The sequence below is a fragment of the Diospyros lotus genome, chromosome 11 (assembly GCF_014633365.1).
Source record: "Diospyros lotus cultivar Yz01 chromosome 11, ASM1463336v1, whole genome shotgun sequence".
Classification (NCBI taxonomy): Eukaryota; Viridiplantae; Streptophyta; class Magnoliopsida; order Ericales; family Ebenaceae; genus Diospyros; species Diospyros lotus.
Genome location: NC_068348.1, coordinates 3,709,630 through 3,781,718, shown reverse-complemented (window position 1 = coordinate 3,781,718; position 72,089 = coordinate 3,709,630). Strand labels below are relative to the sequence as shown.

At 35.6% G+C, this 72,089-nt stretch overlaps 2 protein-coding genes and 1 pseudogene across 6 annotated transcripts; 2 read left to right on the top strand and 1 right to left on the bottom strand.

Moving 5' to 3' along the window:
* The first annotated feature begins 33,912 nt into the window (after window positions 1–33,912).
* Window positions 33,913–35,420, top strand: LOC127813180 (ethylene-responsive transcription factor ERF061). The gene has a single exon (XM_052353995.1). The coding sequence runs from the start codon at window positions 34,292–34,294 to the stop codon at window positions 35,123–35,125; it is 834 nt and encodes a 277-aa protein (XP_052209955.1). The 5' UTR covers window positions 33,913–34,291; the 3' UTR covers window positions 35,126–35,420.
* Window positions 35,421–37,125: 1,705 nt separating this feature from the next.
* LOC127813178 (uncharacterized) lies at window positions 37,126–51,824 on the bottom strand. Of its 5 annotated transcripts, none has more exons than XM_052353992.1 (18): window positions 50,971–51,810; window positions 50,269–50,540; window positions 49,407–49,457; window positions 49,111–49,286; window positions 48,594–48,671; window positions 48,399–48,510; window positions 47,201–47,285; window positions 47,068–47,119; window positions 46,920–46,981; window positions 46,720–46,835; window positions 46,508–46,623; window positions 46,158–46,226; window positions 45,898–45,955; window positions 45,563–45,636; window positions 40,668–40,716; window positions 40,392–40,471; window positions 38,407–38,501; window positions 37,126–37,715 (listed from the first exon to the last, which is right to left on the bottom strand). In XM_052353992.1, exons 2-17 carry the CDS (start codon window positions 50,384–50,386, stop codon window positions 38,439–38,441), a joined length of 1,359 nt encoding a protein of 452 aa, XP_052209952.1. In that variant the 5' UTR covers window positions 50,387–50,540; window positions 50,971–51,810; the 3' UTR covers window positions 37,126–37,715; window positions 38,407–38,438. The 5 variants fall into 5 exon arrangements, with proteins under 5 accessions (XP_052209952.1, XP_052209953.1, XP_052209950.1 ...); XM_052353993.1 differs by lacking the exon at window positions 37,126–37,715 and having other exon boundaries at window positions 38,202–38,501; window positions 50,971–51,663; window positions 51,761–51,824; XM_052353990.1 differs by lacking the exon at window positions 37,126–37,715 and having other exon boundaries at window positions 38,202–38,501.
* A 19,456-nt stretch (window positions 51,825–71,280) lies between these two features.
* Window positions 71,281–72,089, top strand: part of LOC127813462 (IAA-amino acid hydrolase ILR1-like 8) — a 9,331-nt pseudogene continuing 8,522 nt past the window's right edge.

The following is a 72,089-nucleotide window of genomic DNA, read 5'->3' as shown; positions in this document are numbered from 1 at the left end:
CTTGGCTTCGCTTAGACCATCATTTACTTACAAAAATGGGCCAAATTTTGTGGTTTAACATATTTGTTATTGTCATAACATGTTTAATTCTGCACCTTCACTGATTAAAAGTGTGCAACTCTTAACTAGCTATTAGCAGTAGTGTTTTCTCATTTAAGACACTATTTTAAATAGTGATATAAATTGTGGCTTTTGTTAGACAAATTTTGTTTGTATGGCACTGTACACCCAATAGGGAAGTGAATTGAGTATTTTAAAAATTATATTTTGAATGGGTGTTTTTGAAAAATAGTGAGTAATATGAATGCTGAAAATTTTACATTTGAAGTGCAATTCAATGAAAAGCCTTGAGAAAATGTAAAAGCATAAGAGATAAAGAAGATTTTAGAGTGGTTCGGTTATTCCCAGTAAACATCCACTATTTTAGATCTATGTTAAAGATTTTAAAATTCACTAAAAGATATGAATAAATACAACCACTACCAATCCAAGCTAGCCTTCTAGCACACCCACTAGGCAACAACAATTTACAAGATTGAAGAAATGAAATATGCAACTCTCAACAACATAAACCTCTTTAAATTTTAACAACAATCAGGCTAAAAATACGATTTTACAGAAAATAAACTAAGCTCGTGAAAGAGAATAACAATATGAATAGTGTAAGCTCAATGAAACAATAGATTTTGAAATCAGAAAATTTCACCACTTTTTTTTTTCTCAAATCTATTATTCTCTCTTACTTTGAACTTCAAAGTATAGTAGGGTATTTATAGTTTTGGACATCTCTTTATTTTTTTTTTTGGATTACGCCCCATTATCGGCGTCCTCAGCCACCCTGCTCCTAGAGCTGTACTAAGGAGGTAAATCGAGAAATGTACCCAAATGATCAGGGTGATAGATCTTAGCACCACTAATATCACTCCTAAGGTCCTTTCTCAGAAAGAAGCATTCTGCTTCCCCTAAAAATCGAACCCACACTGAGAACCTTCAGTGTCAACGTCTCTTTATTTAATATAACCATTGGAAGTCAAACCTACAAGTTTCAAACTACAAAAAAAACTAGTTGTTAATAATTTTCTTAATAGAAAGGATTGACGGTTTTAGTATGAAAGTCAACAGTTTTTTTAAGTCTAAAAATTAATCAATTATTTAGTCTTAAAACATCAATCTAGAAAGTATACGTTAAGATCAGCCGATTTGTTTTAGAAAGCAATCGACAGTTCATCTTAACACCAATTAATAGTCTTGAAAAGAAAGTGACAATTTATGCTAACTTCGAAAAATCAATCAACAGTATTAAAATGTAGGTTGACTGTTTTTCCACTAAAACCAATGTTTAATTGAATTTTCTTTTATTTTAAAGCTACTTTCTTTGTATTTTAAAATTTTGATCATATTTTAGAATCCACAAGATTTTATTGATTTGAAAGACAAGTTTAACACTATTTTCAAGAAATATTCAAAATAGTTTGAGTTCAAAACCTTGAAATCCAAAACCTTTAACTTCAAAACACTTATATCAAAATCATTTAATCAACAGTTATTAAAATTTTATGTTAAGATAGTTATCATCAAGTCTTCGTGTTCTTTTAATGCAAGTGCAAGTTCATTTGGCCATGGGGATAGTGAGATATGATATTCTTTAAATGTCTCGAAAACATAATGGCAAAAGTCTGTGCAAATTGCCTATTGCCTTATTCTTCATGCAATGATCTATTTTCTTTGGATGGAGTATAATAACTAGTGTTTTTATGACAAAGAGTGTATCAAGATACAATTGGCTTACTAGATACGTAATGTCGTGGGGACTAGGTTGAATACACAAATATTCTCTCATTTGTTGTAAAGAGCTATTTTGGGGCATTGATGTAGAATCTTCTAGTGGATTATCTTCAATAGATTTATAGGTGTGTGTTTATGTTTTCTATTATTTTTTGTTGGAAATCTATTTGGGTTGATTTATTTTTGTATTTAGCTCGAGATATACTATAACTTATGTTGTGTACATTATTTTTGTTTATTTCTATATAATGAATTATTCATAACACAATGGTATTCTTTTTTTTTTTTTTTTGGGGGGGGGGGGGGGGGGGATTTGAATGTACTATAAATAATTTGAAATTTGAATGTGCTCAACACTTCTTAGGTTCGGCAAAATTGCAAAGAAAATCCCTAAGGCTTGAGAAATTTCAAGAAATCCCTAATGTTTGAAAAATAGTAATAACCACCCTTACTATTAAATAAAAAGGTAAAATGACTAATTTATTCTTCATTCTCTCTCATTTTTTCTCTTATTGGAAAATAAAAATAAAAAATAAACCCACACTAGCACAAAACCCACTAGGTTTATCATCAATGTGATGAAACTAGTAGGTTTTGTACTTAATGTGTTTATCACTTAGGCTCATGGTCAATGTGTGATAAACCCAATAGCAATGAACCCAAATCTAGGATCATTAACTAGCTTTCAAATGAGAGAGAGAAAAAGAAAAAAAAAAAAATTAGAGAGTGAAACCTTTGCTAGTAAACATCATCAGTGTTCATTGTTACTATCATCATTGTTGTTGTGAATAGCTTCTGTCGTTACAAAGAAAGAGGCATGTAATATTTTATTAGATAGCCTGTAAAATTATAGTGATTTTAACAAATTCTTATTTCCTCAAATAGGGTTTAGTTTACAATTATGTCTTGTTTGAGTATTTTCTAGGTTGAACAAGGTTAGAAACTACAAAGGCTGTAATGCCCAAAAATATTTTATACAATTTTGGATTGTTAGTTTCAAAAAAAATTGTTAAATAGATATCTCTATAATTAAAGAAAATTAAATTTTGGGAATGAAATTCTTTTGAAGGTGTATGAGTGTAACACCTCCAAGTTTTACAAAATTTTGAAATCCTAATTTATGAGGAAAAATCACTTAAATATAAGTGATTGATTAATAAATTGAAAATTTTGATACTAGCAAGATTAACCAAATATCTTTAGGACTTTGAAGTATGAATTTTTAAAAGTTTGGGGTGTTAGTGCAATTACTAAGATTTTGTGCAACCTTTGAAAAAAAAATTTAAAAGAAAAATCGTCAAAAATGAGCTTAATGGATGATTATTCAAAATTTTAAAGTATAAATGTGATTATTTAAACTTTTGATACTTGGGTGGTTTGGGAAAATAATTCTTGTGGTAAAACAAATTTTAGAATTATTTCCTAAGTAAATGTTATAAAAATTGAGTTCGACCTATATTCGATTGACAATAAATACTAGTACACATTACTAAATTGTGGGATTTGAAAACTTATTTAGAGGGTGTTTGTTAACCAAGATAAGAGGGAGAAAATGTTAGATATGGGAAGCATTATGGATGTTTGGTATTTCCAACGTGTTTGTTAACCTTATCTGACCATTTTCGAAAAAGGCCTCACGTGACCTCTTATCTCCCCTTTTCAAGATAAATTTATCCGACCTCTCCCCTCGAATAAATTTATCTTGCTCTTTCAAGATAAGGCTGAATTACTTATCTGCCCCTTGTAAGATAATTAATGCCATTTAGTACATTTTAAAGATTTAAATTTATTAAAAAACTTTATTTATTTAACTCTTATAATTAATATTTTTTAATATATTTTTAAATTATTATATGTTTTGACAATTTTTAAAATTTAAATGACATTATTTATTTTATTGATTTTTTAAATTTAAATTTCTCTCACTATATATATTTTATTTAACTCTTTTCAACTCTTTTTAAATTTATTTTTGGACATGAATTTGAAAAATAAAATATTATTTTTAATTTTAATCTTAATTTTTTTGACAATTCATATTGATCATAAAATACTATTTTAATCATAAATTTGATAATATGGATATTTTGGTAAAAAAAATTCTTATCTTAGTACTTATCATATGTATTAACAAACACATAGAAAGAAAAAATATAATTATCAGTGGATTCTAAAAATTTTAACAAACAGTCTGATAGAAATTTTGGAATGTTTTCCAGCCTTATCTTGATCATTCCATATCTTGATTCGGAAAGTATCACAATCTTATCTTGATACCTCCTTATCTTGCTCATTTTAACAAACGCCCCCTTAGTGCATAACTATGAAGTTAAATTGAAATTGGGTATTGGTGCATTTAACCAAATTAGTTGTTAAATATGTAAACATATATAAATATAAGTGGGAGAGGAAAAAAATAGAATATATATATTTTATTATTTAAGAAATCATCCATTTGGTGTACTAAATTGTCAATTTTTTAAAAATATTATCTTTTTAAATTTTTATTTTAAAAATATTTCTATTAATTATTTATTAGATATTTTAATAAATTTAAGTTTTAAACAAAATATTAACATTTTTATTTTAAATTTTAAATAATCACTAGCTTGCATAGTCATCGGTTAAAATTTATTTAAAATTAAAAGTTAAATTACCATCACTAAGTAACACATCTTATAAATGAGTTTTAATTTAAATTTTTCTATATAACACCAATCAATTTGAAAAATTTTTGGAGCAACAAAGATATTGAAAATGACTAAAAGCCCCTTCCAATGTCATTTGTTAAGCATTTTTTTTTTAATTTTTTTTTATAAATATGTTATAGAACAAAAACTCAAAACATCAATAATTTTATATTATGGCATATTCCGAATTTCATAATAAAAAACTAAAAAATAATGGCTCTAACCAACTAATATATGTGTGTGTATATATATATATATACATACATTTCTCCTAACATAAAGAGAATATATACAAATGTTAGAGAAATTTTCATATGGCTTTATTTTGAGATTGAAACTTTCGATTTTCATATATCTTACATCCTTAAATATTATATGGCTTTTGACATAAATGTTAGTATTTGTAATGTCAATGCCCAGTTACTTACGGAATAAAATTTAGGGAGAACCACAATTATGTTCACGAATCACTTATCCTTAAGCATTTTTTTTTCTCTTATATTTTTTAAACTATTTTTTAGGGGTACTTTTATGGGCCTATAATTTTTTAGCAAGATCTATAGGCCTAGGTAGGCTTGGTCCTGAAAAAATGAAAGGTGGACGGCCCAAGCCCTTATTGCGTGCCCCACTTTGATGTCTAATTGACCAAATCCAACTATTATGAACAATTACCAAATTTAGTTTTTGGTTTAATCCTACAAACAAACAAATCCTTTCCTTCAAAGGAAATTTTTGTTTGGTAGAAATTGTCATTGAGGTCTGGTCCCAACCCTAAAATTGAGCTCTCAAATCCATCTCCTAATTCGATTCAGATGAAAAAAATCGACCCCAACCCCATCTTGATAGGGTTTGGGGATTTTGCATAAGACCATTCTCCAAATCATTTATTTAGATCATAGCAAGTTGACTCCACCCTAAATCTAATTCGAATTAGCTTTGTTGTATCATGAGTAAAGATCCATTAAAACACCAAAAGCCCAAAACAATATTTTGGGGTAAAAGGCATAAATTTTCCATATGTGAGGGTCTCACACAAACGCGCAAATAAAATAACTCCGACATCTAAATTTTTTTTTGAGAAGATAATCAATTATCCACAAAAAATTCTAATTCTAAAAGGATTTTAGAAAATTGGGATAAATATCATCTATAAAAGATATATGTCATTTATAATAACTTTAATTTCAGTCATACTAGAATTAATCAATATAAGCGTTATTTACAAGAATACTTATTTTGTTACACTTTAAATCACTTCATATTTCTTTATAAATAAGCAAGCACCCATCCCTAAAAAAAGACAAGATCTTTGATACTGATTTCAATACAGTTTCTTCATCATATTTAGTGTCAGATTTAAACATCAAAGTGTTTGCATGAGAACCTCCTCGCGCTCTCTAATTATTTTCTTATTTTTATAAATTCAGGTAATTTGACGACGACTTTTTCAGTCAACTAAATTCATTGTTGTATCAAGGCAACAACATGTTCTAAATATTCTCTAAACATATGATTAAAATCAAAATAATAATTACCTACAAATGCAATTAAAATATCATAATTATGAGTGAAACATTCAAAAAATTAATATTGTAAACTTAAAATGTAAAATTGCAATAATTTTTAATATACTTTGATCCCTTGCAAATTTAATAACTTATTTATGAGTTAGAAATATGAATAGTAACTTAAAATATTAATATATAGCCTTTATACTTCGAGTTTTGTTTGAACCAGAACCCGAACCCAAACTCAAATAAAATTCATATTCAAGGAACATAGTCTAGCGATTGTAATTTAATTTTTATTTTTTAAAAAATTTACCTTTTAAGGGACATAATCTGGTGATTGTAATTTAATTTATTTGAAATTAAACATGCAAATACTATTTTTTTTTTTTTTGAACTTGTTATAGCATCTAGTAAATAATTGACAAAAGAGCATTTTGGAAAGTTCATAACTTTATAAAGAAAATGAATGCTTGCTCAAACAATAAATAATGATATATCTTATTATATGTTATATAAGTATTGAGTTTAGGGTAAAAGATGGGTACCATAGTTGGATAAAAAGACTAGAGGTGAAGGCATAAATGCAACTCTGTAATTTAGCAAAAAAGTTTTGTGACATCCTAAACTTTTAAAACGTCCCATTCGACTATTCTACTTAAAAAAGATGAAGCTATTAAACATATTTTAATTCATATTAAATTAAATTTATTTTTGTACTTTATAAAAAACATCACATGACACCCAAACTTATTTAAAAGTGTTTAATAGTTTCACTTGCTAATTTAGGGTGTCATAGGATTTTTTTGGTAAAGTATAGAAATATATTTAATTTAATATAAATTAAAAATAATTTAATAATTCTACTTGTTTAAAATAGAGATGTCTAATGAAACCTTTTAAAAGTTTGGGGGTACCACAATTTATTTTTTTTTTAAATATAAAAATGCATTTATACCTTACTAGCTAATGTCACCTTCATGTGGTGACTTGTGAGACCCATAAAACCTCTCGAAGGGATTTTAGAGGCACCTTCATTTGACACGATATATTTGGGCTGGCCCAAACGGATTGACCCATTTTGGGCCTCTTTTTATTTTTTTTTAAATTAACAAATAAATAGGGTACAACTCATGTAGCTTGCATGAGCGACTCAGTTGATCGAGCCTGTTTTACACCTTTAACTCATTATATTTATTTGTTTTGTTAAATAAATTACTAGTGAAGGTTAAATAATTTATTAAGATAGTGTTTGTTAACTAAGATATAAACAAATAAGATATGAAATGTATTTTAAACTTTTGTCATTTTCAACGTGTTTGTTAAAATTACTTGTCGGCGCTTGAAAAAGAAATCGCATGACTTCTTATATACTATTTTTCATATATACTAATTTCTTTCCCTTCCAGATACATATATTTTGGACCTTACAGATAAGAAATGAATAACGCATATGTCTTCTAGTGCAAGGTTGTTAAAATCGTAAAATCATAAAAAGATTTTCGACATGTAAAATCGTAAAATCGAGTGCGATTCAACTTCAAAATCGTAAAATCGTAAGGGTTTTCGGTGCAAAAAATCGTAAAATCGTACCCGTAAAATCGGGAGTTTAACAACCATGCTCCAGTGTATTTCAAAAAAAATTAACAAACAATTTGATAAAAATTTTGAAATACTTCTCGGTCTTATCTTGACTATTCTATGTCTTGATCTAAAAAATATTCTAACCTTATTTTGATACAACTTTATCTTACTTATTTTAAGTAGTGTTTGTTAACTAAGATATAAATCGAAAAAGATAAGATATAAAAAGTATTTTAAATTTTTGTTATTTTAAATATATTTATTAAATTTATCTGACGACCTTTGAAAAAGAAGTCACGTAACTTCTTATTTGGTATTTTTTTATATATACTTATCTTTATCCCTCACGTAAACATATTTTAGACATTATAGATAAGAAAAAATGACGTATATGTCATCCAATGCACTTCAAAAAATTTAACAAACAATTTGATAAAATTTTTAAAATATTTCATAAATTTATATTGATCATTCTATATATTAGTTTGAAAAACATTCTAATCTACCCTCGATATAAAATTATTTTATTTATTTTAATAAAAGGCAATCTAAGGGTGTTATAAAACCCGTCTGAATTTCAATCTTAGTAATGAGTCTAGATTTGGTACTGTCTATTTAATTAATATTCCCTTATTCACTATACTGTTGTGAATAAGGGAATAAATGTTGTGACATAAATTTTTTGAGTCACACATGGCAACACCATCAACTGTTTTCCCTTTGAATTTCTAATCATACACAATAAGTGACCACTAAAATTTCATATCAAACACGACACCTGAGAGCTCAAAATTCTAAACATTGTTGACTCCAATTGGTGCTGAAGCTCTACTGACAGCTCCCTCTAACCATAAGTGTTGGCACACAAAATTTTGGAGGCGTGGCGTCGGTGTTGGCGCGGGGAAGAAGTCAAATTACCTCGAGAAGGGGGTTCCTAATTAAAGGCATAACAACCACCCACAAAGCTCAAATCTCATTATGGAGAGACCCAATTTCAAATGCCCCCAAGCCAATTCATCCCAACATTGGGCGTGTGGTTGCCATCAGATAGTATTGGAATCCATTCGCATGAGCCCTAAAGTCTTCTGAAAGTTGATTTCGAGTGGAAGCATTTGTCAAACCGACATTTTGTCCAAACAAGCAGTGCCCTTTTTGGGGCGGGGGAGAGATGACAGCAGCGCATTGAAGAGAAATGTGATAAAGAGAGTTTGATGCTGATGGGATGGGACAATGGGAGAATGAATTCTTCTTCTTCTTCTTCTTCTAAATCTCTCTAACTTTTAGTCCCTCCCTCGTCTTCTCTCTGCTTCAGTCCATTGCTTCCTCTTCATGGGGCCACTGTGAGCTTGAAAGCTGTCGACAATTTTGACATGGGAATCCTCTTCTTTGACATCCTTGGACATCTAGAATACTTTTATTTTAATTTATTTTAAATATATTATTTAAAAACAAAATATTTTTCAATATTCTAGATCGAGATAGTCTAAAACGAGAGTAAGATTTTAGGGATTTAATCCTTTAATGTAGAGAGCAATTAGATATATTTGATATATAGATTAAAGATAGAGAGTTAAGTGAACGAGTCATTTGAGAAAGAATTAAGATGATGAACGAGATTGACTTAGAATTTCATGAATGGGTTCATGAGTTAATAATCGAGATTAGATTTAACAAAATTTTATTTTTGATAATTTTAAATTTAAATTTAATTTATTTTCTTAAATTTGTTAAAAAATATTTTTGTAAGCGATAAAAAATTTATCTACGATCAAATAAAAAATCATGAAAAATAAATGATCCTATTCATAGGTAAACGATAATTAATTGAATTGAAATCGATGAATAAGGAAGCTCGTAAACGTAATTTGTTTGAACAAATTTAAGTTTGAGTTTCGAGCCGTTTAGTAAATATTTTTTAACAATTTATTTAAAACTAGCGACTTAATTAATTAAAAAAATATAAGTAAATAAAAATTAAACTTCTATTTAAGAAACTAATTGATTTATTTACACACCTAACAAGAAGCTTCAATAGAAAAGCAAACATATCAACATCAGCATGAGCCATGAGGTCATGGGGGAAGGGACAACTCATTGATTGCTAATTTCTTTCCAACATTTTCATCTTTACATTAGGATATGTCTCTATGTGCTTAAGAAAGCTAGTCAATAGGAGTTGGGGAGTTCGGATTATTGTTCGTTGCTGGATATGTTATTGTAACCTCGAAATATGTTTTTGCTTAAAATTATAGATATTTTTTATTTTTATAATTAAATTCTTATTTATAAAAAAATTGATAAACCATTCAATGCCCACCTATGAAATTATTGTACAATCATGTACTTGAATTAATTAATTAATCACTAAAAATTAGGCATCGTTGAATAATTAATTTAAAATTTATACTATAAAATTAAAATATTAACATTTTTTTTCATTATTTCTCACTCTCAATGCAATTGTTTAGACGAGAAGAATAGAGATGATCAAATAAGTGTGGATCGGTCGTTTGTTGGATCAGATCTAATCAGACCAATTTAGTTTGATTCGATTCAATAGTAGATGGTATTTTTCTTTTGTTTAATGTAAATTTATATGTATATAAACACTAGTATATACATTTGATGGAGAAATAATTTAGAGAAAAAAAAATTACTCCACTATTCATGTGACCCACCCATCACCTTTTAGTACCAATAATTCTCATAAAAAATTCTTATTAATTAGCATGACACATATAATATTTAAAATAATTTATTTAAAATTATTGGGTGTCTCAATAATAACAATTTTTAAAATAACATATTAAGTTAATTCTTTATTAAATAGTTGACTTTTTAATAATATCCATAATTTAGAAATTTGAGTATTGTGACTCAAACCTTGAGAATATATAAAATTTCTTTACCTAATTAAAGTGGATGTGACAAATGAATGGTGCATGAAATTAAAATAATTTTTTCAATAGTCTTATTTCATTAATTGAGGAGAGTCAAAATACCGACTAAGCAAAATAGACCCCCCTCGTTTGATTCATCTTATTATAGATCTATTCTCTTGACGTGGCCATGGGAGTCATGCCTCCTCTCTCATTTTCTGTTACTTGACACAGACAATATAACATTTTATCATCTCATTATTAATAAATGCAACTTATTTAAACTAAGATAAATAAAGTGTAATTATTATATTTATTTTTATAAAAAATACTGCTTAGATGTTTTAAGTGACACTTTGTGTGACATTCTAAGTGTCACTCCTGGGTGTTCAAGTAGATATTTTAAAAATTGTTTATATATTAAAATTATAATATAATAAGTATACCTTACTTAAAAAATAAATTATATTTATTATTATTTAAAAATAATAATTAACATTTATTAGTTTTGTCCAAACACCAATGAATTAATGCCACGCATCACATACCAATGAGTTTTTAATTTTAATTATTCTAACAACCAAAAACAACAATGTAATGTTTGGTTACTCATTTTTATTTGGCTAAAATCGGGTAAATCATACCGAAGATCACTAAACTTTAGTATGTTTTTTATTTTGATCACTAAACTTTAATTCTTTTCAATGTGATTATAGAAGTTTAAAAAAAATTATAATGTGGTTACATATAAGATTTTTTAGCTAATGTGACAAATAATAAAAATTATTATGCAATGACAACCAATCAGAACGTGTCATGTGTCAATATATAATAATATTATATTAAAATATTATTGCACAATATTTTTATTATTTGCCACATCAGCGCCACGTCACTCACTCCGATTATAAAGTAGTTGAAAAATCTTATATGTGACCACATTGCAAAAATTTTTAAACTTCTGTGATCACATTGAAAAGAATTAAAGTTTAGTGATCAAAATGAAAAACACACTAAAGTTTAGTGATTTTTGGTGTGATTTATCCGGCTAAAATCTACTAAAAGTTTATAACTTGAAATAATTTTATTTTTATTGAAATCTCATATTTGACATTATGTTTTGAAAAAAAGTGAGAAACTATATTTCTATGTTGGAAAAATAAAATGACCACAATACCCCAATTAATCTTAAATAATTAACACAATTTTATTTTTAAAAATAAATTAAAAATTCATTTTTACATCATAAAAATCAATTAGTCTCTAATTTATTTTTGAATGGTGGAAGTAAATTGATTATTAAATTTTAAAATTAAAAGTATAAATATAGTTGTTGTGACATGGATACAACAATAAATTTGTAAAATGGAAACGTCGTCTTCAAGTCGCCTGAGCCTGCAAAAATAAAAAAACAGTCATAGGGCGCAGGGGAGGTCCCCGCACAAACACTCCGACGCTTCAATTAAATATTGAATATAATGAAAAAAACGGTATTGAAATAGTATTAAAGACGTCCCCCGTTAAAGAATGAATTACTTCTTATTTATAGAGAACTATTGAATGATTCAAAATGTAACAAAATTACAGATAACGCTTATCTTAATAGATGATATTTATCTTATCATTTTTAAGGATAGAATTTCTTAGAGATAATACTTATTCAAATATTTCATAACCATTTTAGAATTTAGAATTCACTATAGATAATTATCTATCATCTTCTTGGAATTGGAATATTCAAAAGGATTTTTAAATGTCGAACTTATCGTGTTTGCGCACTTTGTGTGGGACCCCCTGCATATGGAAAATTTATGTCTTTTAGCCCAAAAAGACATTTTGAGCTTTTGAGCTTACTTGACCCTTTAATGGACTTTTACCTATGACACAATAATAGTATTTGAAAATTCAATAAAAAATTATATTTACTAAAAAAATAAGAAAATTTAAAGAATCGTGTGTTTAAGATTAATTTTGGCTAAAATTTTAATAAAATAATTAATTTTGGGGGATTATTTTGCTTATGCAATTCAAAAATAAATTAAAAATTAATTTACTTTTATAAATCAAAGATAAATTGATTTTTTTCTTAAGTTATGAAACGATAGAATTGTGCATAATTATTTAAGATTAATTAGCGCATCACTTTCTTTTTAGCATACTAAAATTCACTAAACCTCTTCACAGTGTACAACTCGATACACTTAACCCCTTATTGTTTTATTTTTTTATTGAGAACCCCTTTAACATTATTTTCTAGTAAAAAAAAAAAACTTGATTTACATGTTGAAAAAAGAAAATAAACATAATACCCCAATTAATTTTTAAAAATTATGAATAATTCTATTATTACAAACCAATTAAAAATAAAAATCCCAAAGCTATCCTTAAGTGGAGAAAAATGATACTAATTGATGATTTGAAGGAGAAAAATAAAGAAAAAAATGGGAAGATATTGCCACTAACCCAAAAAGAAAATAAGAAAATGCCATCTTTTGGAATTTGAAGCACAAATATAGTGTTTTAAAATTCAATCAAAACTATATTTACTAAGAAAAAAACAAACATTCAAAGAATTGTGTGATTAAAAATTCAATCAAAAACCTTATTTAGTGAGGGGAAAAAACAAGAAAATTCAATTAAATTTCAAGTCTTTGGTTGCTTTGCTTCCGCAATTTAAAGATAAATTAGAGACTAATTTAATATTGTCATTGAAATATGAATTGGATTTCATCTACATTTGGTTATAGATTAATCGGATTTTGTACTTATTTAGAGATAAATTAAAATTTTGCTTAGATTTAGGAACTAATTAGGGTTAGTGGTTATATTTTTCACTTTTTTTTCTTTATTTTCCCTCTCAAATCATCAATTGGTACCATTTCCTCTACTTAAGGATAAATTTAGTATTTTATTTTTAATTGATTTATATTAATAAAATTATTTATAATTATTTAAATTTTATTAAGATATTGTGATTATTTTCTTTTTCTAGCATATAAATCTAAAGGTATGTTTGATTGCATTATCTAAAATTTAATTATAGGTAATATTGCCTAAAAAACAAAAATCACCCCATCCCCTTGGAAAATGAATTCCATGGAAAGAAGTTTTAAATGCTTGTACCATACATATTTTTTCATAAAAAAATTAAGAGTGTTTGATTATTTTTCATAAAAAATATGTAATAATTACATATTTTTCATAATAAATATGTGCAATCAAACACACTCTAAATGTCAATAGAGTTCTCGATCAAAAATAAAACTATAAGTGAATACAAGTGTCACAAGTTGTAAATTTTGTAGGGTTCAATAAATTTTAATTATTTGGGCATATAATCTGGGAATCTTGCCCACAATTGGAGAGGAGGAGTTGTGGTGAGCTTCAAAAACTCCTCAAACCCATTGTAATGTTTTTTTTTTCTTTTTTGTAATATAAGAAAGTTGAGGGGTTTTTAAATTGTAGTTAGCCTTTAGTTAGAATCTTTCTTTCTTCCTAAAATTCATGGTTCACCTATTTTATAATGTTAGATAAACAGATAAATTCATTGCGAATTAAAGTCTAGAAGTGCCCCTTAGATAAATACAATCGATTGTGCAATTCTGCACGAAAACGGAATCGAATCCACGAACTTACAGTATTCTAATTTTTTGAATGTATACGGTGGACAGTCTGCGGAGGCTTATCCCATTGCAATGTCAGGAATTAATTAGAAAAAAATAAAATAAAAAAGTAAAATACAATAATGAAAACAAACACAATATTCTCAAACAACATATTAATTTTTTTTATTTTTTTAAGTGAAAACAAAAACTGAGCATAAAAGCATGAAAATAAGAATTAAAAATACAAAATAAAAAACTAAAAACTGTCAAATGGGCTCTAATTAATAGGTTTTTGCAAACTCTAAGGGTTGGCTTGGTAATAAAAAAACTAAAATGACATTTTTTTATTACCAAAATTTAAATTTTTATGGGGAGACTCACATAGATTAATATGTGTTTACATGTGTGCGTGACCTATATGTTATTGTGTGTATCTATAAATTTACTTAGTTAGCATTTGTTAAAATGAATAAGATAATATTAAAATACTTTTCAGATCAAGATAAAGTTAGAAAGCATTTTAAGATTTTTATCAGAGTGTTTATTAAAATTTTTGGAATACATTAAAAGACATATGCATTATTTTTTTTATCTATAAAGTTCAAGATAAATTTATCTGGAGGGCAAAAAAAAATAAATGTATCTGGATAGTTCAAGATAAGCAGTCACGTGATTTTTTTTTTTTTCTAAAAGATGTCAAATAAATTTAATAAATACAATGAAAAGTATTTTATCTGTAATATTTTTTATATCTCACTTTTTTCAATCTATATTTTGATTAACAAACACAGTCTTAGTAGACACTTGAATGCACATACTTACGAGTTTTAATCATCACAAAAAATCAATTGTTTTCATAATGAAAAAAATTAGAAAAAAAAAAACACTTTGACCACCAAACCTCAAACACACTAGTCTCGCAATCACTCCTATGAGTCTACAAGATCGAATAAATGCATAAAATTAATTAGTTACAAAAAGGTATTTATAGAGAAGCAACATGTCAAAATTTCTAATTTTACTAAAATTATGATTGGTTATCATAAATGAGTAGATACAATTAAAATTGAGCTAAACTCAACAGTTTTTAGTTAGCAATGGAGAGATCAAGACAATCGATTACAATTGATATTATAATCGATTAAATTTCATCATTTACTCGATTACAAATTTATATAATTGATTATATAAAAGTTTTAGAGACTTGACAAGTCATTGGAGAATAAATACTCAATTACAATTTGATTTTTACTCTAGTTTATTTAGCTATTTAATTGATTATAAAATTTGAGTATTTGATTATAATTGCTAACACCAGAGATTTGATATAAGTACTCGATTATAAAAGTATATTTAATCAAGTACAAACTCTCAAACTTATTTAAATATATTTTAACTTGTGATCGATTATATGTTATATAGAGTTGGCTTACTCAATTACAATAAGATTTATGCTCGATTAAAATGATGAGATTAGATATTCAATTACCTAGATTAATAGTTGACTCGAGTAACATGAACTTTTTACTCGATTAATATTTAAATATACTCAATTGATTTTATGCCTTATTTGATTAAAATTCTATCAACATCCATTTTTAATATATTATTTTAAATATCATCATCAAAATAACACATCAAGCTCAAATATTTATGATATTTAATACAAAAATACTGCTTGTGAAAGTTGGTTAAAACTAATTTTTCAATCACATTCACTTGATTACATAAAAAGTTTTGATAGATCAAAATAATAAGATATTCTCATATAATAGAATTTTACTAGATTTTTAAAAAAATAATAAATTGAGTACACTGCTTGATTTTCAACTGAAAATATTTCTTTCTTGATCAAAGAAAAATCATTATACTTAACACACAACACAACATATTTCATAAAATATTAAAGTTTTGACATAAAACATTTATCATCGAAACATTCTAATAGCAAACTCAACATAAGAGGTGTAGGATTGTTCAATGCTCCACTATAAGTAAACAGACTCTTATTCTAAAACGAGAGTTTTTTATACTAATTTTAATATAGCATTTGATGTGGCACCAACTGAAATTATTAGAATACCCCTACGCGCTGATAGTCTCACATGCCACGTGGATCACCTGAGAGACCGACACGTGGTAAGTCAACACTCCGGAGCGGAGCCCGGGAAATCCGAACCGAACCGCAAGACCCGTTCCAACTTGACCGGGATTCTCGGGAGTCGTGACCACTCATCTCGCGTACCCCAAAATGGGTTCGCCTATAAAAGACAAGGACTCTCGTCAGGTACAGTCAAGCTCTACAGCTCTCTCCTTTACTACTACTTGCATTTACTCTACTGATTTGAGCGTCGGAGTCCACCCCGGGGGATTCAAGCCCCGGCCCTCCATTGTCTTGCAGGTCCTACACCCGAGGTCCGATATCCCCAAGTCCGAGGTTCCATTCCCGAGGTCCAGTCGCAGAGGTGGCACGTGGTGGTCGGTCCCAAAAACCATCATCATTTGGCGCCCACCGTGGGGCCGACGTCCATACTCGCTAGCCTCTTCATTCCCTACCTCGCGCTTCGAACTTCAACTCCTCACCTCGGACCTCGGTCTTTCCGCGAGTGTCAAACGACTTTCGCTTCTTGTCATAACTAACCACATGGCTCCCCGAAGAGACGTGACTCGCAGCCAGGTCGGAGCCAATCTAGAAGCCCCGCAACAAGGAGAGAATCCACCACCTCCAGGTTGGAAAACCAGGTCCAACAGCTAACTGAGTTGTTGACTAGTTATCTACACCAGACTGAACAGCATCGTTCGCATGTGCCCTCTCAGCGGGCGAAGCATTAGTCACCTCCTCCTGCTCGGGAGCCTCGTCAATCCCGCCAGACGGGTCAGGAAATCCACTCCTTTGAGGCGGAAGGATCCACTTCTGCCCCCTCGCGAGAAAGAGGGACTTCGCAGGAGAGACGATTGTGTTTCCTAGAGAAGCAAGTCCAGGAACTCAAGAAGGGAAAGGAAGAGCTACTCCACCTCGGCTCTAACCAACCCTTGAGTAAAGACATCATGGCAGAGGTTCCACCGGAAAGGTTTCGTATCCCCTCCATCAAGCTCTATGACGGAAGCACAGATCCCTATGACCACGTTGAGCTTTTCTCCTCTCACATGCTGGTGCAATCGGGGTCGGACGGGATGTGGTGCCGGGCATTTTCGGCCACTTTGGGAGGACATGCCCGGACCTGGTACTCCTGCCTTCCCCATCGTTCCATCAACCGCTGGGAAGAGCTGAAGACCTGTTTCTTAGCCCACTACGCTCCCTTGAAGCGCCACCGAAAGTCTTCCATGGCTCTGGTGAACATCAAGCAGAACCAGGGTGAATCCCTAATGGATTTCGTGGCTAGGTTCAACGAAGAGGCATTAAGTATCGATGAGTTTGACCAGCGAATCGCAATGGTGGCTCTTCAGAATGGCTTGAGAGCTGGGCCATTTGCTCAGTCCTTAGCCAAGACTCCACCTCGTACTTTCACAGAGTCCTTAGCCCGGGCTAATAAGTACATCAACGCCGAAGAGGTGATGAAGGTGAAGCGGGCGGAACAACCTGACAAGAAAGAAAGAGAAAAGGAGAAGAAAAAGCCGGCGCCAGAGCAGAAGACGGACTATCGCCCCTCTCGAGCTCCTGATCGCCCGGGTTTTGGGGGTGCACGTGGAAGCCCGGTGAATTACACTCCCCTCAATACAAGTCAAGCAGAGATTCTCCTGGCATTGGAGGATAAGAATTATTTATGGCGTCCTCCCCCGCTGAAATCTCCACCCAACACTCGAAGCAAAAAGAAGTATTGCCGTTTTCATCGCGACCACGGCCATGATACTAAGGATTGCATCCAACTGAAAGAAGAAATACAAGAGCTTATCAACCGAGGATACCTCCGAGATTTCGTGGGTCGAGGAGGTACGAGCTCGGGCAGGGTAGAATCCAAGTCGGAGCATCGAGGGAGGTCTCCTACTCGAGATCGCTTTCGAGAGTGAATTCGAACACCGCCCCGGAGAGAAGGAAAGCAGCCCGCCAAGAAGGGGGGACAGAAGTTCATCTTGTACACGCTGGCGGCAGGGACAGTTCTAGGGTCCCACTCAACTGCTCCCAAGAGCACGGTAAAGGAAGGGGTGGTCATCACTTTCTCTGAGGAGGATCTTTCGAGTTATCCCAACTATTCGGACCCTCTGGTGATCACTGCTCAAGTGGGAGAGTAAGAGATGAGGCGAATCCTCGTGGATCCAGGTAGCTCTTTAGAGATTCTCTACAAGAGGGCATTCCTAGGGATGGGGTTCACGCTCGATCAGCTGAGGCCAGTCCGTGTCCCATTGGTGGGTTTTGATGGAATGGTGATCCATTCTGAAGGTTTGATCCGGTTGCCCCTGACGGTCGGCAGTGGTCCTCATAAATCCCGGGTGACGTTGGATTTTTTGGTGGCAGATGTGCCCTCGGCGTACAATATGATCCTTGGTAGGTCTGGGCTTAGTGCTCTGAGGGCAGTACCGAGTACGTATCACATGGTGTTGAAATTCCCTACTTCAGGAGGGATTGGCAAGGTAAGAGGAGACTAGCGGCAGGCTAGGGAATGCTACGTGGCCTCCTTGAGTGCCACTATGGCCAAGGGGTCAGAGTTAGACTCAGGACCGAATCAGGAGGTGGTCCCTCAAGCTGGTCAGGGCCAGATAGAGACGGAACATGTGAGAGACCCAAGTATAGGAGCAGGTCAGAGGTCAGTAAGAGAGGAGGGACAGAATTCCGCTGCCCCTCCCACTGTGGTTACTAGTTTCATCTTGGAAGGTCCGGAAGAGCCTAAGACTTCAGAGCCGGTGGATGAGCTCGAGGAAGTCCCACTGGGGGAAGAGCTCAATCGGATAGTGCAAATCAGTGCCAAGTTACAGGAGCCCTTGAGGTCCGAGATCCTTTCACTCGTGCGTCGATATCAAGATGTGTTTGCATGGTCTACCCTAGATATGCCAGGGATAGACCCAACGATCATGACACATCGCTTGGGACGCTACCCGGATTGTGTGCCGGTAAGACAAAGGAAGAGGAAGTTTGCCCCGGAGCGGGCTAAAGCTATAGAGGCGGAGGTGGAAAAGCTTATGAAGGCTAATCATATTAGGGAAGTCAACTACCCAGAGTGGTTGGCCAACGTGGTTCTTGTCTCCAAGGGATCGGGAAAATGGAGGCTTTGTATTGATTTTAAAGATCTTAACAAGGCTTGCCTGAAAGATAGTTACCCTCTGCTCAGGATTGATGCGTTGATTGACGGAACAGCGGGGTGTCAGCTAATGAGTTTCCTAGATGCATTCCAAGGGTACCACCAAATCCCACTACACCCTGAAGATCAGGAAAAAATCGCCTTTATCACGGATAAGGCTACCTATTGTTACCGAGTTATACCCTTCGGGTTGAAGAACGCTGGAGCTACATATCAGAGGTTGGTCAACAAACTGTTCAAAGCTCAACTCGGTCGAAACATGGAGGCTTACGTGGATGACATGTTAGTCAAGAGTCTATTGGCTGAACAGCATCCGAACGACTTGGAGGAGTGCCTCAGAACCTTACGCCAGTATCAGATGAAGCTCAACCCGGCCAAGTGTGCCTTCGGGGTTACAGCTGGTAAATTCTTGGGGTTCATGGTGCATTACCGGGGAATTGAGGCTAACCCCTAGAAGATAAAGGCCATACTCGAGATGCCTCCCCCTCAAAGTATCAAGGAGGTGCAGAGGCTAACCGGGAGGATAGCAGCATTAGGGAGGTTCTTGTCAAGATCTGCGGAAAGACAATTGCCATTCTTTAAGGCCTTGACTCGAGTCCAGAATTTTGCATGGACAGAGGAGTACCAGGAGGCATTTGAGCAGCTGAAACAGTGTCTAGTCTCCCCCCCAGTCCTGGCAAAACCACAGCCGGGAGAGTCACTATATATTTATCTAGCTGCCTTGGATGAGGCTGTCAGTTCGGTTTTGGTGCGGGAGGAGGACAAAATTCAAAAGCCGGTCTATTATGTGAGCAAAAGATTTGGCCGGAGCTGAGATTCGTTACACTCCAACAGAAAAGTTAGCCTATGCCCTAGTCATCTCCGCTCGAAAGTTGAGGCCTTACTTTGAGGCACACCACATTATCGTCCTATCAAGTCAGCCGCTGAGGCATGTGCTGGGAAAGCCGGACTTGTCGGGGAGGATGCTCAAATGGGCAGTAGAGCTGAGTGCTTTCGACATCGACTATCGACCTCGGCCGGCCATCAAGGCGCAGGCTCTTGCCGACTTCATCGTGGAGGGTACCCTACCAGAGGAAGCAGACGAAGGGATTTCCCAGACTTGGACTCTCTCTGTGGATGGCAGCTCCAGTGTCGGAGGCAGTGGTGCTGGATTACTACTACAGGGCCCCGATGGCCAGGCTTGGCCGTATGCCCTCCACTTCGAGTTCAATGCCTCTAACAATGAGGCCGAGTATGAGGCGCTCATTGTCGGGCTCAGACTAGCGGAACAGATGGGAGTCAGGGATCTGGAGGTATATTCTGACTCGAATTTAATTGTGCAGCAGGTCACAGGAGAGTTCGAGGCCCGAGAGGACGTCATGGCCCAATACTTGGCGATAGCCAAGGATCTTATGGCACGATTTCGGATAGTGAAAATCAATCATGTCCCACGGGCACAGAATGCAGTGGCGGATGCTCTCTCGAGGATAGCTGCTTCTTCATTCCCTAGGAATTCCCGAGCTGTTTACATGGAGTCGTTGCCTCAAATGAGCATAGAGACTGAGGCAGAGCAGCTTTGCGTGGAAGGGGTTGAAAGTTGGATGGATCCCATCGTAGCACATCTGACCAAGGGATGGCTACCCGAGGAGGAATAGGAAAGTCGAAAACTCAAGCGCCAGGCTGCCAACTTTCTACTGGTGGGATCAGACCTTTATAAGAAATCCTTTACTCAGCCGCTGCTGAAGTGTGTGGGACCGGTCGAGGCCGACTACATCCTAAGGGAAATCCACGAAGGGATTTGCGGCAGTCACATCGGAGCTCGGTCTCTCTCCCAGAAGGCACTTCGGCAGGGGTATTACTGGCCGACAATGATGAGCGACGTTGGGCATTTGGTCCAGACTTGTGAGAGATGCCAAAAAACTTCCAACTTGGTTCACACCCCGGCAGCTGAACTCACCCACCTGGCTTCGCCTTGTCCGTTTGCCAGGTGGGGAATCGATATCCTCGGGCCTTTTCCACTAGCGGTTGGACAGAACAAATACTTGATAGCAGCTATCGACTACTTCACTAAGTGGGTGAAGGTCGAGCCTGTGGCAACTATTACAGGCCGGAGGGTAAAACAATTCCTTTGGAAATCCATCGTCTGCCGGTTTGGTATTCCAAGGGTGCTAATAACTGACAATGGCACCCAATTAAAAGACCGATTAGTGCAAGAATGGTGCCGAGAGTTGGGGATTAAGCAACATTTTACCTCGGTCGCCCATCCTCAAGCTAATGGGCAGGTAGAGCTTATGAACAGGACCATTCTACAAGGACTCCGAGCTCGGGTTGAGAAGGCGGACGGTCAATGGGTAGATGAGCTCCCCAGTATACTATGGTCTTATCGAACCACACCGCGAACGGCTACAGGAGAATGCCCTTTCACATTGTGTTATGGCTCAGAGGCTCTCATCCCTGTCGAGATTGGGGTGAGGAGCTACCGAGTGGAGCATTTCAATCCTGAGATTAACGAGCAAGGGCTAAGGTGCAACTTGGATTTGATGGATGAGCTCCGAGACCTGGCACGAATTCGACAAGCCACATATAACCGACGCATTGCTAGGTACTACAATTGACGAGTCCACGCTAGGAGCTTCATGCCAGGAGATCTTGTACTACGACAGTTCAACGTGAGTCATCCTCGGGACATGAATAAACTAACTCTGAATTGGGAAGGGCTGTACCGGGTGGTGGAATCCCTAAGTCCGGGGGCATATCGACTAGAAGACATGGAAGGCAAGCCCCTGAAGCATACTTGGAATGTGCAGAACTTAAGGAAGTTTTATTAATGAGCAGGGGAATTCCCTGAATCTCTTTGTACTCTTTTTCTTTACGACTAATGGCAAGGCTTCGTATTCTCTTCATCTAATAGCAATTATACAAAGGATTATACTTCGTCGAAGAAAAATCCAAGGGTCACGAGCCCTAGGCCGTCCTCATAAGTGGACTAAGGGCCACGGAAAAAACTCTAGCCAACACCCTCCTTCGCGTGGGAGTGGCTAAAACCCAAGGGTCATGAGCCCTAGGCCGTCCTCAAAAGTGGACTAACGGCCATGGAAAAAACTCTAGCTAACACCCTCCTTCGCGTGGGAGTGGCTAAAATCCAAGGGTCACGAGCCCTAGGCCGTCCTCAAAAGTGGACTAAGGGTCATGGAAAAACTCTGGCTAACACCCTCCTTCGCGTGGAAGTCGCTAGAATCCAAGGGTCACGAGCCCTAGGCTGTCCCCAATGGTGGACTGATGGCCACGAAAAGATTCGTTCATGGGTCACGAGCTCTCGATTGTCCCCTAAGGGTAGACTAATGGCCAAGGAAAAATTACAATACAGCACCCTCCTGATTGTTGACCTAAGGAGAACCAAGGGTCAAATTCACTCTTGTCAACTATGGAAGGGATCGAGGTTCAACTAGTCTCAGCCCATATGTTCGCAAGCAAAATATGAACAGTCAAAATGAAACGGCACTGTATAAAAGCGAGATGATCCAATACATGATAATAGAGGAAGTACAAAAGGCCCTAGCTAGAAAAAGAAGAAAAGCTCAAGCATCAGGAGGCGCATTATCATCGTCGGCCATCTCCGAGTCCTCCATCCCGGCCACAATCTCCGCAACAGACCGAACAGTGGACATGTCCAAGTCTGGATGAGCTCGTAATACCTCTGTCTCATGAGCTTGGAATCCCTTTGTCCAAGCGTCCTGCAGGTTCTTCTGGAGGAACTCCTCTACCTCAGGAAGCTTGATGGGCTCGGCATACTTGCGCTCTTATTGGCGAATAACTGAGTTCGCCCGAGATAGCTTGGAGCTCGTCCGAGATAGCTCTGCCTCTAGCCCCTGAATAGGTAGGTCTGAAGCCTGCCGCTGGGAGGACAACTCATCCAAGTTCTTCCTGTGGCTCTCCAGTAACTCGTCCCTCTCCTGCAGTTGGGTGTCTAGCTCCAAGGTCTTCTTGGAAACTTGAGAGAAACGTCCAGAAAAGTCCGAAACCAGTATGACCACCTACAATGGGCAAGACAAGTAAGGACAACATAAATGAGACTGGGGGATGTTGATAAAGTATAGGTGATTACCTGGGCCAGATACTTGCACAATGTGGCTTCTATGGCCTCCGAGGACTGCTCGGCCAACACCTGACGATCGGCGGGAGTGGCAAAGTGGTGAATCATACGTCTTGCCACCTGAGTGTTCTGGCTGAGATCGCTTGCCTTCACTCCCGAATCGGGAACATGGTCTGGACTGTGGGAAGGAGACTCCGGGGCTGGCATGAGCTCTCTCGGAGGATGGGAAGTCCTCTTCCTCTTAGCACGACTAGGCTCTCCTTCCTCAGCAGGAGGAGCATTCAAGATAGCCTTTCCCCCCGTAAGAGCTGGGGCGCCCTCGTCCTCCGCGGGTCTCCGTTTGTTCTTCCCCCAGATGAAAGCTGTGCTCACCATCTCAGCTGCAAATGCGCAAACAAGATAAGAAAAGCAAGTTAGAAAAGTATGAAAATAATGAGAAAATGACTACCCAAAGTGACATCAGGCTCGAAGTAAGTGTGAGTGGATAAACCCCCCAGGTACAAGGTGCGATCACATATCAGGACCCGAGCGCTGATAGGGTTCAGCTCCCTCAAGATCTGAATATTATGAAGCTCGTCCTGTGTGATCTTGCGACTATGGACCTTTGAGGGCTGGAAAGCCCACTCAACTGGCACCCCGAAGCTGACCCCCCGCTCTTTCAAGCCAACAAAGAAAAATCTACTCTTCCATCGTTTTACCGATGTGGGGTTATCGACTACGAACTGACGCTGGTTGAGGGGGGAAAAGGCAAATCGAGGTTCAGTTTTGCTAATGAAAATTACCTTGAACATCCTAAAGAAAAGTTGAGCAGTGGGCTCAATGTCCCGAGCTAGACAGCAGAGAACGAAGGTAGATAGGCACCTCCAGCTATTGGGAGTCAACTGAGAGGGGCATAACCCCACGATAGCGAACACCTCAACTACAGGAGTCGCAAGAGGGAATCTAAGGCCGGCAGCCAAGGCTTGCTCGTAAACGGTGATACATCCATAGGGGGCCTAGTGAGCTTTCAGACCTCGGGGTTCACTATACCAATACTCATCATGAATGAGGTGATATTTTCGGAGGAGGGGAAACAACTCTCTCTCGGTCATGGTAGAATGGTCCGTGGTTAGATCATCGGGTAAGCCTCCTAAGCTGGGATCACTACTCACATGAGACTCTGAAGTGGGATGAAGTGAAATTCTAGCAGGCCTCCTAAGTTTCCCGGGCCTACGAAAGGGGCCATGGGAGGGGCTGGATAACTCGATATTTGATTCCTCACTACTAGAGCTGGTACTAGAGTTTTCTGAATCAGAGGAAGAAGAGGAAGAAGGCATGCTAAAAAACGAACATAAGTAGTTAAGAGAGGGTCACTGACCAAGAGAGTGAAGGCCGAGGTCAAGTAGGAACAACCACGACTGGGCTTGAGCCTAGGAGAACTCAATAGGCGCGATTTAGCTTGGAAAAATCTCGAGTCACGCCTGCGAAAAAGAAGAGCCAAGGAAACGGGTTAGTCAAGTTGAACCTTGTTTTAAAGATTATTTTGTTATCATTAACAAAGGAAAAGCCCAAGGGTCGGCCATGGCTAACCCAAGGGGATAAAAATATATATATATATATATACAAAATAATAATAATAAATAATAATAAAAAAAAGAGGCAAAAGTCTCAAGGGTCGGCCATGGCCGACCCAAGGACGCCCCTGTATCCATATATATATATATATGTATAGAAATTAGATATTAAAAAAAAATGCAGAAAGAAGAAGCTGGAGGGGGGGTCGGCCATGGCCGACCTCGGCCAGGGCCGACCCCCCCCGGCCCTGGCCGACCTCGGCCAGGCCGAGCTAAGCGCTCAGCCGTGGCCGAGGAGCTCGGCCTCGTCGAGATCTGGCGAGGCCGAGCATGGCCGAGCCAGAGCTCAGCCATGGCCGAGGAAGCTCGGCCTCGCCAAGGCGAGGCCGAGCATGGCCGACCTCGGCTGCTGCCGAGGTCGGGCCAGGCCAAGCCGACCTCGGCCATGGCCGAGGCAGCCTGGCCAAGTCGACCTCGGCCAGGCAGAGGCGCCTGGCCGAGGGAAAGTTTAATTTTTTTTTTTTTAAAAAAAAAAAACAACAAACAAAAAAACAAAGTGGAAGCAAAGGTAAAAAATAAATAAATGACAAATAAGGAAAAATAAAAGCAAAGGAAGATGGGAAAGACTAACCTAAGGAGATGAATGCTTGTCTTGAAATAATAATTGTGGGGTGGGGCCTTAGGGCTTATATAGAGGGGACCCAAAGGGAAAAAAAATTCAAAATGACAATGTTTCCCTCCAAACGAATTCTTCCCTCCAACCAAAACCCATCCCTATAATTTCAAGGTAGTAAATGAGGTTTTTAAGCACTAATCTCAACTTTAAAAACACTCTCGTGCGTTTTGGTAAAAATCAACAGTCAGGTAACCTACTCCTCAACCCAGCATGATTTTCAGCTCGGCTCAAGGAGTGGGGGGCAAGTGATGTGGCACCAACTGAAATTACTAGAATACCCCTACGCGCTGATAGTCTCACTTGCCACGTGGATCACCTGAGAGACCGACACGTGGCAAGTCAACACTCCGGAGCGGAGCCCGAGAAATCCAGGCCGAACCGCAAGACCCGTTCCAACTTGACCGGGATTCTCGGGAGTCGTGCCCACTCATCTCGGGTACCCCAAAACGGGTTCGCCTATAAAAGACAAGAACTCTCGTCAGGTACAGTCAAGCTCTACAGCTCCCTCATTTACTACTACTTGCATTTACTCTACTGATTTGAGCGTCGGAGTCCACCCCGGGGGATCCAACCCCCAGCCCTCCATTGTCTTGCAGGTCCTACACCCGAGGTCCAACATCCCCAAGTCCGAGGTTCCATTCCCGAGGTCTAGTCGCAGAGGTGACACGTGGTGGTCGGTCCTAAAAACCATCATCAGCATTCAAGTCTTTAGTATCTAATTTAAGTGTTAGAACGTTTGCTTGAGAGATTCTATCTGTCATTTGATCATTCTCTTTCTTATAGAGTTCAAGTGATTTGATGATGATATTCTCACTCAATAAATTTATTATTATATTTAAATAATAAAAAAACACAAAACTTGAATTTTTTTTTCCCTTTTTTTTCGCAAATAATAACACTTGATGATTCAAGGAATTCCAGTTTGAAGAAAAGAGTGTCCTGAGCTTGATAATGGCCCCACTTGAAGGTCAACTCTGAACTCTGCATTCATAGGAGCTTAAGATTTATTAAGATAGAGACTTTGATGCAGCTTTCCCTGATTTGCATTGCATCTGATATGCCCAAAACTGAAATTTTCTGTACAGATGAATCTAACTTTATAATTAAAATAACAAAAAATTTAAAGGTGTCATTGATTTAAAATTATATAATTTAATAATAATATTTTTAAAATAATAAAAAATTCAAATATTTAAATAAAAAAATATGTAAGTATAAAAATTAAAATATATATTTGATCATTATATTATATTTAAATAATAATATAAAAATTAACACACGTGTCATATAGTGGTAGGATGTAGTGATATACTATCAGCCCATCACAAATATTATGATTAATATTTCTTTCAGGGTATAGTGACGATCGATGTGACGTCGTTATCACTCATACAGAGTGATGACGTGTCTCGATGTCTCGGCAGATTCGTTACGGCCGGGAGGGCGAGAATTTAAAGCCGGCTGGCATGAAACGACACCGTTTAAATCGAAGGCCTTGCGCGGCCCGCGAAAATGAACTCACGAGAGGGATTTGGTAAGCTGAAACCCACTTCTCTCCCTTTTTTTTTTATCTATCTCTTAGAGGGTGTGACGGAAGTTATGATAAAGCGACGCGTGGCGTTTGGATAAAGGATGACGTGGCGGCACGAGGTAGGCGGGACCACATCCTCCCACTCGTCGGCGTTGCCAGCGAAATGGTTTGACTGAGTCCCATGTGCTGCCAAAACTTACCTTTTTGTGACTCCCAATTCCACAAATGCCCCTCCCTATTTGATCTATTTACACCTCTGTCCCTTTCTTCCCCCACGCGTTGTTGCATTCACTCCAACTCGCTTATTCAACCATTTTGTATGGTCGCGTGTTTACCTTTATGTTGTGATCTATCAATTATTATGCACATTAAATGAATTTATTCAATACTACTATGTACAAAGTCATAGCCGACTAACTCTATATTATTTTTAAATAATTTTTATGACACAATAGATACGATCATAAATAAAAGTTCATTAAATGATCAAAAAATTTAAAATATTTTTTTGAGTTAAAAAGTGTAAAATTTCACGAGGATCTAATATAAACGCGCAAATTAAATAATTTTGATATTCAAAAATTTATCTGAAAAGATAAATGTCATTCGTAAGAGATGCACGTTATTCGAAAAAATTTTAATCTTAGCAAGGTTATAAAAAGTCAAAATAAATGTCATTTATAAGAATAATAATTTTAACGAGTTTCAGAATGTCAAGATAGATGTTATCTGTAATAATCTTAATTTTAGAGTACTTATGATTATTCCATACTCTTTTATAAATAAGTAAGTACTTATTCAAGAAAATATACGTTTCTAATACTAGTTTCAATACAATATTCATTATTTTTAGTGTCTAACTTATGTATCGAAGTGTTTGTATAGAGATCTCCCTATGCCTTTTAATTATTTTATTTTTTATAAATTTAGTTGATTTGATGACAACATTTTTAATCAAATAAATTCATTTTTATATGTTAACAACAATAGTATCTTATATAAAATCATTATATAATATTTATTACTTGTCATTAAATTTTTTTCAATCTTTTCGTATCTCTTTACACATCAAATATAAGCAAGAAGACACTTATGTAGCCTGCATGGGCAGCTCAGCTGGTCACAGTTAGGGGCATAAAATGCCCCCAAGGTGAAGTTTGGGACAAGAACCAAGAATTGAGTTTCGCCAGCAGCAGTGTGGGAGCAATCTCTTAAAATGAGGGGGCTCCTTGTGCGCAGTGAGCACTGGTCTAGCCATTGTGCCCAGCTGAGTCACCATGATTAACCCCCTCACATTCTGTCGAGCCAGGTGTGGGAGCGTCTGGGGTGAGCGATTCACCTTTTGGGACAAGAAGACACTTATGTAACCCCAGGAGCATAACTTGATGGTCCTAGTGACTCCCTTTAGAGTTTGTTCCATAATGATTAGAGTGTTACTTTGAGATCAAAATCGAGGGCCACTAAGTTCCTTGATTTATCTCATAGGGCTCGATAATGTAGGATACCTGCGAAAAGACATAAATCCTAAAAAGACACCTGCGTACTTAAAAAGTTTATATTATGTATAATAAATAATAATTTTAAAAAATAATTATATCTTATCACTCATGATTAATGCAATAAGAACACTTTGAAGTATATTATTAATATATTTAAATGATCTTAAGTTAATGGTTATTCTTTTAAGCCTAAAGACTCAGTCTCCTCCGACATAGCATGTAGTGGGGAAGGAGAGTTGACAAATGACTGGGAAAAAGGGTGGTGTAGAGTTCAGAAGTTCACATGGCAGCCTTTGAAAATGGGTTGGATGGGTCCATCACGAGACCACCGTCTTCTTCTCTTCAGACTTACTTTATCAGTTTTTCCCCTTTGTTTTTGAATAATTGTCAAAAATATTATTACACTTTTCTAAATTTATTTTCAAAGTACCTTATTTTTAAAAATAATTTCCGAAATGCCATATATCTAATGTTGAGATTGTTGTCCACACCAGTTGATCCGGTCACCAATCAAGACCTAGTCCAAGATTAACTCGACCAAACTGAAATAGTAGAGTTAAAACAGTAACAAATAGAATTTATTTGAATTTTTTTAATAAAATAATCTTATTTTTACGTCTTTTTAAAAGTTAAGTTTCGGTTATTGAAATTTATTCTTTCAATGATTTATTTTAGTATGTTTTTTTCACATACGCACTACACATTACGTTATCGATGCCTTCATTAATACACGAAAACACCAAAAGAGTGTTGTATCAATGTTTTTTAAACATTTTCTACTCAAAAAAAAAAATTAATCATTTTGCAATGTTAAAAAAAATATTTTTGTTTCGCGGCCATCTTAGAGGTAAAAGTGATACTATCTCTGTTATTCACGTATTATGTTAAAGATAGAAACAACTTGCATTTATATTTGTTTGAATAAATTATGAAATTTATATTTATATTTAATTGAATAATTATTTTTTATAAAAATTATAATTTTTATTTATACGTTCTTATAAAATATTATTTTTTATTTTTTATTTATATTATATTTATTTTTTATTTTTATTTTCGTGCAATTGGATGAAGTGATGCTGTAAGAAATAATTTTAGAATGATGGTAATTTAAGAATAAATTTCAAAAAGATGGTATTTTATTTTTTTTGGTCAATGACTCTTTTGTCTTTTCCAATTAGCCTTTATGCATTTAAAGCAGGAAGTTGATGTAAGTGGGCCCCACTCCCGGCCTTTTGATTGGGATGGAAACCTTTCGGATTTGATGATCCCCCACTGATAAGGAAACCGTAGCTCTCTCCACATTCAATCCACCACTCCTTCAGTCTTATCTCTCTCTCTCTCTCTCTCTCTCTCTGGTTTGATTCAGTCGACTGGACGTTGATGCAATCATTCATGGCGGTGGCTGACTTCTCAGCCAAATCTCCCATCGGCTTGGCTTCTCCTCAATTTCTTTCTCCAAAATAATGGTTGAAAATTGAAAGTGTTACATACTAAACTATTTAATATATGCTATAATATTAATTTTAACAATTGGCGATTATGAAGATTAATATAAAAATAATAAATTAACAAACAAATATATACACAAACAATTTATGTATCAGTAGCAATTATAGAATTTTCAATTATAAGAAGTGAAAATATTAGTACTAACGTGATATCTTATTTTATCTAATAAATATAATTACTGACGTGTTGTCCCATCAATACATTCAAAAAAGATTTAATTGTAAGGTTGATGTCAATCATATATAGTTTCTAGGTATTAGTCACGAGCTACCAAACTAATTGTAGAACTCTAGTTGGCATGGTTTAGGATAGACAATGTGCTAGGTAGCCCTAGCATATGAAGATGTGGCATAAATTTGTGAACAAGTGCACATGCATTATGAACTTAAGAGGTTAATGTCTTCCCCACTACTAGAAGAGATGGGCTATCACTAGGTAGCCAAATTATTGAGAAGGAAGTGGGCATGCAAAAGGTGGTGTTGAAAGCTTTGGGAAACTTTCCTCGCTTCCAAACAAATCAAGTCGAGAGTGAAGAAAAGTATAACGAGAGGTCTTATGTGTGCTAAGTTTGGTGGTGGTCACTTGTGGATTGTGGTGCGACTCTTAATGTCAATTACATTAATAACCACTAGTTGATGATAAATTTAGCATGAGTGTCTGGTATTAGATCAATCATTTTAGTTTATAGAATGATATTTTTATAAAATCACTTAAATATAATAAGACAACGGCATGTTTAAATTCTTAATAGTTTTAATTAGTGATTTTGTGTCGATGGTCCTTGTGTATAGCATGAGCAATGGATTATCAAGTTGATTTTCTAAAACTAATCTCATGGACAAGATTTATTCTCCATTTGAGAATTTTGTAACATTAATTTAACCCTTCGATTAATAAAAAAAATAAAATGCTCTGTCCACAATTTGCGCACAAGGGTTCAAGGAATCGTTAGTGCAAATGGGCGCTACGTTAACTCTATTTACATATTTATTTTAATAAATTTTTAAAAGTGTCAGCATGTCTACATTCTCCACTTAAAAATTTTTATGTTTACATTAATTTTAAGAGTAAATTTTACACGACCCTAAGGTTTGAATAAAAGGCTCCAACCGCCCTTGTGCTTTTTAAAAACATCATTGATGTCATTCGAGATTAATTACCATACATCATCACATACCTCTTGTTGTCAAATAATAATAGCTAATTTTATTAAAGACTCCAAAATAACCATACCTGAATGTAATTAAAAAGTAAAAATAAAATACATATGTTATTGTCATTCGGTTCAGAATCATTGACAACGAAGTTTGGAAGAACCCATTGGTGATGGCAATAGGAAGAATTGACTTTCAATGGGCTTCTTCGTCCTAGAAGAACACATTAGCTAGATGGCTAGAGATAGAAAGGAGATAAAGCGAAACAAACAAACAAAGAGAATGAAATATAATCAATTATAGGTTTTTTCCCATATCACGACAATAGACAAAGAAATAGAAGACTAGAAGGTTGATGGCGATGATAGGGAAAAAAACCCCTTCATGGAGGAGTCCACACTAGTGGATTCCAATTAAGAACCTCTTAGCGTGGAACCTAGTGAGGAATCCAAAAATGAGAAATAGAAAGATGAGACGGTATAAATTTAAAGGTAAAGTGATTATTTTTTGTGTTTCGTTAAAAATAAAAGAAGTTAGTGTCATTTTAAAAAACAAATCAAATTTCAAGAATACTATATAAAATTTAACTTAAGTAATAGTATTTTCTCTTTCTCAAAACAAAATCCAAAAAATTAAAAGAAAGAAAGAAATTGATGTTTTCAAGCGATTGGTGTTAAATCATAAGGTTAGATACCAATTATCCCTTTCTTTTTGTCTTTTTTGTATTATTATGTCAAGATGCCTTAACTCCAAGGCATCCTTCTATGAATCAATTTAAGTTTCATAAGTACCTTTAACTTGAAAAAAATTAAAGAAAATACCCACTAAGAAGGATTAGGTAAGATGTTTACACATGTATTATTAATTAACATACTTTCATGTTACTTAATAAATTGAGGTTGAGTTTATCAAGCTAATTTCTATAATAAGATGAGCTTCGACTAGATATGATTTGTTGTATTATCTCATGAGTATATCTGAGATGAATGTTAAATAAAATATTAATAAAGAGACCTGAAAAAGGAGAAAGGAGATGGATGCGAGTTTGAGGGCATGAGAGGGTTCCCACCCATATCCTCCTATTTGCACGTTGGATTGGTAATGGTTTGGTTTGATTTTAATTTTTATCAAAATTATAATCAAATCAAACTTAAATTGCTAAAATTAAAACTAAATCATTATTTATTGATTTTAAAATTTAAAAACCATTACCAAACCATTTAGTTTTGATTTTAACTATGATTTTTTTAGTTTGATCCATACCAACAAACAAAAATAAACTTTTATAAATAGCATTCATAAAAAATTTTGATAACTCCGCAATAAACAAAAATAAACTCTAATAAAGTTACATTTTTCTTGTATAAAGTTATAAATTAATTTCAAACTTCTTAAATATAATTATTTGATTGATAAAAATAAAATAATTTAATATTAGATTTTATTTTTATTTGTTAATTATTTTATAAATGTTAAATATTTTATATATTTGTAATGTATTAGTTAAAATACTCGTAAAAAAATACATTAATCAATATATATATTATGTGTATATATAATATATTAAATAAATAAATATATATTAATATATATATATTCGATTCGATTTGGTTCGGTTACTCACATATTCGGTTCGGGTTTCGATTTGAATTTAGTAAAAATCATAATCAAGCCATACTCATTGAAACAATATTTGATTTTTTTTCAAACCAAACCATTACTCATTAAACGATTTTTAACCACGTTAACTAGTTCGATTTCGATTTGATTCCCCATAATTACGATTGTAATTTCCATCCCTATTTGCATGCTTATGCAAGCTGAGAAGTCTTTACGGGATTGATCTCTAACAAGAACCTAAAATTAAGTTAAGACAATTTGTTTAATGTGTTGATTTTGTTAAATTATTAAGTATTATTTTACTTAAATTATGAATTAATTAACTTTTACACTTCTTTAGATATAAATTAAAATTTTTCTTCAATTTAAGAATAGATAAAAGTGAGTCGTTACATTTTTTTTTTATTTTTTCTTTATTGTTATCTTTTAAATCATCAATTAACGCCACTTTTATCTACTTAAAAGATAAGTTTGGTATTTTTATTTTTAATTAATTTGTAATAGTAAAATTATATATAATTATTAAATATTAATTGAGATATTGTGTTTATTTTCAATTTATGAGATGTAATTTAGTTTTATTAAGTTAAAAATGACCCGTAATTATCCGCCAAATGTATTACACGCGTACACGTGTCCTCGAAAAAGGATGAGATGGGCACGGAAGCTGGAGCTTCGGCTCAAGCCAAGCCAAGCCATGCAGGTGCAAGCGGTAAATGGGAAAAGCCTGAGCTTGAGCTTGAGCTTGAGATAAGCTGAGAAGAGAAGACAGCGCGTGGGCCTCAAAGCTGACCCTTTCCATCCATTAAACCAAAAAGGTAGAGCTTCCCAACGCATTCCAATCCCAGCTGTCAACTCTCCTAAAATGAAAAATCTCCCCCTACTTTCTATTAATTAAATTGAAATTTGAGGTCAAATGACCATTATACCCTTCAATTCCCGTGAAAATTTCAGAAAATCCTCTGCTCTATAAATACACCGAAGAACCCTTCAAAGCTTTACACAGACCACCTTCAGACTCTATTTCTTGACCCCGCGCACACACACTCTCTCTCTCTCTCTCGATATATATATATATTTGATTTGATGGTTGCTCTGTTCTTCACGGAGCATAGCCTTTACTTATCAAATACCATTTGAGCTTTCGTCTCTCTCTCCCTTCCTTCATTGGCCAGTTTTTTCTTGGTTCAGTGAAAATTCTCGGGAAAATTTGCGTCTTCTTTTCTTTCTTCTTTCCTTATCCTCTGATTTTCCAAGGAGACTCCGATCCTTTGAATTTCATTCCCATTCCGAGAGGAAAAGGGTCCATCTTTTTAGTGCCCCGCTTCCTCTGTTTTCTTTCTCCTGCCATTTTACGGAAACTTTGAAAATTTTCCCGGAAAATAAAAAATGCAAGCAAGCAACGATATTCGATCTTCGCTCTCAGTCTCAGACCTCATTCTCGCCGGCGGCACCAACCCCTTGGACTCAATTTTCTCCCACTGCCAGCCATCAATTCCGACGGCTAACTCTTCTCTTCAGCCCTTGGGCTCGTCGGTCTATCTCCGGCAGCGAGATTTAGTCCAAAAATTCTACGAAGAAAACCGACCGATTCAGAGCTCTCTGTTCCGAAACAATTACGTGAATCTAAGCAAGACGAAGATGTACAGAGGGGTGAGGCAGAGGCATTGGGGCAAATGGGTTGCCGAAATTCGTCTTCCTCAGAACCGAATGAGGGTTTGGCTCGGAACCTACGACACGGCCGAAGCCGCTGCCTATGCCTACGATCGCGCCGCCTACAAGCTCCGCGGCGAATACGCTCGCCTGAATTTTCCGAACCTTCGCGACGCCACAAAATTAGGGTTCGGAGATCACGCCAGAGTGGACGCTCTGAGAAGCGCCGTGGACGCAAAGATTCAGGCCATTTATCAGAAGATGAAGAAGGGGAGGAGGGAAAAGGGCGCGAAGAGGACTGGTTTTCCCGGCGGAGGTGGCGAGAAATCGAGGGAAGTTGCCCCCGCTGTGGATGATTCCTCGCCGTCGTCGTCTTCGTTTGTGGTCGGGAACTCCAGTTGGAGCAGTGAAATGGTATCGCCGGAGGTCTCGGAAGATGGCATCTGGAAGGGGGACAATTCCTGCTCCCCCGTCACCGGCCAGTTTCCGGTGGAGGTCCGCGAGCCGGAGTCGCTTGCCCGGATGCCTTCGTTTGATGCAGATTTGATTTGGGAAGTTCTTGCTAATTAGTTTTAGTGGTCGGTCTATCACACACTCCATGAGGTGTAAATGGTAATTTTGCCCCGTTACCCTTGCAAGATGAATAATGAAGCTACTATTACTATATTCAATCAAGATTGACACATTATTAAATATAAAGATAAAAGTGATCATTTAGTTTACTCACTTGGTTATGGTTGCAAGACTTGTGGGCTCTCTCTCTCTCTCTTAGTTTTAAGCTTAAATAGATATATGTAACATGGCTTTTATATTTTAGTTTTTGGTTAGATACTTTGAGATTGGGATATTGTTATCACTTATCATAGATTGATGGGATATGATATGTTAATATGAGTTATTATATTTACTTTTTGATGATTGTTTTAGGCTAAAGGCATATCTATGCTCCTGAACTTTGCATGTTCAATCAATTATGTCCTTAAACTTGGGAAATGACATATTAGGTTCCTTTAAGTTTTAATTTGGGATCAATTAGGCATCTTAAATTTTGCGTGACATACACGAGCCACTTTTTCTCAAAACCAATGGAATATTGTCACATGAGATGTTGATTGTAGAATGAAAATCAATGAAATCTTGCCACGTGTTAGTGCAACCAAACCCCTTTATCTCTTTACATTGTTGACGCCGTTGCAGCTGCGAACGCCGCCGACGCTTCTATCACCGTTTGCGTCCGACGCAGTTGTTGTTGACGTTATCAAAGCCTTTATCATCGTTCGCTACTGTCGCTGTCGCCATCAAAGCCTTCATCACCGTTTTTCTCTCCTACATCTTTCTTCTTCTTTTTTTACACATTTACAACAATTATGTGGACGACAAATCTGGTCGTCAGAGGCATAAGAGGCAATTGATTGAATGGGAAAAGTTGAGAAGGGGGATGTGTCTTTAGCCTTGTTTTTATATACTATCTTACTATCTTTAGACATGCTTGGGTATTTATTTATTTATTAATGCATGATCATGAATTGAAACAACTACACAAATGGCCTTTTAATTGCTATTTTTTCATATTAACTAAGGTAACTTTTGTTAAAATGATTAAGATAAGATTATATTAAAATAATATTAAAATATTTTTCAAATATGAAAGGACTAAAATAATGTTAAAAAGTATTCCAAAATTTTTATTAAACTGTTTGTTAAATTTTTTAAAACGCAAGACACAAGCATAATTTTTTTTTTTTATTTATAAGAATCACGATTTACTTATCTTAAGATGAGAGATAAATATATTTAAAAAAACTCATATAAGAAAACACATGATTTTTTTAAAAAAATTATCAAATAAATTTAATAAATACATTAAAAAAATAAAAATTTAAAATACTTTTCATATCTTATCATTTTTCGTCTATATCTTAATTAACTAATACTAGCTAATAAAATAATAAATAATGTAAGTCGGTGCTTGGCTTTCAAATTTTCCAGGTCCTTTCGGTGAAGAGAGGCGTGTTGCTTGCATGCCGAAGAGTGATTGGATTTGACGCTTGACACATAATTTTTTTCTCTTGTTTTTATTTCTTGCAATTGTGAAATTGGATTTGAAAGATTGTTTTGATTTGCTATATCTTGTCTATGGATATTTTTGCTTAATAATTATTCATATTTGTTAGTATGTTATATTCAATATGATTAAAGAAATGCATAAGAGAGCCTTTGGGTTATTAAAGTTAAATAAGGTAGCTTGCCATAGATTAGTGTTTAAAAAATAAGTCCCAGCTAAATGTTAGTATTTGCATCATCGTCTATTATGCATAAGTATTTTGATAATATTATATTCAATATTTAGACAACCAGTTGCATGATTTAACAAATTTAACATATAGATTAATAATGAATAAATTGCATAAAATAACAAATCCTATTAGTAAATTGAACACAGATTAATAATTTAAGAAAAATTAATGTTTCTTAGTAAAAACAAAAGGATCCGTACGATAGTTTAACTGACACTAAAGACTCAATTAAGAGATGTTTCCTCTACCACTAGTGGGCAAATATACTATGGAATGAGACTTTACTATTAGTACACAATCTATAGCTTAAATTACACATATGGAACAAGTATTAACTGCCATCACAATTTGTATATTTAGAAGCCTTTCGTGCTTCTAATGTTGATATTTTATTGAATCATACCAAATATTATATAGGGGCAAAAAATCCCAAGAATAGAGCTCCAATCTTGAATTCAAGCATTCTAAAATGAGTAAGTAATCAAAGTGAATATATATATATATATATAAGGGCATTCAGGATAAGCTTTTTAAGAGATATGACAAATATCAACTTTAGATGTTATGAAGTGGGAGTGAAGCCACGTCTCTTAAACCAGCCCCTTCCTGCCCATGGCTTCACTTGATGAAAGCTCAAAAGAGGCTATTCTATTGTGTTGTGGTCCACAACACTATTTGTTGGCACTGTAACTCTTTATCTCTTCTTTCTGGTATCATTATTAATGAACAGAGCCAAGTCAGCGATATATATATATATATCTATATATATATGCTTTCTTTGAGGCCTATCTATCAGTCTATAAGAACCACGGCACCTTTTACTTGTAGAACTGAACGGGGCCAGCATGACGCAATAACAGTAACTACAAAATTAGCAGAAAGCGTGTTCATTAACCATTAATAATATTTACTCATACCTTTGTGTAATAATACTAACAACAAGAACTACAAGTCATTCTATCCTAGCGTGCAAGTGGCATGAAACTAGCAAAATGTGTAATGACGGGTTTGAACTTTGGGACTCGTATCTTCTTACTGGGGCCTTTGAGTGCGAGCGGAGGCTGAAACTGAAAGTTCTATTGACCTTGCCAAACTAATATGTTTTATCATTTGGTAATCAGATTAGGGTTTGTACATGCTATCAAAGGATTCAAAATACCATGCAGTAACACACCCATTAAAACAAAAAGCCCACCTTGTGATGGTTGCTTTTTACACATATCTTTATCTTTTCGTTTTATAAGGAGACTATTTTTACAACTTAAAAGAGTAATTATTCAATTACGGATGAAGAGAAACGGAGAATGTGCAGTAAAAATACTCAAGAATCTACTTTAGCACACTGCAGCTACAAGAAGAAATGTTTTCTTAATTACTCATCAGTCCATAGAAGCTGTAATAAATTGTCCACAGTAGAAATTCCATTGGCTCTATAAGTGATAATAATTTACAGATGATTGCTAAGTTGTCTTGTTTACTCATACTTGATGCTTTCTCAGTCAACATTTCTCATCAGAAAAGTAGGTAAATTAAAATGGTAGAATGAAGCAGAACCTGGGAAACCAGCAGAGGCAACGGAGTTGAGCCTACCAGCTTAGTGAATTTTTTGACTCCCGGAGTTTTGCATTGTACGAACTTTCTATTTCCTCCTGCAACATGTTAGAAATGGCTTTAATTCGACGTTCCTGATATCTCCTCGAAAGCACTCACGCTTGAAGTCTTAAGAGTAAAAGAAAAACTTAATAGCATGCAATGCAACAGTTAGTAGACGAAAATAGCTTTGCACTACCCCAACTCCCTGTGTCCAGCACACGATAAAACATGGACATGCCCCTAAGGGTTGCGGTGCTAATGTCGCCGGCCTGTCGGACATCGTGATAGGCCGACCAACAGGTATCGGAGACGTGTAGGTGGTGTGTTCAAAATATTTTTAAATTTTTTTAACGGAAATGCCCCTTGGGGACACTTCACGTGCACTCTATTTAACACTCAATATTCAACTCTTTCGGCAATAAAAGAAAAAAGATAACACAAAACAGAACCGAGAAAAGAAAACAGTGAAGCGTCGACAATCCAAGACAACCCACATTAGAGCATACTACAGAGGAATATTAGACAAGGGATGGCCATTGGACTGTCACCTGTCACAGGCGAGCCTGTGAAGAGCAGTCACTGGTAGGGTCAGCAACATGCTCTCACACAGCTCCAACTTGCATCCCTCGGATCTATGAGATGGTGGCCGTTACAACTTTACAGAAGTAAGAAACATAGGAGGAATCGAGAGAAACTAAACTGAGTGAATCAGCAGGAAAACAAGCTCGAGTGTGCTTTATCTAATTTATTTCTCATTTTCCCCTTTCGTGTTAGATTTTCTGAGATGCTAATTAGATACTTGTTCATTTCTAATGTTGGTTTATGGACTTTAAATGCAAATTTATGAGTTTGAAATATAGTTTTTGTATTTTATCATGGGTAATGCTGTAGTTAAGCACCAATAAATCAACTTTTATTATATTTTATTTTTAATATTCAAATAATCTTATTAGTTAATTAAATAGTTCAAAATACAATGCATTTATCATTAACAAATAAAATTATTTGTATGTTAAAAACAAAATATAATAAATCTACCTTAACTAAAAAACAAAATATATTTATTGATACTTAATCATTGGCCTTAGACGTTAGCCTTTATTATGTCATTAAAAATATAAAAAAATATTTTATTAATATATCCCGACTATGTGATGTCTTACTTCTTTTGAAGAAAGCCATATCCTAGTGTCGTAAGTCTGTATCCATATGCTTCATAGGTGATAGTTTCACATCGCATAATACATCCTACAAATATTGTAACTTGCAAGTCACCAATCTCTATCTACGGGCATATTATCTATATGCCAAGTTGCCAACTATAACAAATATCATACCTAAGAGTTCACTAATTTTTTCTTAATTTTCCTCTACCCCTTCTACTAAAAACCTCTTCCATTCCATGCACACTCCTTGCAGTCTTCTTCTCACATGTAATGACAAAACAAAAATGACTTCACGGCTTTTGAATGTAGAAAACTTACTGTTAGTACCAAATCTCCTTTTTTATACGTTGATAGGAATGTGTTTCCTCTAAAACAAAGGAATTGCAGGTTTATCGAGTTAGAAGTGGCATTGATTCGAGATGAGAAAAGTTGTTACCAATTATTGCACCAGTAAGGAGTGATCTGATCCCAATTGAAATTGAACAAGGGCCAAATAGCCAAACGAACATGGGTTGAGGCTGACAAGAAGGGTTTTAATACCTTCAATTTTTGGCTGGGTATGTGGCCTTACAAAAGACCAAGTGAAGGATCAACGCATTCAATTTTGCATAGTTAAAATTAAAGCTTATTGAACTAAGATGACTTGTACTTGCATTAGCCTGCTATTATCAATGTAAACGATATTGTCCAGAGCAAGGCTTAGCATGAACAGAGTTTATACATAAAAACAAAAAGACTGCATACCAGGGGCATGAAAGGGTTCATAAATGCAAATGATACCTTGCATGCCTTTAGTAGAGGCTGTAAGAAAGATGATCTGAAATATCTGACAGATTTTCCAAGTGATGTTCTATCCAATTCTGTTCAAGTAAAAAAAGAGCAAAATGATAATTACTTCATGAGTTGTATAAACTACCCTCTGGTTACAATGTAGTTGCACAACCTTGGAATCACAAAGCAGCATTTCGTAAACAAAAGCCTAAAACATATCTATCCAACAGGAGCTGTTTGAAAATTATGCAGGAGTTAAAGTTTACTAAAATTTCAATTGCATACCATCATCACCATCAACTCTCAGATTTCCCATGTTAAGCTCTCCAAGAAGCTGCAGATTAAATACATATTCGAATTAATGAGTAAATGCAGGAATGTATTTACAACTAAACATAGCAGTGATATTAATCCTTCATTTCTTCTAATGAGGATATTAGAGGAAAGGCCCACTGATAATTTATGCATACCAAAAGTAAAAGTTTTGAAGTTGCAAACCAGGGAAATATTGGTCACTGACTGATCCATAGAAGGGGATCAAAGGGGCTTGTAAAATGATTGGACGATCTGGGGATGTTTGTTAACAGCTCTTAGCAAAGATAAAATAAATAGATGAACAACCAAAGCCATGTGATAGAATCTCAAATTACAAATTTATGAATGAACAAAAGAAAACAAGATAATGCCCTATTCGAGAGGGCCCTCCTCTCCCAAGACTTCTTCCGAATTTTCTGCTTGCTTCTCTCTCCTTTTCCCTGCCTTTTATATGTTTTCCTTAGTCTGTTGCAAACACATGAGTTTGTTATTCTCCACCAATTGAATGTTACTCTTCTGCCCTTGTGTTTTTTTCCTAACTGCCTTGCGTCTCCTTTCATTTTACGTCACTGGTATGTGTGACAAACAAGAACCCTATCATTACTCCCACTCATGAGATTCACCTTGTCCTCAGGTGAAACTAAGGAAATTGATGCAGTATCTGATTGTATGGTTCCCAAGTGGCCTCAAGGGGTGGCAACCCATTCCATTGAATAAGAACATCAATGCCCCTCAAGTTTTTTCACAATAGAAATTCTGGTTCTACCACCATCTCTAGGTCTCTAGTTAACTGGTCAGGGATTTTGATAGCCACTTGCAATGCTCCTTCTACCTTACGGAGCTGGGAGACAACTTGTATGCCACCTTCTCAATTCGTTACTCCACTGTGAAGGGTCCATAAAACTTTGGTGACAACTTTTCATTTAGCCTGGAAGCCAAGGTTTTTTGTCTACACGTGCAAGTTTTCAAATATACCAAGTCTTCTATCTCAAACTGGATGTCCCTCCTCTTATCTGCTACGTGTTTCATCTTCGTTTGAGCCCGCAGCAATTGGGCTTTCAACTCTTCCAACACCCATAAACGATCTAAAATGAAGTTAATTGAGAGAAAACATGGTCAGAAGTATTATACCAATATTCTGCCCAAGGAAGCCAATTGTACCACGCTTTAGAGGTGGAGGCAACAAAACATCTGAGATATGTTTCCAAAGTTCTGTTGAGGGTGGTAGGCTGTACTTCTGTTTAGCTTAGTGCCCTGTAACTGAAAAAGTTCATTCCAAAACTGGCTGATGAAGACTTTGTTTCTATCTGAGACGATAGAGTTGGGGATCCCATGCAGCCAGATAATTTCCTTTACATAGACTTTGTTTATGTTGATGATATTATTATGACAGGGGATGATTTGCAAGAAATTGATAATCTAAAGAAGCAATTGAAGGCTGAGTTTGAAGTAAAAAACCTAGGAACCATGAGATATTTCCTAGGCATGGAGGTAGCCTGAAGCAAAGATGGCCTATTCATCTCACAACGGAAGTATACTTTGGATTTGCTAAAGGATACATACAAGAATGACAACCTGCAAACCAGCTGGAACTCCCCTAGAGAAAGGCTGGAAATTTGAAAAGAATGGTGATGATGCTCCGGTGGACAAAGAGAGGTATCAAAGATTAATTTATTTGTCCCTAACAAGGCCAAATATAGCCTATTTAATGAGTATAGTAAGCCATTCACCTATTGAAAAACACATGAAGGCTGTTCTAAAATATTTAAAGGGAACACCTAGGAAGGGATTGATGTTCAAGAAATTTGAAAACAGGGGAATTGATGAGTTACCAGGAACGCGGTACGCTTTGGTTCGTGGTACGGGTTCAAGTACGTGGTACGTCACCTAGCTAGATATGTGGTACGTAGGGGGTAGGCTTAGTTGGTGCGTTATTTTGGGACGTGGTACGTTTGAAATTTTTGCTCAGTTCGTTCTTTACATTATCAAATTCATATATGTTGATATGTGACTCAAAATGAATTGGGTCAAGTATATAATAAATAAATTGGGTTTGGGGTGTACGCAACCCAACAAGCCCAGCCCATGAATGTTTATCTTTCTATTAATTCCAATGTTGTCCCTTGCCCTAAGTATATAAGGCTGGAGATTGGGAGAAAGGGAGATTACACCGTCACTCTTTGCACACCCGACTTGAGAACAGAAACCCCTAAATTGCGAGAGAGAGCAGAAGCAATAACGAAGAAAGAACCTAGATCGGAGAACGGAAAAGGAAGAACTCGACGATCAATAAGGTAAACAACGCAAAGGTAAATCCGTTCTCTCTTCTGTATGTGTGAATCACATGTTTACTTGGGAGAGAGATTGGTGAGAATGAGTGGTGGGATTGCTCGAGTTTTTCAGAGCAATGTACTCTGTTTTTGCATTTGAATCCTTCAAGTTTTTCTCATCGATGTATTGTTCTTGAGTTACCGTGAGATACTGTGAGAGGTTCATTGATTGTAGTGCCCCGGTGTGCGCACTACTACGAACCAGTTCAAAAATGCACCGCGAACTGGGACGCACGAACCAATTCATGGTTCTTAAGGGAGGAGAACGATCTAGGTAACTATGGCCACGACTAATTGCTTTTTGCTTCTCCATGTAACTATATTTCCAAATACCTTGGTACAATACCCTGAAGTGGATCAACTATTCTCTCTAGATCCAACCCAATTTGCATCCACATAGCCTTCAATTCATAGTTACCTGGTTCGTTCTCCTCCCTTAAGAACCACGAACTGGTTCGTGCGTCCCAGTTCGCGGTGTATTTTTGAACTGGTTTGTAGCAGTGCACGCATCGGGACACTACAATCAACAAACCTCTCGCAAGATCTCACGGTAACTCAAGAATAATACATCAATGAAAAAAACTTAAACGATACAAACACAAAAACAAAGTACATCGCTCTGAAAAACCCGAGCAATCCCACCACTCATTCTCACCAATCTCTCTCCCAACCAAACAAGTAAACATGTGATTCACACATACAAAAGAGAGAACGGATTTACATTTGTGTTGTTTACCTTACCGATTGTTGAGTTCTTCCTTTACCGTTCTCTGATCTAGGTTTTTTCTTCGTTATTGCTTCTTCTCTCTCTCGCGGTTTAGGGTTTTTGTTCTCATGTCGGGTATGCAAAAAGTGACTATTTAATCTCCTTTTCTCCCAATCTCCAGCCTTATATACCTAGGGCAAGAGACAACATTGGAATTAACAGAAAGATAAACATTCACGAGCTGGGCTTGTTGGACTACATACACCTACGACCCAAACCCAATTTAACCCAATTTATTTATTATATACTTGACCCAATTCATTTTGAGTCACATATCAACATATATGAATTTGATAATGTAAAGAACAAAACGACCAAAATTTTCCAACATACCACATTCCAAAATAATGCACCAACTAAGCATACTCCCTACGTACCACATATCTAGCTAGGTGACGTACCACGTACTCGAATCTGTACCACAAACCAAAGCGTATCGCGTTCCTGGTAACTATAGTTGTGGCTCGCAACAGTGCCGAAGCCAAGTTCAAGGTTATTGTGCGTGGGATATGTGAGGTGATTTGGCTAGAAAGACTAATAGAAGACTTGGGGATAATTCTATCTCAACAAACAAAGGTATTTAGTGATAGCAAATCTATTATCAACATTGTTGAAAATCTAGTGCAACATGACCGAATGAAGCATGTAAGAATTGATAGAAGTTTTATAAAACGGGAGATTGAATGAGGGATAAATCTGTCTTATATACCTTCTAGTGATCAAGAGGCTGATGTCCTAACAAAAATGGTTACAAAACCAGCCTTTGAGTCCTAATTAGCAAGTTGAGAATGACTTCCATCTATTCTCCAGCTTGAGGGAGAGTGTTGGACGAGAATTCAACAAAAGAAAAAAAAGAAGTCTACATTGAAAAGGAGTGGAAAAGCTTTACAAGACTCGGTAGTTATTAAAGATTATTCTATGATGTTTTTAGTAGTAGATAATTAGTTTAAATAATCTATAAATGTTATATTTTGTATCTATTTTTATCTCCTAATTTTTAGGCAATAGTGTTTCCTAGATTTTAGGAGTAGATGGCTCATATCCTTTCCTACTTTATAGGAAAATGATTAGGCTAGAACTTGTATATATTCTCTAAACCTCTCAGAATTAATTAAACAAGCATTCTTGAATTTTCCAAAGACTTGTTTCAATATATGTATATATAATGAAAAGAATAATAAAAAATGCCAAAAGATGTAATTTAAAAGTCTTTAAGTCAATTAAATTAAATTTTAAACAATTTATAAGTCTTAGATCTTAATTAAGATTAACTAATTATGTATTTTAAATAATCTAAAAATCATCCTCATCATTAAGACCAAACATTTTCATATTTTCATCATTAGAAGCATCATCTCCAATATCCTCTTCTTCCACATCATCTCCCTCTCCATCTTAATCAAGTTCAAATTCAATTTCAGCATTTGAAGCAATAGCCCTTCTACTCATTGTCAAATTTGGAGTTGAAGCAATAAATATAAACGCTAAACAATAAAAAATTAAACAAAGTAATAAATAGTAAAATATAAACCCTAAAAACAGTTAAAAAGCCAGGTTCGCCTCAGCCCAAGGCCCAAGGCTGCGCCTTAGGGCTTAGGCACTCCTGGGCATGCCTGGCTGGTCTGGGCCTGCCTGGGAGCAGGCCAGGTGCCAAAGGTGCACCTTTAACAACACTGATTATACACGAATCGATCTCAAACGGAATTACTAATTTTTTTTTGGTGGCATGCAGCTGGTGGCTGGAATTATTTCTTTCAATCCACAAATACCTTAGAAAGGGTTGGTACAGTTGTTGGATTGAATTCTTCACAATGCTTTGGGTCAATAGGAACACATACACGACCTGGAAAGAAGTGGAGGAAATTAGCAACAGGAAGATATGTGCTAGCACCCAAAAGCTTAGAATGGTTCTATAATTAAAGATTAAAAAAGAAGAAGAAGCTCCCAATGGCAAATTAAGTTCCAGATGGTATCAAAAACAAGCCATTTATGGCTTACTGAACAAAATGAAATTCAAGATTTCTCATCTTCAAGCATTAATCAGAATAGAGAGATATTCCCAACTTCAGTGGTTATTCCTCTACAACAAATATTAGATACCAACCTGTTTTTGGGTGTACGCAGAATGGTGCCTTCAACAAATGGTTCATATGTTTGGAAACCTGAGATGTATCCAGAAAGGCATTATATTAGTAAGAAACACACAACTTTGTAATACTGTAAAACATAAAGTGTTACTCCAAAGCCCCGAGGAGAACCCTTCTCAGTGATGGCACACAGAGGTAGGCCACAAGGAGCATCAGAATTTTGTTTTTAACTTATTTAGTTATTAATAGTTTTCAGCAGAAAAAGAAGAGTGGAAACCTCCATATCAAGCCTAGGATAGGTATAGCAGAACACAATTTCTTCAACACACCTGCGAACCCCCTGTGCCTGAAACATGAAATTGGATGAAAAAATATTATTTATAATAATGTTACCAAGATTCAGCTCCTGTTTATTGAAAAATAACACACACAAGAGCACACATGCATTTCCATAGTCAACCTCTTGGACTTAAGAGATTAAGTAAAATATAAATAATTCATAGAAATCTTGCTTAGCACAATGCAATAACTGCATTGCGGAAGCGTACATTGTGATAAAAGTAGAGAACAAATCATAAATGCTTCAATGTTGCAGCATATATTTATGGTATAAAAGCAATTCTGCACCTTATGTTTTCCACACATATGTTTAAGTTGGCCCCATCGAACAAAATCTATCTCTTCTTTCAAATTGGAAGAACGCCTGTTTTCCTGCCACTTACCCCTAAGCTCTGAAGTAATAGCTGCAAATATAACTTCTAATCAAAATGGTGATTATTGCATAAAAATGACAAGCTATGAACAGATATCAAAATTGATATATAATCAAAACTTCCTACATTCATCAGGGATCATCTCCAATATCTTCTCAAATCTTTCCTCATTTGAGAACAATTTTTGAGTTCGAACCAATTTCTCCTCAAAGAAATTTTTTAAAACATCAGAGTATGATCTCCTGCATAGATTGAACACAACTTCATGGAATAGTAAGGAAATATTAAGAAAGAGAAACAAATTATAATATAAGATATTCACTTACGCAAGGAAAGGGTGAAGAGAATTGCCCGTTAGAGAAACCTTTTTACGACAATTCTCATTGCCCTGAACCAAGAATAACATAAAATTTTCATTATGCTTTGTAGCACGAACAATTTTCTAGTACATATTACACTTAAAAATAAACAAACCTTGTATACACGAAAATAATCAGCAATAGCTGCCCTCTGTTCATTATTCAATCTGGGGATTAATGGCGACCAAATTAAAACCTACAAATTTATAATGCAGATAGCAGGTGATATTAATGGCCCTTATTTTTACCTTCTTGCTTTTCCATCACAAACCCAACAATGGACCCCACGCCGGCCACTGTACACCCAAAGAATGTGGTTGAATCCAAAATCATCTGCACAGGGATTTAATGACAAGTGCAAGCCTAGTAAATAATTAAGCCTGTGGTGCAGAACTAAAAGGCATACACATCCATAATATGAACAGAGATATGCTAAAGATGCTTATATCTGTGATAATGCTTGTTATTGTCAAATGTGAAACTGTCAAACACAACAATCACCAAGCTGCAACAGTTCTGCAAAGGCATATATTCCCACAGCACGACATATAGCTATGAGATATGACACAACCAAGAAGAGAGACAAAATGTCAAATCCTGCCCATTGTGTGGAAATTGCTAGTGGGCGTGCATCCTCCCTGTAAAGTTTCTCAAAAGTGAAAGTGCAATAGAGATGCATGAAGAATGTGAGAACATACATTATACAACTCAGACACACTAACGGCATAAGAACAAAGTCAGTACAATGCAGTATCTTGGATGAGACATGGAGTCCAAGACTGTACTGTACAAAAACATACAACTCAGACATATTGTTTTATTATATTGTACTTCTTAAAAGCAGTTTGCTGCAAATTTTGTGATGGATGGATATAATTAAGTTGAGATAAGCGACTAAATATTCATCTAGCAATACGATCATTAACAATGTATAATAACAGGTTCGGAGCTTAGAGCGTTTGTTTTGGTTTCAAATGACAGTGTACATCAACTTATCTCTCCATAAAAATCCAAAAGTGACTCCAACTAAATATTCATCTAGCAATAAGATCATTAGCAATGTAAAGTAACAGGTTTGGGGCTTAGAGTAATTTTTTTTGTTTAAAATGACAGTCAATGTACATTAATTTTTTGTCTTTATGTAGCATAAAAGTCCTAGACGGCAAGCCTCGGTAGCAATGGTAAGGTTGCTTTTGTGTGACTAGAAAGTCGCAAGTTCAAGTTGTGGAAACTGTAGCTCTGCAAAAAAGTAAGAGAAAGACTGCATATACATACAACCCTTGAAAGCAGGGAGCCTTGTGCAGTGGAGACACCCTTTTTAACACATAAGTTTCGAGTGCCTCCAAGTAATAACTGTGATAAAGTTTGTGTAAAGGTCCCCAAAATGAGCAAGAAATACAATTCATATCAGCATTCAAAACAGTACATGAAACATAATTATCCAACCTCTGAGGGCACAATCAATCACTTTAATAGCAACTGTCATTAGTGGCCAGCAGTCTAAGCAAACTTCAGCACCTGAGCAGCAATATCTAACATCATCATAATCTGTTATATCCTGGGTGAAAAATGCAACTCAAGTGTGTCAGACAACAATAATTTGTGTAGAAAATTAATCAACATGCAAGTTATGAAACTTACTATATCAAAAATTAGCTCCCTCTCAACTGGAGTGAAACCATTATCACCAGATTGGGCATAAGCATGCCTCTTAGCAGGCTGCAGAAAATAGAGATAAGAATTGAAGAAAGAGCTTAAGGATTTCCCACATTGACAGGAAAAGTGGGAACAGAAAAACAAAACTACATACAAGTCCTGACTCATCAATGCCTCAGAACACCATGATTTGGAGAAAATTCCAAGATAGGCCATATAATTTATAGATCTCCAAAGTAGGGAATCATTGGAAGTACAGAGACGTTTTTTACATTTTAAAATGAAAGGAAGCCTATGCAGTCACTAAAACCTGTTCTATTTTTGATAAAGAAGTCACTGATTATCTAACTTCATACAAGAAACTTACAAACAGCAACATAATCAGCTGATAAAATGAGGTACACAAGCATAAAGGCATTGCACATGCAGTAGTAGATGTGATTAACACAATCAAGTTTAATTGACCTTTTTCTGGTAAGGAGATGAAGTCAGCAAATCTTACATCTACATTGTACACGGGTCCAATATCTATTTTGACTGGGCACTTCTCTTTGATAGAACTTTCCAGTTCAGATGCACAGTAGAAGGATTGAAACCGCAGATAGATATCATTATCCAAGGTGAAAGAGAACTCTCTTCGCCCAAGGTATGACTGGTCACAAGCAGGATGCTTTCCATCTACAGACATGGTTAAATAAGAAAAATTAAAAGAAATAATAATGTAGAATTGCGAGACTTTTTTTTTGGTTGGGGGTGGGGGGGAGCGCAGGGTGCTACTGAACATAAAATTTGGATTACCATTTCCATAAGACATCCATTTAAATATATCAGCATGAGGAAAAAGCTTCGCTGCCAAAAATAAAAATTAAAACTTTTAGAAGATAATACAGCAAATTAGCAAAATTTACCAACATCCAACTCATCATAAAATAAACACCATAATATTTACAGCATTAGGAAAATTTTACATTTGAGAAGCCAAAAATATTGCACATCTACTCATTATTTATAGTCATATCCAATTGTCAGTGAAAACATCAGTCCGACTTTCCCCAAATTTTTTAAGCTGGGCAACTTTTTCCAGACTCCTGGCATGTACATTTTTCTACTGTTCAAATTTTGATAAGCCTAAAACATCGCAGCCACCAAAATGACATGATTGCTTCCTTTTTCAAAGTTTCTAAAATACAATTTGTTTCTAGTTGGTATTGATCAATCCTGCTCCGTCAACCCATACCAACACCATTTCTATCATTCCTCTTTTTGCTTTCTTGCTTGGTAACACCATTCCCAGCATCCACTTTTACAAGCAGATGGAGAGTGTCTGTGTGTGTGTGCGGGCGCGCGCGCCTGTAAAAGACCTAGTATCATTAATTTCATAGTGCCAACCAAAACCAAGAAATTAATCAAAATTCATCTAGTTTGGTAAACCAGTATCAAAGTTGCCCTGTTCTTTATCTTATCAAATAGTAATAATACTACAAATAATACAAAATAAATAAACGATACGTTTAAGAATTCTGCCCTACCAGAGCTAGATGCTAATAAATATAGCACTCTGTTTAGCTGAAATATCAACAGTGCAAAGCCAGTCCAAAACAAGGTTAGGGTTCACCAAACCCAAACTGAACATACTGGATTCGGAAATAGGAGCAATTACCATAATAAAGCCTGAGGTAATTCGCGTTGAATCCATCGGGAAGAGCGTTTTCTGGTGGCTGTTCAGGCTCATCGATAAGCATCTCATCTCTTCCACTCTCTGCTTCTTCCCTCGTCATCTTCGAGTTCTAAACCTCCACAGAATCCGGACGCCTCAGTTCTCAGAACCGTCACTTTTTGGCCAAACAAACAACACTGCCATCAGAATGATGACAAAACGGTTGGAATGGAACTGGTAAACCCAGTGCCTTTGCCTTATTTGAGATTTTGGGCCTGAAGCGAAATTTAAAAATGTGCCTTCGTATCATATAGTGCATTTAAATTTTATTTTTTATAATAAAATATAAAAAATTAAATAAATATTTACAACATATCAAAAAATAAAGAACAGCTTGGTGCTATAAAACTCCCGCCGCTATGTACTGGGTTCGTGAAGGATCGAACCATAATGGGTCTATTGTACATAGCCTTAGCCTTACCTTGATTTCAAGAGACTATTTTCGTGACTCGAACACGAGACCTCCAAGTCACACGGTGACAATTTTTTTATCAAAAAATAAAATTAATTTTTTTTAAATTATCATTTAAAAATTACTCTAGAAAAAATCAATCAAATTTAAATAATTAATTTATTCTAACATTTTTTACAAACAAGCCAAATCTCCGAATGCATCATAAACCAAAAGAAATGAAGGAGACTAACCGCTGATTAAGAAGTCGGACAGAAAGAAAGTTGGAAGCAGATCTGAAGACTGGAGTCAGGAGCCGCTGAGAAGCAGATCTGAAAGGCTGAATCTGATTAGTGATGACTGATGAGTGATGAGCCAATCGGCAATCGAGAGGCAGCGAGCGACCAGCGACAGCGAGCGACGGAGCAAGAGGCAAGACGCAAGACGGCAAGAGCAGCGAGCCACCGGCCACGAGGGCGAGTCGGCGGGCGAGAGAGAGGAAGCGAGCGACGGAGAGCGACCACAGCCCACCGGCCGCGAGGGCGAGGCGAGCCGGAGAGGGCGAGCGACCGACGGACCGAGCGATGGAGCGAGAGAGAGGCAATGAGCGACGGTCGACGAAGCAGGCGAGAAGCGAGAGGCGAGAGGCGAGAGCGAGGGCGAAGCCGGGCGTGACGGAGCGAGAGAGAGGCTGGGCAGGGCAGCGCGAAAGCGAGAGAGGGAGAAGGGCAGGGCGAGCCAGGTTTGCAGAGGGGGAGGAGGAGGGCAGCTGGACAGTGCGCCCTTACAAAGAGGGATGGTTCCCAATTTTATGGCCCCCAAATAATCAAATAATCATGGGCATCAAATATTCATGGGCATCAAATATTCATGGGCCTGAGGCAACCGCCTCATGAGCCTGATGAAAGGTTAGGCTCTGAGTTAACCCCAGACCTAGATCGATGCGACTGTTGATATACATATACGGAAAGATGAGAACGCTCAAACAACCATAAACAAGCTATCACATCGAACAAAAATTAGAGAATGATACGAACGAACAACCTGAACTGGCGAGGCTCGGGGGAGACGATGCTTCAAGATCTGGCCAGGACGGTCCAAAATGGCGGCAAATTCGCTGTATGTAGGATTTTGGGCGGGAAACGAAGATGCCTACGGCGGCAGGTGTCTCTCACGTGATTATTTTGTATATTTAATTATTAATTTTATGTGTATTTGATTATTTTTATATATTTTAGTTATTAATTTATATATTTAATTATTAATTTTGTGTATATATACAAATTATAGATAAGATAAAATAAATTGAATTAAAATTTATTAATAAATAAATAAAATAAAAAGTGAAATAATTTATAATAAAAAAATATGAAGTAAAATAGATAAAGGATAAAGAATATAATTGGAATAAATATGAAATAAATTAATTATAATATAATAGAGATTAAGATATCTATCGCCATTGGAGATGACTTAAGTAGAGATGGAAAATGGGTTGGGCGGCCCATGGGCTGACCTGGCCGGCCCACCTCATAGCTCGGCCCGGCCTGACCTGTTACTGTAGCAGGCGAGCCGAGTCGGCCCACCTAGCAAAATAAGGGTCTAGCTGGGCCAGCGATATGTGGCCCGTGATTCGGCCCACCAAAATGGCCCGTGAACTGATCCACCAACTAACCCACTAAAATGGCCCAGCCTAATTCGGCCCACCAAAAATAAAAAAAATATTTAAAAAATTATGTTTGTAATTAGTAATTATAAATATATTTTAAATGTAATAATTAAAATTTATGTTTAGTGTAAACATAATTTTACTATAATGTTTGTAAACACAATAAACATAATTTTACAAATATAAAAATTATAAGTAAATAATGATTACTTATAAATATATTTTAAAAAATATTAGTTACATTTTTAAAAAAAATATTTAAAAAAATTAAAAATAAATGGTTCACAAGCCCGCCCAAACAGCTACGCCCATGACCCGGCCCACTTTAGCCCATTTATTAAGAGCCACATGGTCGTGTCAGGCTCCAATTTCTATTTCCCCGACCCATCTCTATCGCCAGCCAAATTCGGTCCCGCCTACCAAATGAGTGGGCCAAGCGGGATGCGGCCCGGCCCGACTAGGCTAGCCCATTTCCCATCTCTAGGCTTAAGTCTCATTATACTTTTTCAATGGCTATTTATTGATTAATGCATCTTGCAATGGTTAAATATTTTTTTTTAATTAGGTCATAACTTATTTTAACACTATTTTAATTTTATTAATGATAGGTTTGTGCTAAAGTTTGGTGTAACCAATTGATCGATTTTTTTAATTCGATTTGGCTTAGTTAAGTTTTTTTTTTTAAATAATAATTTTCCAATCTCAATTTAATTTTTTTGGTTTGAAATAACCGAACTAACTAAGCCGACTGAACTTTAAGACGACATCATTTTAATGGTTATTAAACAATATCATTTTTGGCTTGCCGCACGATTTTCCAGCGTATTCAGTATACTAGTTAATTTGTTTTTGATCAATTTTTTTTGTATTTGTTTAGTTTGTTTTATATGATTTATGTTTAATTTTTTCGATTATCGATTAGTTATGTTTATTGAGTTTAATCGGTCAATTCAATTTGATTTAGATGTCTAATTCAATTTGTTTGATTTGTGAATTTTAATCTAATCGATAACTGAATGGACCGCTGCACATCCTTAATTAATGATATTAATTATGTCTCTTAAGTTATCTTGATTTAAATATTAGACTCTCATTGTCTAAGCTCTTGTTAGAGATTGCAATTGTGTGAGATTTTTTAAATCTCAATCTCGTGTTTGATTTAGACCTTTGCAATTGCGTGAACTTCTTCAAATTTTGGCGTCCAATTTGGGCATTTACAATCATGTGGTCTTTTCAAATTGTATTTGGAGTTTAATTTAAATATTTATGATTGTATAAGGTGTTTTCGATTAAAAACAAAGTTAATGTCATTAATAGAATTAAAATATTAAATAACATTAAAACAATATATATCATAATAGTTATAACATGGTCCCAAGTTTGAAAAAGGGGTCCATTTATCCATTTTTAAAGGATAATGGCTAATTTGATGTCAAATTTAAAAATTAAAGTTGCGTTTTCTTTCTTTTCTAATTTTTAGTTTTAAATTTTGAATTTATTTTCAATTTTTTGTTTTGATAGTCTATTTTAAAAAAATTGAAAACGCGTTTTTTTATCATTTTAAAAAATTATTTCTCAAAACAGAAAATTAGAAAACGTGTTCTTTTTGAAATTTTGAAAATATTTTTTTAATGATATTTTATTCAATAAATTTGATTATTCAATAGATTATAAATATTTAATATTAATATATTATTAAAAAATATATATATACATTTTAAAGTTAATGAATTTTGTAATATTTTTTCCATTATAATAATAAAATATGAATAAATAAATGTGTTTTGAGTTTAGAGTTTGTTTTGAATAAAAACACTCATTGTTTTGAGTTTTTTTTATAATTTTTTTTATTTTCAAAAATATATTTTTTAAAACAGCAAAGAGAATACGTTTTCATTATTTTAAAAAATTAAAAACTAAAAATGACTTGAAAACAGTAAAGAGAACGCAACCTAAATAATTTATTTGATCATTTTTAAAATAAAATAATCAATTTAATTTCCTAGCAAAAGTAGAACATGTTTTTAACACTTTACCCTTGATTTAGAAAAAATAAAATTATACCATATAAGAATAGTGAAAACAATTAAGATTCTCAATACTTGAATTCTAAATATTAAATTCACTTGTCATTGTCAAAATATTTGATATTAAAATGGGGATTGTCTTCGACAGGGGGATTCAACTTTGCTCGTTCCCCTCATGACTTCTCTACTATTCTTGCTGACCCTCTTTTTTTTTAAGGTGGTTGTTATTCTCCTTTGTATACTGTCTTCTTTATTATATACTAGGGATAACCCGTGCCTTAAGGCACGGTGCAATTAAAAAAAATTGAATATTGAATTTGAACGCGAAATAATTAAGCACTGAATTTAGATACGTATTAAATTGAAAGCCTAAAAATTGAACATTGAATCTGAAGACAATGTATATAGTTCTTAAACACTAAATAATCAAACAATTAATGCTGAAAATCATTTGAAATAAAAAGGGTAAAAATGTGGATACTATGAAAATATGATACAACAAATATATCAACAAGTCTACAAAACTCATATATTTCATAATCATAATCAAATCATGATGTATGTACATTAAAATCCAACTATGTACTAATTACCATATAACATCATTTTTCCTACACAAACAACTATATCAAGACTTGTAAAAGTGACAGACAAAATAAACCCATAAAATTTTTCAATCACAGACTACTTTAATCACAAAACAAAATGACATAAACTACTTATAAATCAATCGCTATCTCAATGAATGAACAAAAACCAAGCAAGAGGTATTGAATTATATTTTGGGTCACTAAAAAAATTGATTAATTCAAAAACCATGTAATGAGAGAGTATCCTTTGAAAATGTAAATTGACATAAATGTAAGAAATTTTCAATTTTTCGATAGAATATCTTTTGAAAATATGATACCACAAATATATCAACCTGTCTACAAAATTTATATATTTTATAATCATAACCAAATCATGTCATATGCATGCTGATTACCACAAAACATCATAACAATAATAACCATTGTTCTACGTATTTCAAACTATTTACCATTGCAAAATAAACCCATAGTTGTGACTAAACATAAATAAGATTAAAGAATAACCACAAAAAGTAATTATATATAGTACATTTGCAAAATGGGTCATTTATCTACACATCATTGTAAATACTCTCCATCACAACTTTGAATGTCATTATATCACTCCAAATCCGTATCTTCCAACTGGGAGAATGTACAACAATAAAATGGAAAATGATAAAATGCATACAACTTTCATATGGTACAACATGTTAGAGTTAGAGTTAATGTATTAGAGTAGTTATATTTGGTGTATATTGACTTATTTACTCTTGTCTAATTTTGGTATAGCATGTATGTTAATTTGTGTGTGTTTGGACTTTATGTAATTTGTGCAGTGGTTTACATAATTTTCTTTTTTTTTTTCTGATTTGATCATGGTATAAGAGTTAAGGTGAAGTTCATCATTTTTTAAATTCTTCACGAATGTCTTTCTCTGTTATGACCACAACAAAAAAACCAAGAACAATTACATGAATCAATTGCTGGCCAAGTTTAACTGCCTTCCCTTCTAAAAATTACAGGAGGGAACAAAAAAAATAACATCAAACAATGGACAATGCCAGACAAAAGAACATACAAAGGAAATTGAACAAATTAATGGATACCTACAAAAAAGGATATAAAACAAAACCATACATTCACTGATGTTATTATCAAGCAATTTTTGTCCTCCCAACTCATTAAGTAATGAAATTACCTCAAATACATACCACAAAAGCAAGTCTAAGTAAATTCTAAGAAGGGTTATAACAGAACTACTGGGATAGTAGAATTGAAGCTTGAAAATTGAACATACCCGGGATAGTATGGAGTGGGAAGGAGGAAAGCTTCGTTGGGGTCGGCGAGGCAAAACATGAGAGTCTCGTTGGTCGAAGTTGCACCGCCGGTGAGAACCAGCTTTTTGGGATCGAAGCTCACTTTGTTGCCCCTAATTTCCGACATGAATTCCACCAATGCTTGTATATGTATTGCTCAGTACTAACTCTTAATGTGATAACAATGTTAATTATTTATTGTTTAAGCATGCTACTTAATGTCTTCTAACAATTCCACGCTCACCTTTTTGAAGTCAGGGAGGCCGTGATATTCAATGGTCTGCCCATCTCGCTTGAACCCGGCCCCGTAGAAGATCAAAGGAGAGCTGCAAGGCAAGAAGATGAGTTTATATTATATTTACATATATATTATTGGTTGAAAATGGCAAGGATATATATTATACATGTTAGGCAAGAGTCACATGCATCTATGGTGGTGCAGAAGAGAAGGCATTGCCTTGCTGTGTAGAGAGCTAATTAGTTACTTGATTCCTTAAATAAGCATATCTGCCCCTGGATGGAAAATTAACAATTTTGCTGTTAGTTTCACATTTTTACTTTGAACATTAGCATCATAAGCCAACAAAAAAAATATATCCATGCAAAGATTATATATCTATCTATTAATATAAACTAAATTACTCAAAAATATTTAAACATGTGTTGAGTTTTAAATAATCTTCGTGAACATTACTTAAAAATTTGTGTATAAAAATTTATGTATACATAATTCTAATGATATTTTGTGTATAAAAATTTCAAAACTCTATTAATAGCATTTGAATTAAAATAATAAGATAAAATAACTTCAACAAAAGTCTTCAAATAATTTGCACAACAGAAAAAAAAAATTAAAAAATCTTTCAAGAATTGCAGGCCTCTCATTGAGGGTTCATAGTTCATGTAAGCATTTTATCAAACATATTTTGCTAATTCTATCAACCAACCTCTAGTTACCATCAACAGGATTGCTTGCTTAATCAAGCCATAGTCAAAAACCCAGTTTAAAACCAATTTTGTGCTCCAAATTTGTTCAGTTAGTTATATATATACACACAAAATTTCCCCCATAATTCAAACACTGAGTCTGTTTGAATATCATTTCCCCCATAGTTTATGAACTTACACACAAAATTTAATTAATCTAATATATAGAGTCTACACATACAAAACAAATATACAGAATACACAACCCATCTTGGGACTACAAAATTCACGAAATACATAAATATACACACACATATACATAATATAAACACACACCCACTGCCATTGCCAAGGTTATATACATATATTCACACACAAAACACACATATACACATAATATAAACACACACTGCCACATAAACACACACACACACACATAATATAAACACACACCTACTGCCACTCTCTCTCTCTCTCACACACCCATTTTGACCGTCACACAGAACACACACATATACATAATATACACACACACACACTATATACACACATATATACATAATATAAACACACACACACGCTGCCACATGAGCACAGACACACACACACTGCTACATGAACACAGACACTCACACACATAATATAAACACACACCCATTGCCATTGTCCGCCAACGCACCGCCAGGCACACACACTCTTTCTCTCTCTCTCTCTCTCTCTCTCTCTCTCTCTCTCTTTGTGCGCCTTTATACACACCCATATTCACACACACACACACCCATTTTGACCGTCACATAGAACACACACATATACATAATATATACACACAGAACACACACACACACACTGCCACATGAACACACACCCACTGCCATTGCGAAGGTCGGCCGTCGACCCATTGCCACACACCCATATTCACACACACTCATTTTTACCGTCACACATAACACACACGTATACATATATACGTTTGAGGCAGTTGAGGCGATTCAACAGCTGACCCAAAATACACAATATATATACACAATGAATCAATGTATATATATACACAGTAAGAGAGATACATACACAGTGATATATATACATAGTAAGAGAGATACATACACAGTGATATATATACATAGTAAGAGAGATACATACACAGTGATATATATACATAGTAAGAGAGATACATACTGAAAAACGTTTTGGCGCTGGTTGGGGGACTGGAGAGGGTGAGGCAGAGGCAGCCGGAGCGGTTGTCATCTTCTTGCAACTCACCCGTCGGTCGCCACTCACCCGCTCTTGCCACCGTTCTTCTCTTGCTTGCTGTCGCTTCGCCTTCTCCATCGCTTACGGCCTACTCGGCTTGCTCCTCTGTTTTTCGTTGAACGCTGTTGCCAACGACCTCATCCGTTGAACGTCTTCGTCAAGCCTCCGTCAATTGCTTCCAGCAGTTGTTTTCATCCTCTGCCATTGAACTAAGCTTCACAGCAAATTAGGAGAGGCAGTATCGCCGATGGGGGCGATGGCGATGGGGCTGAGCGGCAACGCGGTGGGGGTGATGGCGAGTGAGCGGTTGCTGGTGGGGCGCGACAGAGGGGGCGGCAATGGCGTGGGGTGGGAGACTGTGAGAGAGAGAAAGAGAGAGGGAGAGAAAGGCAGTGAGTGGGTGTGCTAGCGGGTTGGGCATGTGTGCGTGTGTTAGTGGGTTGGGCAGAGTGTGTGTGCGTGAGGTGAGGGAGGATGGGATGGTTTTGGGGGGTAAAAAAATTGATCGCGGCCATTCATCTCAACCATTCATTGATCTCAACCGTCCAAAAAATGTCCCCCTCACATTTGTCTCTCAATTTCAAAAACCATCCTCCCTTATTATATAGATGGTTTATGTCTCACATGTTTGAGGCCTATTTTGTTGCTTGTTGTTACTTCATATTTTAACTAATGTGCAAGCTTTGAGATTTTAAGGGTTTCAAGCCAAATTATATATGGGGGCCCTTTATATTTAAAAATAAAACTACATATAACGAATATGAATAAATTTTTGTTGCTATATAAAAACATTCAAAGTTACCACAATAAAATTTAAAATTCACAATATTTCACTTTAAATTTACTCTTATAGCATTTTTAGAAGAAAAATCAACAAATATTTTCTAGTAGAAATAATAAATCAATTCAAATACGAAAATCAAATACAATATTAAATTCAAATATAATTGAGGAACAATAAAACCTGGTTAAATTTAATATTTGAATTGAAATCTGTAAAATAAATTAACAAAAAAACACAATCGTGAAAAATAAAATAAATTAATTGTACTTTCCAGAATTTCTCATCGCCCACAAAACAATCACAGACCCACCACTATCAAAAATTTTGAGAACTTAATATGTACTTATTTGCTCATTAAAAATAATTTTTGATGTCCCTCTTTTTCTTCCTTTTAACTGTAAAATTTAGAATTAAAAGAAAAAAAAATCAAACAAAATTTTTAGACTTGAATAGTAGATTAGAGAGCAGTGCATACTTAAATAGAACAGTGGCCTTCCGCTAACGGCAAGCAGCGACGATCGACTGGCTGGAGACGACAAAGAGGCGAGTATGTGAGAGGGAGATAAATGGGTTTGGACTTTGGAGATTTAGGGATTTGGTCAAGGGAAAGAAGTGGGGCATTTCCCGTTACTATTTTTTATTTTTTTTAGTTGAAATATTTTGTTATTAAATTAAAAATAAAATAATTTATAAAAATAATATTAATAATTATTTAATTGATAAAAATAAAATAATTTAAGATTATGATAATTGATAAAATAATTTAAATTATGATTATTGTTATATGATTTAAATATTTATTTATGGATCTCCTTAAAATTATCAAAAAAAAAAATAAAAATAGTTAAATTTTTTATTTACAAAAAAAATATTTATCCCTTATTTTTAATTTTTAGAAAAAGAGAATAAAAGATGCTATTCATCACACCATTACTTCCCCCAAAATTCCTTCCCTTTCTTCTATACCCTTATAAATTTTGGCTCACCTCGCAAGAACTGATGATGGCTTATTTTTAATTATTTTATAAAAATTAAGATTTTATAATAAAATACACAATATTTAAGAGGACACAATCCAATCTCACTAAAATGGTAAAATTATATTCAGGCAATTGAGCAATTATCAAACATCTCCACACTACTAATGTATTAGTTGCATCAATGATGTCCAACACAAGACCAAACACTCCTTGAATTCTATTAGAATTGCAAATACACTTAAAGAGACAAACAAAGCCTTATTTAGGTCCCAATAATGTTATTTTTGGCATCAGTAAGTTCTATATATTAAACTATACAAATGTCTTCATTAAAAAGTTTCAGTTTCCTTTTTTATTTATTTTTGGACCGAAACTGAAACTTACTGTTTTGTAAAAGGTCTAGCAGCAACAGGTTGGTGATGGGGAGAGTGATGCTAATTGGCGGTAGTTGCAGATGAAGATGACGAGCAATGCAAGTGCGTAAATGGCCCAAGAGACGACCTTGAGACACAACGGGAAAGCAATTGTGATGGCGAAGAAGAAAGCCGTGCTCGCGAGGAACCCACCGACATGCTCCAGGACTCTAGCTACATCAACGTGCTTGCCAGCAATGTTCGTGGCAACGAAGATGGCAGAAAACGCAAGCACCAACAACATACGCAGCAAGTGAAAGCTTACAGCGTCTGTCTTGCGAGCCTGGACGGCCATCTCAGCCGCGACTGCCAAGCAGAACCCGACCGCAAGTGTCGGCCAATCCAGCTGGCGATTGTTTTTCTTCTGCTGCAGCCGATCTATTGGGAAAATCGGGCAATTTTCCCCAAAATCAAAAGCACCAAAATAATACCCGACAAAAAACTATTGAATATAAACATAAACAAAACACCAGAAAATTAACGAGGTTCGACCAATATGGCCTACGTCCTCGGACACCACCAAATCTTCACTAATATCAAAGAGAGAAAATACAAAGTGTGTAAGAGAAATACACACACAAAATGAGGGGGTACAAGTGCAATAAATGCAAACTTGTTGGGATGCTTGAAGGGATACATAACACAAAGAGGGAGGTGCTTAAATAATGCAAATATGGCCCTCCTTCCCACTGCCCAACCGATGTGGGACTTGGGAGGAGCCAAAAATCCAACAAATCTCCACCTTGGCGAATCTCCCAAATCCCAACCAAAGTCCTCAACAATCTCTTCAAAGAATCAATCAACAGTAGGTGTCTTCAAATGCGCTATGAAGCGCTATCTTCAAATACTAAGGATATAAATCAAGTCCAAACAATGTTGGAACTTGATTGCTGTCACAACCTTAGTCATCATATCAGCAGGATTTTCAGCAGTTGGGATCTTCTGAATCTGTATCTCTCCTTCTTCTAGAATTTCCCGTACAAAATGATATCTTACGTCGATGTGCTTCGTCCTTGCATGATAAACTTGGTTCTTTGCTAAATGAATAGCACTCTGACTGTCACAATGTACCTTGATGTACTTCTGACCAATTCCCAATTCATCAAGCAACCCATAAAGCCAAATAGCCTCCTTCATAGCCTCTGTAACTGCCATGTACTTCGCTTCTGTGGTAGACAGAGCAACTGTAGACTGTAAGGTAGACTTCCAACTGACCGGTGCCTTTGCTAATGTGAACACATAACCAGTCGTAGATCGACGTTTATCCATATCACCAGCATAGTCGGAATCACAATAACCAACTATGCAATTATCCATTTTCTCATCCTGCTCAAATACTAAGCCAACATCTACGGTGTTCAGAATATACCGTAGAATCCATTTCACAGCTTGCCAATGTTCCTTTCCAGGATCATGCATATACCTGCTCACAACTCCAACTGCCTGTGAAATATCGGGCCTTGTACACACCATAGCATACATCAAGCTACCAACAACTTTTGCATACGGAACCTTTGACATATACTCCTGTTCCGCAGCACTCTTCGGAGATAAAGATGCACTTAGTTTGAAATGAGGAGCTAACGGGGTACTCACAGGTTTTGACTTTTCATTCGTGCCGAAACGTTGTAGTACTTTTTTCAGATATGTTCTCTGAGTCAAACAAAGCCTTCCTCTTTTCTTGTCTCTGATTATCTCCATGCCGAGAATCTTCTTGGCTTCACCTAAATCTTTCATTTCGAACTCCTTATTCAACTGAGTCTTCAGTTTTTCAATTTCTCCACTATTCATTGAAGCTATCAGCATATCATCAACATATAAGAGAAGATAAATAAAAGATCCATCTTGTAGCTTACGCAAATACACACAGTGATCATATTTGCTTTTTGTGTACGTCTGCCCCAACATAAACTTGTCAAATCGCTTGTACCACTGTCTCGGAGATTGCTTCAATCCGTACAACGATTTGTTTAGTTTGCAAACCCAATTTTCTTTATCAGCAACTCTGAATCCTTCTGGCTGAGTCATATAGATTTCCTCTTCCAAGTCACCGTGTAGAAACGCAGTTTTCACATCCATTTGAACTAGTTCCAAATTCAATTGCGCTACCAAGGCCAACAAAATTCTAATGGAAGAATGTTTCACAACTGGAGAAAACACTTCATTATAATCAATACCTTCCGTCTGAGCGTAGCCTTTAGCCACCAACCTTGCCTTGTAGCGAACATCATTCTTGTCAGGAAATCCATATTTCTTTGCATATACCCATTTGCATCCAATTGTCTTCTTTCCCTTCGGTAAGCTGGCTAGCCTCCATGTCTCATTCTTCTTAAGGGACTGCATTTCTTCATTCATAGCTTTCCTCCACTTTTCATTTTCTGAACTTTGGACAGCTTCATTGTAAGTGGCAGGAACTTCATCATTTACAATTGGAGATGCATAGGCCACCAAATCGACAAATCGAGCAGGCTTTCGAATCTCTCGTCGTGGCCTTCTTGTTGCTATTGATTCTTGTTGCTGTGGAGGTTTTTGGGTTGGAACCTCTTCTTCATCTGACGACTCCTCTGCCACAGGAGTGTCTCCACCTGATTTGATACTTACTGCTGGGTCAATTCTTCTTTCAAACTCCACCTGTTTTGGAGTATTCTCCACCTGTTGTGGAGCATCATCAAACTGTTGCACAACTTCATTTGTTACTTTTTCCAATATGGCAAATTCATCAAAAGTAACATCCCTACTAAAGATTATCTTCTTCGATTCCGGACACCAGAGTCGATAGCCCTTTATTCCAGAAGTGATCCCCATGAACAAAGCTTTCTTTGCTCTTGGATCCAACTTGGATTCCTTAAAATGATAGTATACAGTGGAACCAAAAACATGTAAGGAATTATAATCATTAGCAGGTTTTCCAGACCATACCTCGAAAGGTGTTTTTCCACAAATAGCAGTTGATGGCAATCGATTAATGAGATGACTCGCATAAGTCACAGCCTCAGCCCAAAATTGTCTGCCCAACCCAGCATTGGACAACATACACCGAACTTTCTCCAGCAACGTTCGGTTCATGCGTTCTGCCACCGCATTCTGCTGTGGTGTATCTCTAACTGTAAAGTGTCGAACAATACCTTCATCTTGACAGACCTTATCAAATGGATCATTTCTATACTCACCACCATTATCTGTTCTGAGTCGTTTGATCCTTCTGCCAGTCTGAGTTTCCACCATATTTTTCCATTTAAGGAAACATCCCAACACTTCATCCTTTTTCTTCAAAGAATACACCCATACTCTTCGGGAATAATCATCAACAAAGGTTACATAATAGTGTTTACCTCCCATAGATGCTGTCTTGGATGGTCCCCACACATCTGAGTGAACATAATCCAGAATACCCTTAGTATCATGGATTGCAGTGCCAAACTTCACTCTCGTCTGCTTCCCTTTGATACAGTGCTCACAGAAGTCTAATTTGCAGGTCTTGACGCCTTCCAATAATCCTTGCTTGGCTAAAATTCGCAAAGATTTTTCACCTGCATGTCCCAAACGCATATGCCACAGTTTGGTTACTTCTGTATCCCTGTCATCGTCTGAAGCTATTGCTGCTGTTGTCCCAATAACTGCATTACCCTGATAGTAATACAAGTTATTCTTCTTTCGTATACCTTTTAATATTACAAGTGCGCCAGAGAACACCTTCATAACTCCATTTTCTGCAGTTACCTTCAATCCCTTGGACTCCAATGTTCCCATAGAAATGAGATTCTTTGTCAAACTCGGCACATATCTTACATCTGTCAGTATTCTGGTTGATTCATCATGATTCCTCAAATGGATTGTGCCAACTCCGGTTGTTTCACAAGGTGTGTTGTTTGCTGTGTAAACAACTCCTCCATCAAGTTCTTGAAAGTCAAAGAACCAATCCCGATTGGGACACATATGGTGGCTGCAACCCGAATCCAAAAGCCAAGCACCAGAATAGCTTGTTGAAGACGTAAGAACTAATGAAAGGTCTGAATCCTCATCATTAACTTCAGCAATATTTGAGACGGCTTTCCCTTTGTCAGATTTGCCCTTAGCTTTTAACTTTGGGCAGTCCTTCTTCCAGTGGCCTTTCTCCCGACAAAAGGCACACTCATCTTTGTTCGGTCTGGGTTTCGAACTGGACCTCCCTCTCCTTCCTTTCTTCTGGCTTTGCAAACAGCCTCTTACAATCAATGCTTCTGCTGCGCCATGCGTTGTTTCCTTTTTATCTTTCTTTCTCAACTCATAGCTATACAAGGCAGCACAAACTTCACTAAGAGACACCTGAACCTTCCCGTGAAGCAGAGTCGTCTCAAGAAATTCAAACTCCTCAGGAAGGGATCCCAACAGCATCAAAGCCAAATCCTCATCTTTGAACGTTTCATCTAAATTCATCAAATCAGCTACCAACTGATTAAAGGTAGTGATATGATCATTTATTGTGGTACCAGGAACATAAGTAAAGCGGAACAATCTCTTTTTCATGTAAAGCTTATTCTGACCGCTTTTCTTCAAAAATTTCTCCTCCAATGCCTTCCATAGTATACCGGCAGAATTTTCCTTCGAGAATGCATACTTCTGCTCTCTGGACAGGCATGATCGAATTGTACCACACGTCAATCGATTGATGGTCTTCCAATCTTTTTCTTCAACATCTTCTGGTTTCTTTTCTTCAATGGCGATGTCTAGACCTTGCTGGAAAAGAGCGTCTAGAACCTCGCATTGCCACATGCCGAAATGACCCGAGCCGTCAAACACCTCCATTGCAATTCTTGTATTCGCCAGATTCCTCGCCCAAGTGGACGAAGAAGAAGCTCCCAATGTGGATTGTTCTGAACTCTTTTCGCCTGCCATCTCTGCCATCTTCTATATTCAATAGTTATCAAAGCGGAACAATCCAAGAAAATCTTTTCTGATGTGGAAGATCAGACACAGCTGCAACCACAGAGCATACTAAGAAAAACTTGGCCAAACAAGGATCTTTTCTGATGTGGAAGATCAGACTCAACTGCAACCACAGAGCATACTAAGAACCTTGAGCTCTGATACCAATTGTTGGGAAAATCGGGCAATTTTCCCCAAAATCAAAAGCACCAAAATAATACCCGACAAAAAACTATTGAATATAAACATAAACAGAACACCAGAAAATTAACGAGGTTCGACCAATATGGCCTACGTCCTCGGACACCACCAAATCTTCACTAATATCAAAGAGAGAAAATACAAAGTGTGTAAGAGAAATACACACACAAAATGAGGGGGTACAAGTGCAATAAATGCAAACTTGTTGGGATGCTTGAAGGGATACATAACACAAAGAGGGAGGTGCTTAAATAATGCAAATATGGCCCTCCCTCCCACTGCCCAACCGATGTGGGACTTGGGAGGAGCCAAAAATCCAACACGATCATCATCAGCAATTTGTTTCCCTACTACTGGTGTAGTTGAAGAAGCGCTTTCGTGATCATAAACTTGCAGTGGCTCTGGTACTCCAGTCGTCGGCTGCCCGGCCTCGACTGCCAAAGGGAGCTGAGGATCAAGCGCGGGTTGTGGAGTAGTAGTTTGCATTGGTGGGAGTGAGGAGCAACTAGCTAGCTCTCACTGACTATATAAGGGATGGATGAGAAAGAGAAAGAAAGGGATGTGCCAATGGACCCATGAAAGGGACAATGTCCCCAAAGGCAGCTTCGGGGGACAGCCAACGATCTGACGAAAAATTGAAATTTTTGCTCCACTAACTTGACAATGTTACAAATACAATTGAATGTAAGGAACAAAAAGAATCTGCGACGTCTTCGTCACCCAGCCTCATAATACAATGCAGGCCGGCCGCCCTGCTCAACAAAGCAGCATGTAAACCACTATGTTTCCGTCCAGAATTCAGACTTCACTCTTATAATTAAAAAAAAATACTACTCGCCCCGAATTGGTTTATGCATACAATGACTAAAAGCATTAAAAGACAAAAACACCCTCATCTTAAAATTACTACTTCACCTCAAAACACGCATTCAAATAAAGTTAGACGGACTTCATTCAAACTGAACGGACGAACTTCATTCAAACTGAATGAGCAGATTTCAACTATGTTGAAGTCCGCCAGCCCAACAGCGGGCGGGCTGTTGGGCGGAAGAACTTCATCCGCCCAACAGCGGGCGGATTTTATTTAAATTGAAGTCCGCCCGCTACTATGCGGGCAAATTTCATTTTAATTATTTTTTATTTTTATTTTCATTTTAATTTTAATAACAGTGTGTCGGGGGGATTTCATCTTAGATGAAGTTCGCCGAACTCTTGACCGAGCGTCAACCATTCGAGCATTGTAGTACAGCTCTATAATTAATGTCTTTGTTCCCATTATAATTTAAGATTAAAAACAAATAACCATCAAATTATTAAACACAAACAAATATGAAAATTTAAATTGAAAAAAACTACAAGCACAAACAAAATATTACTATGATTGTTATATTGGTACTTAAAACTAACAAAATTTTATAAAGAAGTTTTAGTTTATAAATACTTAAAACTTCCTTTATTCATATAAATACTTAAAAACTCCTTTTGTTCATATATAATTTTCTCTTCCAGGAGTATTGAGTTCCTGTTTATAAAATTTATTAAACCAATATTAACATAAATATCAAACTCTAGTATTTAAATAATATTTTTTTAATATAATTAACTTTGCCATCTTTTTAGTATTTAAATAACATTTAAGTAATTTTTTCGGAGGTGTTAGTCTTCTCCTTGAATTGACATATTTTTCTGCTGCCACTTTCAGATTGTCTTTAATGAGAATCTTTTTCTCTCTTCTGCATGTTTTTCCACGCACTTCAAAACCATCATCTTTCAATCTACGTGTTTTTGGACGCCTTTCTACAGTGACTCATTTCTTCTTTGTTAGTCCAGCTATGTTATGGAAAAATGATATTCCGTACAAATAATTAGATTATCGAGAAAATGATTGAAAGTGTTAAATTATAAAAATGCCCACACCTAATTTACAGATTCACCATTTCTATCCTTGACTGCCTCCAACAAGCTTTGCCTAGTCTTGTCTCATCGTCGTCTCGTCGATCGCCGATATATCTTTTCGTCGCCCTACTGTAGTTCCTCGCACAATCGTCGTTGCATCTTGTCGTCGCCCTACTATAGTGCCTCACACGATCATCGCTACATCTTGTTATCGCCTGGTCGCAACACTTCACGCCAACCGCGCGCTGCACCATCTCGTTACCTCGCCGCTGTCGCCTCTAGATCAAGTCTTGAGTTTCATCCCGGATGAAGTCCAAGTTTCTCTTGTCTATGGTGGCTTGATGCTCGAACTTTATTAACGAATGAAATTTGATTCGATCATTGAGCCTGTTATTCCTTCAATACAAGTATCACGATCTTGCTACCAATGTCCGTGGCAATGAAGATGGCAGAAAACGCTAGCACCAACAACATGCACAACAAGTGGAAGCTTACAGCGTCTATCTTGGGAGCCTCGACGACAATCTGAGTCGCAGCCACCAAGCAGAACCAGACCATAAGCTTCGGCCAATCTAGCTAGCGATTGGTCTCCTCTTGCTGCAGCCGATCATCATCAACAATTTGTTTCTCTCGGCGGCAGAACTAAGAAAGAATTTTAGTTCTAGCCAAAGTATAATTTTAGCCCTGGCCAAATTATAAAAATTATAATTATTTATAATAATATATATAAAACATTAAAAAAATAAAAAAATTAGCTAGAGCCAAGACCCCACCTGGCCAAAACGTGGCTCTGCCACTGGTTTCCCTACTACTGACATAGTTGAAGAAGCACTTTCGTGAATCATAACCTTAAAAGGAAAAAATAAAAACAAATTAACATGATCGAATTAAATTCAAACTTGATTAGGAAAGGTTTTAATTAACTTCAAAATTTATATAATTCAAAACCTATAACATACAAAAAATATTAAAATTTATTAAACATATATCAACATAAATATCAAACTCTATTATTTAAATAGCATTTTTATTTTCATAAATAACTTTGCCTTTGATTTTTTGGGTCAGAACAAAAATGCTTAGGGAATAGGGATCCATTTATCTTGCCCTTGGGGAAGATCTGGTCCTAGTTTGAGCTCTTCCTTACCCTAATCAAGGTCAAATTTGGGGGTTTATGATTTGGTTTTAACGATATTAAAAAGGTTATTGAATGATAAGCCTATCAAATTTCAATTAAGACTAAGATCTCAAAAGAATGAATAAAAGTAGTTGTATGCAAATAGTTTAAATACAATAAAAACCATTTTATGATTTTTTTTTAAATCTTTTAAATGATCTCACTCAATATATACTATAATTAAATTAATACTTTATGGGAGTAGCACAAGTGTATACAAAATATAATTGAAAAACATTTTGTAGTTGTAACTTGATTTCACATCTTGAGTGTGACATTTGAAAGCAAACAGTGAGAAATCAAAGGAATTATTGCATGATATACCAAAGTGTTAGGCAGGTGAGCATACATCAAACATACTTCACTTTATATAATTTTGACATGTATTAAAGTCCTTGATATGATATTGGAGAAGTCTAAGTCCTTGCCATTTTTGAATGTGACCCCAAGACAGATTCTTTGCTTGCAAGATGTTGTGGATCATGTCTTTCCCTTGGATAGACATGATTTACCTTCTTCCAATAATAACCACTTTTTTAGATTGTCTTTGAATAATATTTTTTTTTCTTTCTTTTCAAAATTAAAATTATTATTTTTAAATTTATTTAGGTATTTGAGTTTTGCTCGACTAATCTTCAGGAACGGATGACCTTCCCCCTGATGCATTTCCAGATAAATTCGGATGCGAACACAGTTTATACACACTTAGAGATAAATATTCGGTGCAATGCATACATAACTTCTTTTGAGCGTTATTGCTTCTAGCTAAATGTCACCTTCCAACAATAAACCTACATTTCAAGTCATCGCACTAATTCAAACCCCGATACTCCACGTAAAACTTCAAGTGCTTTATTATTATACTATGTCCATGGAGGCAAAAATTAATATCTCTAGGACATTTTGGTACCCATTTCTTTTTGGATCATTGGGGGTTAGTATGATAATTATTAATCAGTTTATTACCTTTAAATGTTCACACCATTTTAGGTGTGCAATATTATTTTTTTTTTATAGTAACATTTCTTATAATAAGAATTATAACTTTGTGACTTTAAAAAATGTCTTTTCTGCTTGTATATAGGTTTTTTTTTTTTGGTTTCAAACCAGGGTTTTCATGTTAAATTTTTTTACAACACTCTGATTGAGTATCGGGGAACTCTTTTTATAAAAATGTTTTGTTGGAAGCTGCTAAAGATTCATTCTCATTTTTTAAAACTTTCCAACTCTTTTGTTAGTGAATATTGCACTTGATTTTGAAATTTTTTGTTTTCTTAGCATTCATTTCATTGAAAGCATTAAGCAATGTTTCATGTGAGTGTGCATCATGAATTTCCATAACAAAAGTAATTTTAATGTGGGCTATGGGTGAAATTATCAAAAGATTAGGAGCTTAGGTATAAATTCTTACAGTTATAAGTACCGAATCGACTGTAAGAATGTCCCGGAGTATAAAGGTCTAAAGAAAATGACATGGTCTCGATAAACGTTCCGATATAGGATTTATGGTATCAAAAGAAATCGAATTAGATATGATTTTCGGTACAGCTAAGTTATAGTCTAAAAGACTGAATAATGGTAAGGGCTTCTGGAAAATCCACGAAACCTTGAAGAGGCTCTAACACTACAAGAGTTTCAACTTTTTCTGACGGTGAAAAAACCGCCAGAAAAAGTTGAAAAATTGCCAAAAAAAATTCTTCCTTTGCTGACGGTTAAACCGCCGGCAAAGGAAGAATTTGTTAGAACTTATTTTCGTTTTATGCAATGCCTGCAGGATATGATTCAAAGTATTAGTAGTTGCCTGCAGAATTTGCCTGAAACATGACATTCCATACCCTACTTATACAGAATATGATATAGCTTTCCCTAGCTTGCTTGTGCTTTTCCAGACAAGGTTAGAGAGAAGAAGAAAATGGTTCAACAAAAATAGTATGAAGCCAAGAAGATGCTACTGATAATGAGTGCACCAATTTCTGATCATTAATCTGGGGCTTCTATCCATTGAATATGTAGCATCACAAATGTTAAAACATTGAAAGATGGAAATGGAAAACAGAAAATGAAAAAATTAAGACAGAAAATAAAGTTGCGAAATAAAATTATATACGTTGGGGCCACGTTCAAGCCATTCTTGAATAAGATATATATCGAGACTGATCAAGAAAAGGGTGCAATGAGAATGCATAGCGATAGATGCCACCAAGCAAATGCAACTGAAGCTATACCAGACAGAGCTTACATATATACAACCCTTGACTGCAGCATGACGGCAAAATGCCTGAGGCAGTTCCCCTTGGCCATAAATAGGGTAAAGCAATGCACCAGGTGCATTTGGAAACCTGAACGGTTGAGAAGAGCAATGAAGAAGATTATCAAAGACTAAAGAATATATCAAAGCATTTTGTGGGGTAAAAAGAGGACAAGAGTGGGAGAGCAAGCGAAAATGAGCAAAGATGGAGTCATTGATGAGGTATGCTCAATGTTAGAAAAGCACTTAAGTCCATTTGAAGAATTCATTGTCAAATGGACTTAAGTACATTCAATAATTAACATTTGAAGAATTTGAAGAATTCAAGAAAACGACAACATAGAGAGTAGAGTAGAGATGTTTGGCAGAGAAAAAGAAAAAGGGAAAAATTAAGGGAGAGAGAAATCAGTGGCCATTCTCCATTAATTTGCATTCAGTAATTAACATACCGGATTTGAATAATCCTTACTTGGGACATATTTATAGACTCACAAAATTCTACTAAACTACGAATCCTAAATTAAAGTTGAAAACAGATAAACCTAATCTGAATTAAACTTAGAGTTCAAATTAATGAAAAAAGAGAACTTAAAAATACATGCTTCTCTGAAGTTCGTGAAATAAATAAAATACCTACACAAATAGACTCACGAAACTTCTAAAATAATTATAACTATTGATCTCCCATCATCGCCAAAGCAGGTTAAGCAAACCTGTGTGTTGAATGGTTTATGCTTATGGAGCATTGCACAATCAACTTTAGAGAATAAATAAATAAATAGAACCTAATGAATACCTGGTTGTGGCCATTGCCACAGTTAATTATATGAAAATTAGGATTTGATAATCTGTGACAAGTATCATCACAGATTAACAGCATTGCAACAAAGTACCAGTGTGCTAATTACTGTACTTGTAATTTGTTTCTAATTTGTTGTTTCTCTCAATTCCTTTGTGTTAATATTATGATGCTACTATAGTTTTGTTATGATTCAACACCAGTG

Coding starts and splice junctions, on each gene's coding strand:
- LOC127813180 (XM_052353995.1), top strand. CDS start 34,292: ATGCAAGCAAGCAACGATATTCGATCTTCGCTCTCAGTCTCAGACCTC.
- LOC127813178 (XM_052353993.1), bottom strand. CDS start 50,386: ATGACGAGGGAAGAAGCAGAGAGTGGAAGAGATGAGATGCTTATCGAT. Junction 46,982..47,067: donor ATTATTTTCGTGTATACAAG/GTTTGTTTATTT, acceptor TTCTTGGTTCAG/GGCAATGAGAATTGTCGTAA. Junction 46,227..46,507: donor ATATGTGTGGAAAACATAAG/GTGCAGAATTGC, acceptor TTCATGTTTCAG/GCACAGGGGGTTCGCAGGTG.